Below are 55,957 nucleotides of genomic sequence, written 5' to 3'. Positions count from 1 at the left end.
CCAGTAAGTCAAGTAACCAATTATTTCAATTTTCAACCCAATCTCAGTAACTAACTCTCTGTTTTTGATTAAATAGTCTTAAATCTTACTCTTGGAGAGTTGGAGTCTTGGGGAGAGCGGAGGCCAGAACTCAGGAAGACGAGCAGTCGGAGTAGACAGGAGGAAGGAGGTGAGAAACTGAGAACGTGCGGACTGTGAATCTGTGAGTCTTCATTTGAAAATTGAAACTGCTTTGTGGGTTGTGGCTTCTTTGGTTAATTGATTATATATTTATATGCAGCTAAGCAGCTTGATCAGTTTTTTTTTTAAATTATAATTTATATGCTTGATTGCTTGGCTGCTTCGTTGAAAGACAGAGAGGGATGGAAATTGCTTTGTGGCCTTGTGGCTTGTTTGATTAATGAATAATGATTATATATTTATATGAGTCTGTGTCTCTGTGTATCAGTGTATGAAAGACACAAATTGTCAAATGGAATTGGTCAATTGGATTGGATAATTATGTTTGGTCATGGAAATGTTTGGTTAATTGGATTGGATAAATATATATATATATATATATATATATATATATTTCTGTTTGTAGTGCAATGCCATCAGGTTTTTCATTCCTTTTTCTGTAAATATTGTCTCCTAGAGTTCTCACACATATGATTTGTCAACAGAGGGAAACAACAAGATATTGTTAACCTTCTGGGAGCAACCTATTCTGCTGTTCTTTTCCTTGGAGCAGGAAATGCTTCTGCTGTGCAATCTGTGGTTGCGATTGAGAGAACAGTTTTCTACCGAGAAAGAGCAGCAGGAATGTATTCAGAGTTGCCTTATGCATTTGCTCAGGTAATCTATTCGAACATAGACTCACTTTTGTATTTGTTTTTGCCAAACACCAAATTATACATTCTGCTTTGTTATTTATTTATTAACTTTTTATGAACATTTTGTGATGAAGGTGGCCATTGAGACGATTTATGTTGCTATACAAACCATCATTTATTCCCTTCTTTTATTTACCATGATCGGCTACGAATTTAAAGTTGAGAAATTTTTGTATTTCTACTACTTTATATTCATGTGTTTTACATACTTCTCAATGTATGGAATGATGGTGGTTGCCCCAACTCCTGGCCATCAAATCGCTGCAATTGTCATGGGCTTCTTCATGAGTTTCTTGAATTTGTTCTCCGGTTTCCTCGTCCCCAAACCGGTATGTTATAATTTTTCACTTTTTTTGTTTTTTTGTTTGTTTATTTGTTTTTTTTAACGAAAGAAAATAGTAACTATTTTCATTGTCCTTACTCATACTTAAAATTAGCCTAACCCATTTTGCCATCCTGGTTCCGCCACTGTCTGTATACCGTATTTGATCAGCGAAAAAAAAAAATCAAATGCTCATGTTCTGTGGTTTATGCTCCATACCTTATTACGATTTTGTAAAACTGTATACTTGAGTCACTTGCTTATAGACTTACTCCACTGGTTTAGAGGGAGAGAAAAGAGTTTGTTTATTGGGATTCTTTTTGCGCAGAAATAGAGGACATTGTAATAAAACAAGAAGAGGATAAGGGCCTCTGAAGAGTTATTATTGTCTGTGGACATGGCAGCTCGGAGAGTCTCCTCCTTACTCTCTTGCTCTCTCTGCTAGGTCTGCTTCTAAGCTTCTCTCTCAAGGTGACACCACCTTTACCTTTGTATTCTTTACTTTTTGCAGTCTTTTGTTTAGCTCTCGTGGGTTTTTTCTCTTTCCTCTGTTTACCCTTCACAAATTTATGTAATGAAATTGTTTCTGATGTGATCTTCAGGGAGAAGTGTTAGTAGATTTAGCAATGCTGCAGTAAGTGAAGAGTTGATCACCCCCCACCTGTTCATATGAATTGGTTAGTTTGTTTCACTATACTTTTTATAGAGTGCTAGTTATCTTGGCTCCCTGTCTCACTTCTAAGGTTTTGGTTCAGCTTGGGAACAGAACAGATTGGCATCTAGCTGAATTAGGCTGAGATACATAATCGTTGCAAGGCTCTTTGGGCTGCTGGTAATGGATTTGCAGAAGAGATTAGGTTGGTGAGGATTTGGTCTTAACACTACATGTATTTTAACTTCGTGAATTTCATGTATTTGAATATTGGTGAATATGTATTAAATTGATATTGTTTTGTTTCCTTTTTCCTATAACTGAGTTGGCCTTTTTTGTTATATATTTCCTAAAAGTCATTCGTTGTTTCTTTCCATTTTGTGAATGTACAGATGGTTTCAACAATGAAGAAGTCGATCTTTGATGAACAAACTAACCAGGCCTTAAGGAAATTGCAAAAGAATGCTCAAAAGAAGAGAAGGCATCATGATGTGGTTCGAGCTGAATGGGCAAATCATGTTATACAGTTCTAACTTTGGTTCTGTTTAAGGTAGATGAGTAGCACTTGGAACTGCTTTTGTGCATTTATATACAACTGATGGAAAGTGTTGATGAACTTAAATTATGCATGCAGTTGCTCTGTCTAGCTACTCTTTCTTTACCTTATAGGTTTTTGACTTGGTGCACTAGGTAAATGATCGAGATAAGATGGTTTTTTGGTTCTCTCGATCATAATGTCACTGTTGGCTAGGTTTAGAGTTGGAACTATGGATTGTATTTTGGATAATGTTGATGCAATTAATGAAACCTAGCCATCATTTTCAATGCTGGTTTTAGTCCAATTTTATGGTTTTGATGATTGTAAATGACTGATGTTGAAATGGTTGAAAGGCAATAGATATATGAAGGTTTATGTTATATCAAGAAAATACAGCACAATTTATGTTGTATCAAGAAAATAGAAACAACATAAACAAATGATCATCTGTTGTTTCTACCAAGTTCAAACAACAGAAAAGTAGAGTTCAAAGAGCTCTCAGACAACAGAAATAGGCGGTTGATATGTTGTTTCTACCAAGTTCAAACAACAGAAAAGTAGAGTTCAAAAAGCTCTCAGACAACAGAAGAAGGTGATTGATATATATGTTGTTTCTACCACGTTCAAACAACAGAAAAGTAGAGTTCAAATAGCTCTCAGGCAACATAAGTAGGTGTTGATATGTTGTTTCTACCACGTTCAAACAACAGAAAAGTAGAGTTCAAAGAGCTCTCAGACAACAGAAGTAGGTGGTCGATATGTTGTTTCTACCAACTTTAAACAACAGAATTATGTTGTTGCATACAAAATCAGTCAACATATAACTGTCGTTGTTTTTCAAATCAGACGACAGAAGCATCAACTAAGCTTAATAGTAGTTCAATCAAACGACAGAAACAACAAAAACTCCGTCATCTTACATTAACTACATCGACAGATATTTTTTGAATCCGTTGATGAAGTGAATTTCCAACAACATTAATATGTAGTTGTATGGTGTTTCAGACGACAGATAGACTCCGATTCTTCAATATTAGGTACTTCAGACGACAGATTACTGTCGTCTGAGTGCATTATCAACGATGGAGAATATCTGTCGTCTGAATGGCTTAGAGACGGTAGCCACCTAGACAACAGATTTTTACTTCATCAGACGACAGATATAATCTGTCGTCTGAAGGCATTTTTGGCATAGTGCAGACTTTAAGGAAGGTGACCTTGTCTGGGAAACAACCAAATGGGAACACTACAACTTAATCACACAACAAGAAACCCTCCATAAAATCCAACACGCTGACGTTCCTCTTTCCTAGTATACCGGTATACTTGGTAAGTCATTTGCTCACAAACTCACAAACTCATATAAGCTTGTATCAATCTTGGTTTACTGAACTCATCTGTTTGTCTCATTAACTGATGGCAACTGTGGCCATTTCAATGTGTGTCCCAAACAAGAATACTCATTAGGACATTTTAGGGGAAATTTAATTCTTAGGTGGGAGCTGGGAGCTGGGAGCTCATTGGTGACTGTAGAAAGTATGTGTTAGCAATATTTTGTATTACCACTTTATTCCTATAAGTTTCAGGGTAAAACTTGAACTTTTGCAAACTATTGTAAAATATCTGAAGTGCATTGTTATATTTATAGTGGTTTGAGAACAGCTTGGGTTGAGTGTCTTGAATTACTTAACTTGATCTGGGACTAATGAGTTATAACTTATAAGCAAGGTCTTGTCTTCATCTTTATAGTGGTTTGAGAACAGCCAATTCTACTGGTATTAAAAGCCAAATTAATTGGTGTATGTTTCTGTAGTAAAGAGTCATAAATCTGTTGGTATGTATTCGTCATGCATCTTTTACTTTTACCCTCAGTTCTCCCTGTAAACTTGTGTACATTTATGCATTGTCCTTTTATAGGTATGCTGGGATGACCGCCTATGCAGGCTTCAATGAAGTTTGTTCTCCTAAGAAAGGAGAATATGTCTTCATTTCAGCAGCATCAGGTGCTGCTGGTCAGCTAGTTGGACAATTAGCAAAATTGTTGGGTTATTATGTTGTTGGAAGTGCTGGAAGTAAAGAAAAGGTGTAAAGTTAGCATCGATTTGCCAATTTACATGCCTGTCATCTGCTGTTTACAGTGTAATATATTGGTTACAAGACTATGATATTCTTGTTCTTCTGAACTACTTTCATACTAGCTAGGTTGACCTTTTGAAGAGTAAGTTAAATTTTGATGAAGCTTTCAACTATAAGGAAGAGCATGACTTAACCGCAGTTCCGAAAAGGTCAATCCATAATTTACCAAGGAACCTTAATATTGCTCTGGAACTCAAATTGTAGCATGAATCATAGCTTAACATTAGGAATAGAATATATTGTAGTTAGTACTCACCTTTTCTATGTGTGGTAGAGAATAGAGACGTAAGTCAATTGTATTCCTGTAATCCTCTTTATATACATCCACTGTGAGATGAATCAAATATCAGAAAATTCATTCTCTCAATCTCGTTATATTTGATTTGGTATCAGAGCAAAGATCCGAAAGGACTTTGTCCCTTTGTTTTATTTTCAGTTTTTCCAAATTTGAGGGGTTAGAACCCCGTTGTTAGGGTTTTTTCACCTCTTAACGACGTTACTGTGATCGTCGTTTGTCTGCTAGGCATCAGTCAAAGAACGACCAGTGTCTTCTTCTTTGACTTCGGCGGCGACATCATCTCCAGATTGGGTACACATCAGATCCGTCATCAGACCCAATCTTGCAGACCAGATCGCCTTCGTGTCTTGCTCTGCTCAGACCCAACAATTTACTTTGGGCGCCCAAAGATCAACTTTGATCTCCAGATCGTGTTCCTCTGTTCCTCCGCCGCGTTGCACTTGATCGTTTCCGTCCAACGTCCGTCCAAGACCTGATCTTTCTGCATCAAACCCGATCATCTTCTGCATCAAATTGTCGCGCGCCCAGACCTGCCGGTTTCCAGATCACTGTCGGTCTTCCCATTGCCCAGAACGATCGCGTGCTCAGACCTGCCAGTTTCCAGACCTGTTGACCTTTTGCTCGAACCGTCAGACCCGTTGGTCTTCACTTGTCTCAGTCCCTTCGTTGCCCAGAATTTCCGCTCTGTTGCCCAAAATTTCCGTTCGGTCTCTCTCTCTAGTTCAGGCCATCCTCTGGTCTTCACTTTGTTCTCAGGTCACTGTTTCAACCAGTGCAAGTTAAAAATAAAAAATAAAATTTATTCATTAATTATTGCACGGTTATTGCACAATCTGTTATTGTTACTTTAGGAATCTCCTATTCTTGTTATTCCGCTGCATACTCTGTGATTGTGTGATTTTACTATTATATTATTGCAATGGGTGGTGATGAAAGTGAAGGTCAGAGTTCCAAGATCCATGAGGTCTAGAAGGTTGAGGTTTCTATCCCACAAGGCTTCACCAACCGCCCTCGTCCTCAATGCTCTTATTGCAATGATCTTGGACATGTTCGAGAGACTTGTTGGAAACTAAACGGGTACACTAAAACGAAGGGTTATCGTCCTAAAGCGAAGGCAGCTGCAGTTCAGCTAGTCCACGAACCAGACTTGTATGGTATGGCCGGACAGGATCATCATACGATAGGTGGGGCTACCCCTACAACCTCTCTAGCTGGTCGTGGTAAGATTGGTTATAGGAGCATTTCAATGCGACGTTTTAACTGCATTTCCCTACATTTCTTGCGTCATTTCCTTGAAAAATCCCTGTTTGGGAAAGTTTCCATTCTTTGATTGGGAAAGTTCCTTATTGTAGAAAGTTTCCATTTTTGTAGTTTCCATTTCTCAATTCTGGCAAGTTTCCATTCTTAGTTTAGGAAAGTTTCTATTTTCAGTAATAGTTTCTATTTTCAGGACCTCCGAGCTAAAAAGTGGAAATGAATCCACGAATGGAAAGAGGAGCTTGCGAACATCAAGACGAGCGAATATGAGAAGAAAAGGGTCACACAATTGAGCAGAAATGAAGAAATAAGCTTTCCTGTTCTAACCAGGAAACCCTGCGAAATGGAGGAAGGCTTCCCAAGCAAGTTTCCAACGCAACCATGAAAAAGAAATGGAAAAATGAAATGTTTTGACGTTGGAGGAAGAGAAGGCTTGAAGTTGAAGCAACAAGGCCCAAGAACCCTACGAATTGAGTTGGATTTTCGGCAAAATGGATCAAGGCCCATGAAAGCCCATGGAATTAGGGTTTGTGACGCAAAGATGTAACCCTAGGGATGCTTTGCCGTGAAAACCAAAGGGAGAAGAGAAAGATGGCGTGAAAATCAAGAGGAAAATAAAAGATTACGCCAAGAGATTTTCTAGGGTGAAGTTTAAGGAAAAAAAATCAAGAAAAGGACCAAATGGCGTCTAGATTCATTCCTAGAAACCCTAATGGTATTTTGGCCGAATTACAAGAAGAAAATCATAAATATATTCAAGGAATTTCGGCAAGAATATATTAGGGAATCATCTAGGAGTTTTGTGATTGGTTGGATGACACACTAGAGCTTAGTTGGCAATTTCTCATTGGTGGAGGCTATGTGGAATTATTAATTTAATTCCTTGGAAAATAAACAGAAAATCACGGCTTGGAGGCCAAGCTTTGCCGTCCCCTATATATATCCTACACCCTAGACTTCTCAAATCCAACCCTTTAATTCAGAAATTACTTCATACGCGAAAGCTCTCTCCATTCTCTAGTTCATCTTCTGCGTTTTCAAGCAAGGAAGGAAGAAGCAAGACCAAGCCGTGCTCATCTCCATCATTCCACCTTGAAGCCGTGCTCCTTTGAAGCTTGCTTTCGAGTTTCATTAGTTCACAATTCGAGTTCTTCATCACCATCTCCATTCACGGTGTAATTCAACCTTCTTTCTTGTAATCACTTTTGATTCTCCTTGTTTGATTTCGTTAGAGATTGTTCTAGTTAACATTGATGTTTGACAAGGTTTATATTCTGAAATTTTATGATTGAATAAAGAATTTCGATTCCTATGTTGTGATTCCAAAGTTGCTTATGTGTGATTGTTCGATTGAATTTGCTTAATTGATATCTCTTGTATGTTAATCTTAATTGGTTCGAAACTTTTAGGGTTTATGTATGAGTGGTGCTAGATTTAAGAACATGATTCAACTTTTTGTGTTATGAACTTAAATCGAAAGTAGTAAAGGTTTTGGACAAAAATCGAATTCAATTGAAAATGATTGCAATTAGATGAACTTATTCATACTAAGTTGTGCACTTGAGTTGATAGTCTTTCTATGTGTTTTGTGAGCCCCGGAAAAATATATCGAGCCTAGCGGAGATCGTACGAGAAATTATTTAACGATCTCGATGAGTGTTAAGATGCTCGAGGGACTTTTCAGAAATTTTCATAAAGTTAAATCCTCAATCTAGGAGTTGGATAATAAAGTCCACGACTCGATGAGTTCGTGGAAATTTTTGGGGAATTTTCTGAGTAATCGAGCTATTTATAACGATTTTTTGAAGTTATGGGATTTTAGAAAAATAAAAGAAAAACCAACTGTGTGATCGTGGCCATCCATCCAGCCACCGCTTCATCCCAGCCATCCATAATTCCACCGCTTGATCACAGCCATCCAAAATGCACTTGAAGGAGCCTATAAATAGGCATAGGATTGGATGAACGATCCAGAAAGCTCGAGAGAGAGAGAGAGAGAGCTTGGAGTCTCTGACCTGTGACGCACCCGCGACCCGACCCGACCGGCACTCCACTGTCCGGCTACCTCAGGCCACCGCGAGGGCACCTTCTTCTTCGCCTCTTCGTCGCCGTGACGCAGGTGACCTTAGATCGTCCACGCACCCGACGAGAAAGAAGAATCGACGGTGGGAAGGTCCGACTGCTCCGGTGAGTTTCTACAAATTCCGGCGACCAATTTGGCTGTATGTGGTATGAAAATCGATCCTCTCGTCATACTCTACACTCTAGTGTAATTATATTTTCGATTAGATCAAGTTTTGACAAACGGGTTTCTGGGTTTGTTTTGGGTTCGACGTTGTGGGTGCCGCCGATGACTTCTCCGGCGCTTTTGGGCTTGGTTTTAGTTGTGACTACACTTGTAGAGAAGATATTGTGAAGGTTTCTGGGTTGTGGCACGAGAAATCATCAATTCATCACCAACCCAGTTTCGGCAGCAAGCTTTGGGAAACAAAGTTTCTGCTACAACACCAGAAACTAACAAAGGTAAACTAGAGAAGCAAACCTGGAATTGTGCGGTTTGATTTCGTGTGCAGAATGGGTTGTGTGTGTCTTGGTATGAATTGATTGAATTGTGAGTTGAAATTGAAATGGACCGGTTATGAGTTTGACATTGTTAAAGTTGTTTTATTCTGGGTGTTTGGATTTTATGCTTGAATTGAGAACTCAGTTTGGATGATCAATGTATGTTTTGGTATTGCAATTGTGGACTTGTTTACCGGTTAGAAAAGAAGTGAAGAACTTGCACGAAAAGTAAAGAATTGATAATAGGTGTGAATGAGGGAAGAGATGTCAAGTTATGGCTCTGGGTGTCCTAGTAGTTTGGACACACCGTGTGAGGGTAATAAGTAAAGAAGTGAAAATAGTATATTGGGTGGCCTTAGTAAATTTCTGGGTACGCCTAATATATTTGAAATTAAGTCGTTGCTTGATTTACTTCGACATAGTCGTAATTGGTCGATATTGTAATTTCAAGTAAATGTTCGGTAATTTGGGGTTTAATTATCGAACTTGTCGCAATTCGTCAAACAATGGTCAAAGTTGGTCAATCCTGGTCAAACCAGGAAAAGTTGGTTTGGACAATATATTAATCGTCGAGATTTCGTATAATTGTTCAAAAGATATTGACTATCGAAATGTCGGAATTTAGGATTCCAGTTACCCGAGGAACGGAAGGTTCGTGACTCTCAGAGTACGTGAGAGAAAGCATCGGAATCCAGGTAGGGATTCAGGACTCTCCTCGGTTAGTGATTTTCATATATTGTTATTAAATGATGCATGTTAGTTGGTATGGTTTGGTTATGTTCAAATGCAATGCATACTAACCAAACCATGTGAGAAATGTGATGGCTTGAGAGCGAAGGGTGGCTCTGACTTCCTTGGGTTCGATCCCCAAAACCTCCGGAGGGTTAGTTACGTCGGTCGTCCGGGTATTCTGATCGTAATAACGGACCTGGTACGTGTGTGTAGCTAGGTAGTGGACGCTCTCGCTACGCTTACCTGGTGATAAATTAATTTGAGGTAAGGCCGTGTAGTGGGTCTATGGGACCGGCCATCAGGTAATACTTGGTTTTGGCGCCGTATTTATTTAAGCATCATGCATCGGTTTTCAAGTTGAAAAACATTAAAGTTTGTCGTTCTTTTAAATATTTGGTTTAAATATGTTTTCATACTGAGGTCTCAATAATTTATTTATCGATTTTCAAATCTAGTCGAGACAGAGTTCCTGTTGAGCAGCGAGGATGAAAGCTCACCCCTACAACAGTGTGGATGCAAGTACTGTGCACTGGTGACGGGACAATAGCGGAAGGAGCTGGGTGTGCGGAAACAAGTTCGGTAAATCGTCGTTTGAACCTTATTCTAAATTCTATTTCTCGAACTTCGTATTCCGAGACTTGTTAATAGTTAGCCGTGTGTTAATGTTGGTTGAGTTCTTATTTCCTTGGAGTTCGTACCTATTGTGTGAGAACTCATTTCAAGTTCTAGACGAATGAAATAAATTTTAGCAACTCAATTATTTTCACCTCAAAAATATTTGTAGCTTCCGCTGTGTTTTCTACGAAAAGTTTTCTAACAAAATGCCTAGCGGTTCTCAAGAATATAAATCGAGCGTTCGGTTTATGTTTTAGAGGCTCGCGGCACTGTGACGTGCTTAAGCTGGTGAGGTGCAGCTTGGGGCGTTACATGTTTATTGCGTTGAATATGTATGATTGTCTAGCTTTCTAGAGCTTGAATGCATGTTTGATAGGATTAGTCTTTGTGCTTTTACTTAGATTAATTAGCGTTGAAAGTAAAATATGGGAAATCGTTTGCTTTCTAATGTTTCACATGATCAACTCTTTTCACATGACTTGGAAGAACAATGTAGGGTTCATTCGAATTCAATTATAATCTTGGTTTTAATCTTTGTTTCTTACATTTCATTCTTGTATTTGTGTTTTTGTTTATACCTAGTTTTTATTCTTTCTTTTAATTTTCGAAAAAACCAAAAACCTAAAATCCCCCCTAAAGTCGTAAATGATGTTTATATGTGTAAATGTTATACTTTGTTTTATTTTAATTGTTTAATTGTCTTACATTGACAGGTGTACCCTCAATCCCCGGAATAGAACGATCCCTATTTGCTTATACTACTAATGATATTTCTCGGGTTAAATTATATGCTTGCTTTGAGCGTATCAATTGGTATGGCTTTAAGGTTTCTAACTTTGTTGGTTCTGATACATGGATTATTGATTCTGGTGACTCCGATCATATGACTTATGATAAATCATATTTTACTGAATTGTCTTCCCCACCAGTGTCCTGTGTAACCAATGCCAATGGTGAGGCTTTCCCTGTGTTAGGGTCAGGGTCAGTTAGTATTACTCCTGCTTTAGAACTTCATAATGTGTTATATGTGTCTGACTTATCTCATCATCTGATATCAGTTCCCCAGTTGAATACTGAGTCTAAATGCTCCGTAACCTTTTATCCTATGTATGTGATTTTTCAAGATCTTCTCACCAGGGAGGTAATTGGTCGGGGTATCTGAGGGGCAGGTTGTTCCATCTGGATCAGACATACGCAGGGGAGAAACTAGGAGCACAGTCTCTCACCACTTTGACTTCGAGTTCTGATAAGCTAAGTGAAATTTGGTTGTAGCATCGTCGTTTAGGGCATCCCTCTTTTAGTCTCATGAGAAAAACCATGTCTACTTTGTTTATTGGTGTGGATGAGTCTGTCTTACATTGTGAAACATGTGTTTTGGCTAAGAGTCATCATGCTACTTATTCTCCTAGTATTTCTAATAAGAGTGTTATTCCTTTTGAGTTGATTCATTCTTATGTTTGGGGACCTTCTAGAGAGCCTACTGTATCGAGTATGAGATACTTTGTGTTGTTTATTGATGATTGTACGAGATTGTCATGGGTTGCTCTTCTTAAAACCAAAGATGAAGTATTTCCAGCTTTTCAAACCTTTCGCACTCTTGTTCAAACACAATACCATAGCACCATTAAAGTTCTTTGTTCAAACAATGGGGGAGAGTATGTTAATCATGTTTTGCAAGAGTTCTTTACAACCCATGGGATTGTTCACCAAACTACATGTCCACAAACACCAGAACAAAATGGAGTGTCCGAAAGGAAAAACCGTCATTTACTTGACATGGCTCGTGCCCTTCTTTTTAGTGCTCATATGCCTAAGTATCTTTGGGGTGATATTGTATATGCTTCCTCTCATCTTATCAATCATCTTCCATCTAGTGTCCTTCAGGGAAAAATTTCCTTTGAGGTTCTTGCATCTCATGTCTCTTTACCTTCATTTCATAATCTTCCAGCTCATGTCTTTGGTTGTGTTGTTTTTGTCCATGTTCCTAAAAACCAGAGATCTAAGTTGGATGCCCGGGCACTTAAGTGTGTGTTTGTTGGCTACGAAGGTTATCAGAAAGGATACAAGTGCTATCATCCACCTATCAGAAAGTACTATGTCACTATGGATGTTACTTTCTTTGAAGACATGAGTTATTTTTCCTCTTCAGATACAACTCTTCAGGGGGAGAATTCATTTTTTGAAGAGCTATATCATGGAGAGGGGGAGGAATCAAAAGAAGGAGAAGAAGTCACACAGGCATTAGGTATTTTGACGGATCCAATTGAGACCATCAGCTCGTCACCTCCAGAAGGAGCTTCTGAACCTACTGAAAATGAAGTTGAAGACGCAACTGCCCCTCCTGCCATCACTTCTACCCCTGACCCATAACTTCCTGGTACTGAAGATCACCCATTTGAGGTATGTCCACCCACTGGTACTAGCAGTAGTGAGTCTAATGTTGAGCAATATGTGTTACCAAATAGGACCACTCGAGGTCAATCAGCCAAAAGATATGAACCTACTCTTACTGCCAAATCAAAATACCCAGTAGCTAATTATATGTCCACTAGGAGGTTGTCTAAGTCATATGAATCATTTGTGAATCAAATATCTGCTGTATCAGTACCTAACAGAGTGCAGGATGCATTGGGGGATCCAAAGTGGAGGAAGGCAATGGAGGAAGAGATGAAGGCGTTGCAGAAGAACAATACTTGGCAACTTGTGCCTCCACCACAAGGTAAGAAGGCTGTAGGTTGTCGTTGGGTATTTACCGTGAAACATAATGTAGATGGATCAGTGAATCAGTACAAAGCACGCCTTATAGCAAAGGGGTTTACTTAGACGTATGGTATAGACTACGATGAAACGTTTGCTCCTGTTGCCAAGATGAACACTATTCGGGCTCTGCTCTCGTTTGCTGCTAGTTTAAACTGGCCACTCCGACAGTTTGATGTCAAGAATGCATTTCTTCATGGAGAGTTAGCCGAGGAAGTTTACATGAGCTTTCCACCTGGATATGTAGTTGCTTCTTCTGGTGATTTTGTATGCAAATTGAGAAAGTCTCTGTATGGTCTCAAACAGTCGCCTCGTGCTTGGTTTGGGAGATTTTCACAATTCATGTGGAAGGTTGGTTACAAACAGAGCAACTCAAATCATACCTTGTTCCTCAAGCATCAACAAGGGAAGGTAACAGCTCTAATTATTTATGTGGATGATATGGTAATCACCGGCAATGATACTATTGAGATGGATAGACTACAGAGACAGCTAGCATCTGAATTTGAGATGAAGGACTTGGGTGAACTTAAGTACTTCTTAGGAATTGAGGTCGCCAGGGGGAGAGAAGGGATCTACTTGTGCTAGAGGAAGTACGTTCTTGACTTGCTAACAGAGACAGGTTTGTTGGATTGCAGACCTATTGATACTCCTATTGAGCAGAATCATTGTTTAGCTGAGTATCCAGATCATGTACCTACTGATCGAGCTCGCTATCAGAGGTTAGTTGGGCGCTTAATTTATTTGGCTCATACTAGACCAGATGTTGCATATGCAGTGAGTGTGGTGAGTCAGTTCATGCATAACCCGAGTGACAGTCACATGGATGCTGTTATGAGAATTTTAAAGTATCTGAAGTCAGCTCCAGGAAGGGGAGTATTGTTTTCTAAACACAACAACATCCTTGAGGTTTGTGGCTTTACAAATACAGATTGGGCTGGAAATATTACATATAGGAGGTCGACATCAGGTTATTTTACCTTTGTGGGAGGTAATTTGGTTACATGGAAGAGTAAGAAACAGAAAGTTGTGGCACGATCTAGTGCTAAGGCTGAGTATAGAGGTATGGCTCACCGAGTGTGTGAATTGTTGTGGCTGAGGAATCTGTTACGTGATCTGGGTTTCAAACTTAAAAGTACTATGTAGTTGTATTGTGACAACAAGGCAGCCATTGACATATCACAGAATCCAGTACAACATGATCGTACTAAGCATGTGGAGGTTGATCATCACTTTATAAAGGAGAAGCTAGATGCCAAAATTATTAGTTTTCCTTTTGTTCCAACTGAAGAGCAACTTGCAGATATACTTACCAAAGGAGTTTCCAGGAAGGTGTTTTATGACTCACTAAGCAAGTTGGGCATGGTTGATGTGTATGAGCCAACTTGAGGGGGAGTGTTAGCATGAGTCATAGCTTAACATTAGGAATAGAATATATTGTAGTTAGTACTTACCTTTTCTATGTGTGGTAGAGAATAGAGACATAAGTCAATTGTATTCCTGTAATCCTCTTTATATACCTCCATTTCATCTATATATCTTCACAAATTACTACAAAAGTAAGTCACATACAGATATCAGAGCTTTAGTTTAAGTGATTCAAATCAGTGAACCGTACTTGTCCAAGCCAGCAGGTAAGATGAACCAGACCGGGCAGGTGAACAAGAAGGAAAGTAGAGGATTCGGATAGTCGAGTCAAGGCGTTTGTGTAAAAATTCTCTGTCTCAAAAGTTGCATATGAAACAGGCCATGCAGTGAGTTAGCATTGTGTTTAGCTATGTTTTCATCAGATTAGAAAAGAAAAATATTGAGAACTCTGATAAGAAAAAGGAAATCACGATCTAAGAATCTGTTTGAATACTTCCTTCAATCACAAAGATTTTGGGAGTTTCATTAGTCTTGTAGGCAATGAGTCTTCCAAGCAATGCAGTTAATGTGGATTTATGACTTCTTGTTGGACATTTGGTATATGAAAAACTTTCCATCTGAAAAGATACCTCGTTTTTGTTGACCAGTCCTGTAAATTATAGAGAGTTGCAAGGGTTGACCCTTTATCAATGGTTTTGTTGAAGTGGTTTGAGCAGTCAAAGTCTCAATGAAACTAGCACTTAATTAGCAGAAGGCATTGACATATACTTTGAGAATGTTGGTTGGAAATTTCTGGATGCAGTCCTGCTCAACATGAGAGACCATGGCCGGATTGAAGTGTGTGGAATGATATCACAATACAATCTTGAAAAGCCTGAAGGTTTGCCATATGACATTTCTTCGTGGGCTGACATATGACCGGGGATAACCCACTAATGGGCTTGAGGGGCTACGTTTGACTCTTGCTGGGCTAAAAGTGGGTTTGGGCTTGCCATATGGCACCGCTGCAAATGCTCCACCAGGCTGGAAGCGTTACTTGAGAATTTGTTAGAAAGTTTCCCATTTTTAATCCAGCTTTCTTTGGGATGTTAATATTTTTGATTGGCCGGTTTGGTTTTATGTGATGGATTAGAAAAAATAAAGGTTAGATGTACGTGCTGTCTGTATATATGCGGAGGACACTAAGTTAATACATATATTAATCAGTATTTAATTTTAAACGCCATTGTAAACTTGGATTATAATATGAATGAATGATTCCGACTGGTTCACAGGATAGAATCAGTCTCGATTAACAAGTCAGCTTAGCCGTACCTTTTTGTTGTAATTGGTAAGACACTTGCTTATTAGCATATAGAACAGTGCAGGATAAACAATTGTATACTGGAAAAGTACGGTACTAATTAATTGAGTGCTCAACATTGAATGAAATTTGGGATTCCGTACGTTAAAGTTGACTGGATGGGGATTGGGATCGGGATGGGAGGGCTGACTTTTGAACTTAATTAGTTAGTTGCAGGTTTTGATTTCCAAGCAATGACTTATGTGGGCGATGCCTGGCGTAAACAAATTGAGATTAAAGGGAGGACATGGTGCTGAAGCAAGGAAGAAGGGAGGGCTCAGGGCTCCGGGATGGGATATTTTGACAACGTCGGCGTCAGATTAGTTCCCTATATGCTCAAGATTTCACGAGTATATCAAGATAGTACTATATGTTTGTACCTTTTTTGATCAAGTCGACTTTGTTAATTAACTATATATTAATGTATATTTTCTTCTTTTTTATACGTACCGTACTTGGACATACTTCCATCTTGACTGAGTTCTTTTACTTCTTTTCTCAGGAAATTAAGATAAAAGATCCCGATGCACGATTCCCGAATATATATATTTATATATTTTATTCAGAGTAGAGCGGAAGTCCGCTTTAAAATTAAAATCTGAACTTTGAGTTTTTGGTCGCTTTTCAGTCTCATATCCACATCTTGACCGTTCAATTTTTAGGTACTGGTGTATAGATCATCTCTGCAAATTTTCAGCCAAATTGATGATCGTTAAGGCATTAATTACTGTCTTAAAGCTAGGAATTGAAATCTTCTTGTAAAGACATGCATATCTAGCTAGGAATTGAAATCTTCTGCAAAGACATGCATCCGAATGCATGATATATAGACTTTCAGTTAACTCCAGAAAAACTGAACGAGACTTTTGAACAAAAAGAACTAGTATATATTGATCGGATATGCTCAACTTTGAATAAAAATATTTAAATTGGGTTTCCGTACGTTGAATTTGATTGAGATCACGGGATTAGGATCGATCGGGATAGTGGGGCTGACTTTTGAACTTAATTAGTTACTTGCAACTTGCATGCTAATTCGTAAGTTTGTATATTTCTAATTAACCAACGACTAATTAGGAGGACGGTGACTTGCGTAAACAAATTAACATTAAGGGGATGGTTGGTTAGTTCATATATAACTGGAACTGAAGCAAGGAATAACACCAAATCGATCGATCAAGGGCTAGCTGGGATTGACATTCTGACAAGGCCGGCCGCCCAAGATAACATGAGTACGTATCTGTATATCTTTGTACCTTTCTGGTCAAGTCAATTTTCTTTCTTTCTTGTTTTAATACGGACCTATGCATACATCAATCTAATTGATTGGGTTGCAAGTAAGGAACGTACAGATCGGGATTTATAATTGCAACAACATAGTTGCGTGTATATTTGATCGATTCCGTACACCTCGCAACTGCGGGGGCTGCTGTATGTCTAGCAAGGAATTGAACTCTTGTGTACACATTACATGCAAGCATGCGATCAAGTGCCAAAAAAAGTTGAAGCAGAGTTTTGAACCAAAACCTCGTATGTATTGATTGGACTTTGAAGCCAAAAAGAGCATGACAACGTAATTAGATGAAATGAAAGAGACCGGGCAATAATGTATAATTGTATATATATGACGACACAGAAGTTGGTAAATTAATAGGAAACCAGGTAGTGGATGCATAAAAAATAAATGATTCATTTTGATAATTGAAATAAAGTAAACGGTAGGTAGGAGTCGAAAGTTTGGTATATATGGCAATTTAGTCCTGTGTTTTGTTTTTAAATATGCATCTAACAAAGTCCGCTTGTATGGTTTTAAGAGTAGTTTAGTACTATATTAACTACTACGTACTAACTATATTAGATATGATTAAGGTGAGGTTCATTACGGTGTGGACGAGAAATCTTGCATGTATAATCATATATATTAGGGATCATTATTAGCCAGCATCCTCACCATTTTGGTTTTCAACTAGCAATATAAGACGCAATTGGGTTTGAATTATATATATGATGGTCCAGATGGAAATTTATGCATTCCGTTGAACAATGAATATGGGGAGCTACCATCTGATTGAATTTCCACGCATGTATCTTTGAAATCCAAATTCGTTGACTCCCATGCCAGCTCTGGCTCTGTATATCTTGATCTGCCGGGCTGTCCAGGTCAACTATCCTTGTCCCTCACGTAATTAATTGTAAAGTTATTTTCATCGTTTTTTTTTTCTCCTTACTCACTTCAATTATATACACCAAAAGTCATGCAATATTAGATGTGAAGTCAATGAATGGATCCAAGTTATGCCAAATGCTCATGATGGCAAAACCAAGAAAACTTTGGTGGGTCATATATGTAGCGTAGCTACTTAGGACATCCAACTTGGTCTTATCATTAATTACTTGGTATCTGTAAACGTAAAAGTATTCTTGTATTTTGCTACTTGCATTCATGCACATAGATCTCTAAATAAGATCCTTTTTTTTTTTTTAATGTAAACATATGAAAACTGTTTATTCTCTAGTTTATTACGTATTGATGAATATTGCAAAAAAGAAATCACCAAAGTTAAAGATGTATATGATGACATTTCAGTCTATTCTCATATTTCTATATATGAAAAGAATAAAGTAGCAGATGCTTTAGCAAATTATGATTCATCTTTTTCAGAAATGGTGCGCTAGGATTCGATCACCTCCTTCATTTATGTTTTCACACTATAAGAATGATCGGTTGGGTTTTCTTCAATTTTGTTTTCGTTAACGAGCTAGAATATCATTATGCTTATTTTTTGCATTGAGATGTTTTGATTTTTGATCCCCTCTTTTGTATTTTTTTTTTTTCTTTAATCTCATGGAGTGCTAGAGATGACCCTCCTCTTCTATCTTTCTCAATAAGTATGCATGCCTCTGGCTTTTTTTTTATTTTTAGATGAGGATAATAAAGAGGCGTGGAATGGTGCAGTACTATATCTATATACATGCCTTGATCAACAATTAAGTAGTTGTTTAGCTGGCAGCAGCTTGATAGAGTAATTTTCTCACTTTATCTGGCCCATGTGAGATTGGGACTGGCCGGTTGATATGAAAACTAATCAATTACACCAACTGCCCAACTTGTGTAAGTGTTCTAACTTGACCGACGTGTAGCTAAACTATAGCTGACTGTATCCGCTATGGCGCTATCCTTCTATAAATAGCATGCACGACTCAGACTACCACCATCCCAAACTCACAGATCATAATGAAAATGGAAACAAGCAGCAGCAGCAGCTCATTTCCCATTACTAGCAAAGATCTTCCTTGCGATATCATAGAGGAAATTCTGCTGCAGCTGCCGGTCAAGTCGCTGCTCCGTTTCAAATGCGTGAGCAAATCATGGCTTAATCTCATCTCCGACCACAAATTCATCAAGTCACACCTTCACCACTCCACCAAACAACACCCTCACCACGATGATGATGACGGTGATCGAATATCAAACGCACATCTCATGCTCTCCTCAACAACCCTCATTCACTCCCTCCATCTACAGCTACCCAATACTCGTACCAAACAAGAAGAAGAAGCGCCAGCTGCTGCTGCTGCAACTGATGCAGTAGTACTCGAGTCCATGGTGGAGTACCCGGTGGCGTCGACGGTGAGGCGGCCAGCTGTCAAAGACATCAAGATCGTCGGTTCCTGCAACGGCTTGCTATGCTTGGTGCTCGACTCCCAACACATGATCATATACAACCCCTCCACCAGGCACGTTCAAGAAGTCCCCAGCCCGGAGGAAACTGTAGTTGGTAGAGACTACTTTTACGGTTTCGGTTATGATTGTCACAACGACGACTGTAAAATAGTGAGGGCCACTTCTTCAAGTAGGGATGGAAATTTCGTCACCCAACTTGACATCTTTACTTTGAAGACCAACTCTTGGCGAACAAAAACCAAAACCCTACCCTTTTATTTCATGTCCAGCGTGGTGGGTACCCTTCTTAATGGGGCTCTCCACTGGGCAGTCCGTCGAGGAATCAACATCAGTCCTTCTGACGGCGATGACCATGACCCGAGGCCTTTCGGGATAGTCTCCTTTGATCTGACGGAGGAGACTTACAAAGAAGTACCCCTGCCGTGTGACGGTGACAAGCATTTCTCTTTCTATGGATTGGGGGTTTTAGGAGGGTGTCTGAGTATGCTCCACAGCCCCCACGGTTCTGATTATCAAGTGTGGGTTATGAAGGAATATGGAGTCAAGGCGTCTTGGAGCGTATTCACAACCATCCCACAGAAGATGGAGGATTCTAAGGAGTACATGGGACTGATGTCGCTTTTGTGCGTTTTGAAGAACGGCGAAATTCTAATGATGTTGCACAACCACAAAAAGGTTGTGATATACAATCCCGGACAAAGGAAATTTCGAACCATATTCAATGGGGAAATACGCTCTTCCCAAGTGGCCTTATACCTCGAGACTCTAGTTTCAACAAAAATATATGCACCATCCTCATCACCATGCATCCTAGCTACCTAGAGGTGAAGCCCCAGAATTAGTATGATCCAGGAAGAAGCTATCCTTTTGTTTGGTCATGTAAACTTATTAGTAATCTTTTATATATATCATATGCGAGCTGTGTGATATATATCTACTTCTGAAGTTCATAAATTTCATTCTGAAGGGCTTTTCCAGTTTGCACTTGGATAGTACTGTACATTTTGAATAATATATAATCGGTACCAGAAACTAATTATCCAAATATAGGAGTAGTAGTTACTAATGATTACGCCATGCATTGGCCTTGGCCAATCAAACATGCATGTGACAGATCAAGTAAGATGACACTGTAATTAGCTTGCTAGGGGCCAAATAGTTAAGGCTTAATCAATCGATTAATTAAGAAAGAGATGGTAGTCCATAAATTTGGACTTCGACTTTGGGGGGATATTATTGTCTCCTAGCTCCTCTCAACTTCGATCACTCAGTCATGATCGATCGAGTCAACGTCGCTTGTAATTTTATTCATCTAATTTTGTCGGTGCTTCCTTGTAATTTTATCCTAGCTAGCTAGTCCGATGGCTTAAATATTTGTAATCTATTTGAAGATTATCTGTTTGGGGTCAAGCAATATACATGTGAACATCGAGATATTTAATGTGGAATTAGTAGTTTATGCAAACATATGTATAGACTATAGACAGACCGATAGCATCTTAAGGTACCCATCTTGCCAATAGCATCTTTTATTATTGTTTTAGATGGTAATGTAGATTAGTTCTTTAGAAGGTCCAAAACTATAAGACGAATTTGTAGTCTTTTTCAAGTATTATTTTGAGTTATCACCAAGCGAAGATCGACATTAAACTATGGCTTTTATTTGTAAATTACCATAAAATGATATTTAATTTCTGCATAAAAATTCATCACCGTTATTAAAGATAACTACAACTAGAACCACTAAGTTTGACTAATGAGTTTATACGAATTCTAGCTAACAATGAGACGAAGTGATAAACGTGAGAAGAGAGTAAACACAAAGGTATGAAATGCAATTAGAATAGCTACGAAACATTATGAACTGTAACAAATTGCAATCAAACGATACAAAATATCAGCTCAGAGGCAACTCACAGGGTAAGGTGGGGCTTACCGAAGTCCCTATTCACTTTTATGGCGCATCTAGACCGCCATACTGTGGACCGTAAGCGCATGGGCTAGCAAATATTAGAGAAATGATTGACAGATCCACGTGTGAGAATTATGGGCTGCCTCATATACATATATGAGTTGCAAAATTTCGGATGGGCTTAAAAGATAAGTGGGCCAACACCCAGTAAAAATGTGAAAGAAAAGAGTTGGATCCCGACTTGATTTCTTGCTTGGTGTTTCCTTGTAGGTTCATCTTCTGATCTTCATTAAGAATCCAGAAACTTAAATGAATATTGAATAATAGCATTAATCATTGGAGCTGCTAGCTAGGAATAAAGGGCCCTCTCATCTCTTTGATGCATCTGCTCAAAATGCCTTATTAATATTAATTTGTTGTCCTGGTGCTGATTAATTGCTGACAGCATCGCTTATCTCGCTTCGCATTTGATCGAGTCCCGCCCCTTACTACTTTTGTACCTGTGAATAATCTTATCTGCTCACTCATTCTTCTCAGCCGAGATCAAAATATATACCTGATCGAGCAGAGAGATCGAGCTAGCTAGATCATCAACTACATAAGCATATCAAGGTTAAGAAAGCCTAGACTCGATTATGGCAGCTGCTGCTAATAGGAGTACTAATTACAAGGCAGGCGGTAATGATCGATGATGATCATGTTCAGCAAGTGAGGAACCAGCAAGTGCTAGCTAGAGACTACACAAGCGCCATTCTGGAGGAGACGGACATGTTGTAGGGACAAGAACTATTTATGGTGTGTTGGCATTCCCATACAAGACCTTGAAGTATCCTACACGCTCATCTCAGAGAATCTCAGGTAAATGCATTCATGCATACATAGTCAGTCCCGTGTGTTAATTAGTGGTTGGTCTGGGAAAGTATCTTTGGGAGCCGACAAGCCAAGCCAAAACCGAGCCGTAGCCATACTAGCCGCATCCTTTTTTGACTTTGATTAATTGCGGCATTCTTTTTGCTGCACATGTCCTTCTGGTCCCGTACACGTCTTCTACTTTTGCTTAATGGAATACGACCCCACCACAACTGCACTCCACAACATGGCTCCAATCATCAACCGTTATCATACCTCAACTCCTCCACCACGCCGTCATCCGGGTAAAACAAATCCATATGCAAATACAAAGTGTCCTCTTTGTGGAAATTTGGGTCATAGCAAGCAATATTTTTTATTTAAAGATATTTTTTTGTTTGCCAAATTGTGTTATTGATTTCCTAAATATTTTAGGATTTGGCGTCTTTATTTGATTATCTTTATCACAAAAGATTATTTCCTTATAATTTTTTTAATTACTTCATCTGTCAAAGCTTGATAACAAGGAAGCAATTGTTCTCGTCCGGCGACGCCCGGACATCGGGGCAGGCTTTTGCCGCACTGCCGTCATGAGTTTGTTGCGGGACGAGAGATCTACTGCCTTTGGGATTATCGGCGGGATTGTGCTCGGGTTTCGTCAGAAAGTTCGGCTGGGATGGTGTGAAGGGCAATCGTGCTTCACCGGTCCGGTCGTCAACTCATGCTGCTGGGTTCTTAGATCGTTGGTGGCCATGGATCTCGATCGATGGCGTGGGCTCTGATCATTGACTCCTGCTGCTGGGTTCTTGGATCGTTGGCATCCATGGATCTTGTTCAATGGCGTGGGTGGTTGCAGGGCCTGGACAGAGTTGGGTATTCTGTGCTGATGCAAGTTGCGAAGGGGTTGGCAAGCACGTTTGTGGATCGCCTGTGAGAGGGCGTGGCAAGGGGTGCTTGGCGACGCAAGTCATGCGACGTGGATCGGGTGGAACTCGGCTAGACCGGTGTGGTATGACGGCATGGTGGAAGGGACAAGGTGGACTGGCCCGAACCAATGATGGGTCTGGTGCAATCCTTGGTGGACTCCCCTATTGGGCCGACATTGTTTTGGGCTAGGGTTCTGCCCTAGTCCAGTGCTATTTTGGGCTAGGGTTTAGGCTCTTGGCCCAAACCTATGTTTTTAGCTTTTTGTCTAACTACAATAAGTTCCCTTGTTTTAGGAACCAAACAAGTGTTTTGTTTAGGCTTGTCTATTTGCTATGTTTTTTCATAGCTTATAGGCTCGCTGTTATGTGAGCGATAAGTTCAAATATAATTGGTCTATTCTATGTACCATTGTGGCCCCTCCACAAATCCTTCTTCTGACTATTGTTATGTGTCAGCGGGTGGGTATGTAATGGCCTTCTTGGCATGCGACATTATTATCAGTGGAATTCCATTATTTCAAAAAAAGATTATTTCCTTATAGAAGTTGAATTAGGGTTGTATTCTGTTTGATTGAGTATAGCACGACCCCTTCATATACATATGTGTGTGTGTGTGTGTGTGTGTGAAAAAACGGTCTAGTAGAGAAAGAGATAGGCAAGAATAGTTGTGAGTCTTTCTTGGTTAATATTAGTTTTGGTCATAAGAATCAAAAACACTTGGTCCATGTATAAGTGTTTTTCATCATCTTTCATATGCATATATTCTCTTGAGATCAGTAGAGAGGCTGTGAAGAAAGAAGAGGGTTGTTTGGTTATCGTTCAAGTGAAGAAGGAGTTTAAGACAGAAGACAAACTTCGTATTAGTTTTTGTCTAATCATTGTAGCCGAGCTAGTGCTATTTGAGTTTGTAAAGAATATATCCTTCATCACAAGTTAATTCTTATTTTGGGTTCTCAAGAGTAAGAGCCGCAATATTTTTAATCTCATATTTGAGGTTTTCACTGCGTAAACAAAAATCTGGAGTTCTGTTTGTTATTTTTGGTTTCTGTCCAGTAAGGATTGATACGTGCATTGCAATCCCCATTTTCTAGAAAACACATTATGTCCTTGTATTTTCACATGTACTTGAACACGTCTATCATTAAGCTCAAAGTGCCTGCAGGAGAAGACTTCAAAGGATCGGTGCTGTTGAAGAACCTCTACCTCTCCTGCGATCTCTACATGCAAGACGTTAAGCATAGTGATTCCTCCACTACCAAACAAGACCGCATTGTCTTCTTCTCCCCTGACTCTGTAAGCTAGCTACCTCATCCATCATTTCACTACTCAATTTATCTTTTTTCTTGGTTCAGAACTAGTACTAGTTAATTAATTTGGATACTAGTTAAAGTACTATGAATGAAATTGTGAGCAGCCAATAGTGGGCTATGGAGTATCAAAAGCTGTGGATTCTCATCAACCAGAGTTCAAGGCAGGGGACTTGGTTTGTGATGAGAATATATACATCCCACATGGGAAAAATGAGACCTTGCCTATGAGTTTATAAGGGTTTGGGCCACTCCATCCATTGCCAATTGGTTTTGGATGTAAACCTCAGATTACTTTATCATGATCAGAGTAGGTTTCCCACGTGTACATGCTTCACGATCACACAGGCTCCACGTCACCTAAAGTTGTTCACGTATATGGCTTGAAAATTCGTCATACGTATGGAGGCGTGTTGAGAATATATACATCCCACATGGGAAAAATGGGACCTTGCCTATGGGTCTCATCCCACATGAGAAAAATGGGACTTTGCCTATGGGTTTATAAGGGTCTGGACCACTCCATCCATTGCCAATTTGTTTTAGATGTAAACCCCAGATTACTTTATCAGTTTAGGGTATAAATGGGACATTGCCTATGAATTTATAAGGGTTTGGGCCACTTCATCCATTGCCAATTGGTTTTAGATGTAAACCTCAGATTACTTTATCAGTTTGGGGTATAACAAAGTGGGAGGAGTATACTCTCATCACTAAGACGAAAAGGTTGTTCAAAATCAACCACACTGATGTACCCCTTTCCTACTACACTGGACTTCTCATTAAGTAATTAATCAATTAGTTTTATGAAAATACTTGGTAGTTGATATTATGTATGCATTTAACTAAATAATTATGTAAATTATATAGGACTGCCTAGTATGACTGCTTATGCTAATTTCTATGAAGTCTGCAATCCAAAGAAAGGAGAGTATGTGTACATTTCCTCAGCATTCGGGGGTGTTGGTCAGATTGTTGGCCAATTTGCCAAACTTATGGGTTGTTATGTTGTTGGAAGTGCTGGCAGTCAGGAAAAGGTGACTACCATTACCTAGCGAGTTCGATCTTGATTATTAATAGTTATGAAATGTCCTAATTAATTGCATTCCATCTGTTCCCTACTTACAATTAACTAGGTTGACATACTGAAGAACAAGTTTGGATTTGATGAGGCATTCAATTACAAGGAAGAGCCCGACTTGGATGCTGCTTTGAAGAGGTACTTCCCAAAGGGCATAGATATTTACTTCGAGAATGCTGGAGGCAAAATGCTGGATGCAGTGCTGCTCAACATGAGACTTCACAGCCGATTGCCGTGTGTGGCATGATTCCGCAATACAATTACGAGCAACACGAAGGGGTCACCAACGTGATGCATCTGATTTAAAAGCTCATTCACATGGAAGGCTTCTTCATGTTTGATTTCTACCACCTCTATCCTAAGATCCTGGACCTGGTGGTGCCTTACATCAAGGAAGGGAAGATCGCCTATGTGGAGGACATATAAATACACCAGCAGGAGAGGTAACTTCAGCATAAGTTTTGCAAGATTTGCTAAAAGTTTTACAGTGTCTATGAAATTATCATCACTTGATAAATTAATAACCTCCAGAGACATTTCTCTAACAACCTAAACACAGTTAGCACACATTGAGTTAGATCTAAAACCTCTCCTTCAAATTCTACACCAAGAACATGAACATAAAGCCAAAAATTAAAAGGCAACTCAGATTGTATTCTCATACGCATCTCAGAATCGAAGCAAGGCATAGCCCTAAACTCAGCTAACACAAACCACAAAATTCAACAAACAACAACAGATCACCACAAAGCCAGTGTATTCAAAATTAAACCTCGCATGCTTACATTCGACAAACCTAGTAGCCATGAAAACTCAAAATATCCAAAGCAGACAAACCATGGGAAAATTAAAGATTGAAGCAAAGGAAGAGAAAATTTACAAAATGATTGATTACTTGTTTTAATTATGTGATATGAAGCTTTTGTAAGGTTGGCGAAATCTATAATTACATTGAGACAAGCTTAAGATTTGAAGATGGAGTTTTCTGGTTTGAGAAGTCAAAAAATGAGACTTGATGACCCAAAACCCTTTTATATATGCACTTTGCAGGTATATCTAAACCGTTCAAAATAGGAAGTGTCTAAGATCAAGCCATGTGTCCCACTATTGCAGTTATTGCTGCAGTTTTCAAGATAAAGTTTTTTCACTTCAGCTCCACTCTCTGAGCATTAGACATATTTTCAATTTCTGGAACTGTATAGCCTTCATCCACATAACTCCATAGTTCATGTAAGATGAACATGGTTCTCATCTTGATCATCCAGATGTCGAAGTTCTCTCCACTGAAGATTGGAACTCTGATTTCTGATAAGTTGCTTGAACTAGCCATATTAGATCAGTACCTTGTGTTTGATTTTTTTCCTCTTTTTTTTTATCCAACAGTTGATACGACCCAGTTGGTATTGATCAACAGAGCTCTGATACCATGTTGCATATATTTGTAAAATTTTGATTTGCTTCTACTTTGTATTTGAACAAAATATAATCGAAACCACAACTTGTTGATTTGATTAATTTGCAGTAGTAAATGAAGCATGAACAGATCAACTTAACCCAACAAACTTGTGTACTTGAGTTTCTGAACTTGTTCACACTTTTAGATCAACCAACACTCCTCTTATATAGGATACAAGATTAACCTACAAAATATCTAAGATGAAAGCATATTAAACTAGATTAAAAGTACTTTAGATACAAAATATCTAACTTAATTTGAGTGGAGGAAACAGTAATACAAGTTGCTGTAAAATATCTTCCAATGCAGCTAAGACTTTCACCACAACATATTTCGAGACAATGAACAGACTCATCCTTCGCGAACGACATACTTAGTTATTCCGTGAACTGTTATTCGCGAACACTACTTCTCAACGAACTCGCAACTTACTTTTCCCCATAGTAATGTCATCCTCACGAACGCACTTTTAGCGAACATTTGCGACGAACTTACTTCGCAAACTTTTTTCCGCAGTGACCTCATCTCGCGAACACACTTTAGCGAACATTTGCGGATGGAGCAGGAAAGCATCAATTCTATCAAGTTGCAACGATCAGATGGTGGCTATTGCCATTTGTAATGAATTCATTTTGTTTAACATAGATGCTCGTATCATAGATCGTCAAATGTGGGCGTATGATGTAAGTAGAAACAAATGGTATTTAGTCATAGTTGAGAACTATGACTGCTATGGTATACGAGGAGTGGCTGTGGTTCTTGAAAAGACTATCTATGCCTTAACACACGTGTTGTTTGACACAGTTTTGGCATTATCTATTACAAGGGAACAAGTTGATGGAGATCTTGTATTTACATGTTCTCTATACTCGGTGATTGAGTTGCCGTACATGGAACTATTTCCATTGGGTGATGCAGGCCCGAGAAGCAGGCATTTGGGTCATTTGGGTAACCAGGAGTTTTGTCTTATCCAGAGTGGTCTCCTCTTTGATTATAATGATCGTCAACCTATAAAACTCAGCATTATAAAGCTTGTGGGAAAAAATTCAATGAATATAACAGATGAAATAGTCTATGAGGTGCATCTTCTGGATTTTCAGCAATTTAGAGTTAGACTCTACTTCTCCCCACCGTAAACTCCTTCACTTTTTATTTGAACTAATTTGGGATTTCTGTTTATTTTGAATGTCATCTTTATGCGTTTCTGATTGTTCTATGACTCAGTGAGTACGAGGATATTGTGTTAAAAGAAGACAAAAGTGATATTTTCTGATAGAATTAATGTTTTCCTACTCCATCCGTGAATATTCACTAAAGTGCGTTCACGAGATGAGGTTACCGCGGAGAAAAAAGTTCGCGAAGTAAGTTCATCGCTAATGTTCGCTAAAAGTGCGTTCGTGAGGATGACGTCACTGCAGGGAAAAGTAAGTTGCGAGTTGGCTGAGAAGTAGCGTTCGCGAATAACAGTTCATGGAATAACTAAGTCTGTAGTTCGCAAAGGTTGAGTCTGTTTGTTGTCGCGAAACATGCTGCGGTGAAAGATATTTAACAGCAACTTGTATTAATATTTGCTCCACTCAAATTAAGCTAGATATTTTGTATCTAAAGTACTTTTAATCTAGTTTAATATGTTTTCATCTTGGATATTTTGTAGGTTAATATTGTACCCTATATATGGGAAGTGTTGGTTGATGTAAAAGTGTGAACAAGTTCAGAAACTCAAGTACACAAGTTTGCTGGGTTAAGTTGATCTGTTCATGCTTCATTTGCTACTGCAAATTAATCAAATCAACAAGTTGTGGTTTCGATTATATTTTGTTCAAATACAAAGTAGAAGCAAATCAAAATTTTACAAATATATTCAACATTTTCTTCACAGTCGACCCGTAAGTTCCTTCATGGCCGTTTCTGATGTTTTCTCTTTAATTAATTCTCATAAATTTCGAAAGTCTATTTCATCAATCACATTTTTCTGTTGGTTTCGCTTTCAATTCTTAAGCCCCTTCTCTCTTGTGATCTCACTAGTTATATAGAAAACTCCACTGTTTTTACTTTTTCCTTCCTACATGTCTTCTTTATATATACTGAAGTAGTACTGCTCTTTTCCTTTGATCACATTTGGTTTTTTCCTCTTCAATTTGAATGTCATATATATATGTTTCTGATTGTTCTATGACACAGTGTTTATGAGGATATAGTGTCAAAACAAAAAGACAAAAGTGATACTGACTTCACCTTCAACCCGTAAGTTCCATCATTACCTTTTGCTTTCTCTCTACTTCCCATAAATTCCATGTCTATTTCATTGTGCATGTCATCTTCGTATGATTGTGATTATACTTCATGACTCAGAGAATCTGAAGTTGTCAAACCAGTCCAAGAAGAAAAGATTGCAACCCTGCCAAAACGAGAAGAAACAATAGTCGATACCAGCTCCCTCGAGTGGTAAGTTTCATCAATTACATTTTCCTGTTTGTTGTGTTTTAAATGATTACTCGCAAGCGCACGAATCAATTGTAGAATAGTTAGTGCAAGCACGAGGTCGTTCCAACAAGGATTGAAACTTGAATTGATTCTAACTCAAATAACCAATTGAACACAAAAATAAACAAACATTTGGGAAGATTGTGATGATTGAAATTATATCTAAACAACTAAGAATAGAAACAAAAGAATTGAGAAAGGGTTTTTTAGAAGGTTGAAAAATATGAGAGCTGAACGCTAAGACTTTGAATCCACCACCTAGTACTTCTACTCTATTGCTAGCTGACAACCATTGAATTCCCTAGATTTCATACTAATGATTCCCGTACATAAGCCTTATTAATCCCGGACATATGCCAAAGTTCTTCTAACTTATGAATTCTAACTTATTGATCCCATATAGAACTCAAGTAGCCAAACTATAATTTACTTCACTTAATGATCAGGTTCAAGCAAACATGTTCAACTCCATTAAGCACAAAAGAACTAAGAAATCATGCAAACAAGAATATCGACTATGATCAAGCACTTGTATTCTCAATTCACAACTCTTTGATCACAAGACAAGATTGAATTATCTTTTGGCACCCTAGAAAACATTTTCTCATTGATCAAGCATCATGTTCTCCAACCAAATAACTCATAAACAAAACCTAGGTCTTATTGATCCAGAGAAAAGATTTTGAATAAAAGTTCTATTGAAAAGGTGATTAAGAGTTTAACATAGAAATCCAGAAATTCAATAGCAACCAACTAAACAAGTAGAATAGTCATACTAGGGGTTTCATCTCAGCCCTAGCCTAGGAATTTAGCAAAAAGAAACGATAAAAATAACTAAGAAAAACATAGTGAAGGAGGAATAAAGATGGAGGTGACTCCTCTTGCTCTTGTTGCATCCCAATCTGCTCTCCAGGCCGCCTCTTGTCTCTAGACGTCCTCTCTTTCTGCCTTGTATGTCTCTTTTTAATTCCTACTTGACTTGGCGGGCTTCCCAACTTGGAATAGATTTCTTCTCTCCAAAGAAACACAAGGTTATTATAGTCAACGCAAGAAATTACTCCAAATATGTCAGATACATTCAGTCTTGTTCCATTTGAGTGCTAAGAACAAAGGACTTGGTCCTCACAAGTCTGATTCCAAAAAGATATGCAAGATCTGTCAGAATTTGCTTTCCTGAACTAGGTTCACTTAAATCATCATAACTTCCTCTAGAAGAATGCGAATCTACTTCCGTAAAATTCCTCAGAAAGCTGACATCCGTATCTTTTCAATGGTATATGGCTTGCCTGCTAATTCCTTGTGAGAAGGTACAGTTTAATCTTCAAAGTTGACTCACAGCAGAGACAATTTTGGACGCTCAGGATAGCAAGCACCCTTTCAATCCTGCGTTTGACTTTAAGCTCCAAATCATTCTTTTCTCCAATTTAACCTACAAAACACAAAGACAAAGTAAATGACTCAAAGATGACAAGTTCTAAGTCTAGAATCCTACATTTAAGGGTATGAAAATGTATGAAATTATGAAGTTGGTTCCGCTTTCAATTCTTGAGCCCCTTTTCTCTTGTGATATCATCAATTATAAAAAAAAGCTCCAGCATCTTTGATCTTACCTTCCCATCTTCTTTATATCTACTCAAGTACTACTGTTTTCTCTCTTCAGCTCGGCTTTGCTTAATATCAAGCCCAAAGATCCCCCTCCCTTCAACACTGAGGTCACTTCCAAGCGGGTAATGCAGATTCTTGTCTTGAATCCTCTCTTTACTGGTTAACTAATCATTAATTTTACTTGTCAACATTGTATTTAAATGATCTGGAAATATCACTAGTCAATTCCTTTACTTTTATTGGATTCTAGTGTTGATATGTTCCAGCCCTTTTGGGTTTTTTGTGGAGTAGAGTCTTAATCCATTCACAATCTGCAATCAGATACTAATTTCCTTACCATTATCATGGTAACTCAGCTGCAGTTCCAACTAATTCTTCTTGTCTTTAGTTTGTATATATTGTGTCTGCTCAATTAGAATTCTTAGGTTTGGGTATGCTAAATGCTTGTAATTGTTTGCATAATAGCGTGATTTGACATCAAATTGTTTTCAGTAATGTGTTCCTCTGCTAATGCATACAGTTTGAACGTTCTGTAGATGGTCTTGCAAGAGTTAGATAGTTCTAGCCGTGCCCAACTTGTTGGCACCGCCTTTGTGGAGTCTTATTACCATTTTCTTCGCCATGCCCCAGAAGATATGTACAAGTTTTATCAAAGATTCTAGTGCTTCATATAATGGCAATATGATTACACTGGATGTAAGTGTACTTTGACATGTAGTTATGATCCTGACTTAATTTCACTTTAATTATGTGGCCGGCAACCTATTATATTTCTGTGTTTTTCCTTATTCAGTTTCGACTTGAAGGCCTTACTACTTTTGTCATATATTTGAAGTCATTGTTATTTTCTAATGGTTAAAAATGGATTATTACTCTTCATCCTATAATATTGGGCTTAGCCTTTCAAGGAACGAAGCCAATTAATAGACAAAACGTTTATTTGATATTGTGCAGGCTGCAATGTTAGACCTATTATACTCGGTGTAATGGTGCGTGTGTGTGTGTGTATAATCTTGTTGTTAGATTGTATTGTGAAGCCGCCTCTTGGAATCAATTGGAAGAAGGATGATCTACTGTTGTGAGTACCTAGTGTTGATGATAAGTGTTGTACTAAACGTAGAATCTCTTTTGGAACAGGTAATTAAATCCATAAATGATGAATGTCGTACATGTGAAATAGAGAGTGTAGATGCTCAAGAATCTCCTCAGCAAGGGGTGACTGTATTAGTAACCGGATACTTGGTTGGAAAAGACAACGTGGGAAGGAAATTTGCCCAAACATTCATCCTAGCTCCACTGGAAAAGGGGTACTTCATCTTCAAGGATATGTTTAGGTATATTAAGGACAATGAATCATCACAAACAAACATCATTGATGAACAAGGCAGGCATAATTTGTCTTTATTGGTGTATTTTTTTATCTTTAGCATATATTTTACAATTGCTTCAATGTTTGTCTCCTGAACCTACTGATCATCTTTTATGATCCTTCAGATTTTGAACAAGGATCAGTTATTCAATCAAGTCAGAGTAAAGATCTTGCAGATACAACCCCGGAAGTCCAGGAGGATGCTTTAAAGAAATCTTATGCATCAGTGGTGTGTTTAGGCTTCTTGATCTTCTTTTTCTTGGGAGCAAGATTAATTCATTTTTGATGTCAAGTCTAGTTTTGCGTTTATTTGATACATGTTTTATTTTGGTACAGGTTGCAGAAAGTAGTGTCGCGTCTAGTCCTGTTCATGCTACCCAAGTGAGGAGGACAATATCTGCAATCACTGGCCACCCATCCCTTGGTTATGCAGATACTTCTCTTGTACCAGAGGCTTCAGCTCCTGGTGATGATGCCAGCTTGGGAAAGGAGCAATACTCATGGGATGGTATACTGCTATGTCAACTTTTAGGGTTTCAGGGTTTCCTGTTTAGTTCAAAAAGAAAAAATATTAGCCAGCTCCCGGTGATTCAATTGCTATGTCAACTTTGACTCATGTACTCCTTTATCAAAATACGTAATTTCTCCTTTACTGCTGAAGGTCACTCCATATTTGTAAGCAATTTGCCGTATGATGCCACTGTTGGACAACTTGGGAAGGAATTCAAGAAATTTGGGTCTATCACGTGGGACGGGATCCAAGTCAAAAAAAATGGATAAGGTGAGGTTTGTGTAACAGTGCACTTCATACTTCAAATGAGAGTTCTTTGATGTAGCCTTACAATACAGTTTTGGCTTTAAAAGTGTGACTTCCATGCAACAAGCAATTGAGGTATTGTTTTTAGTTGCAAGAAATTTTTTGAGGTCTTCCTTTTGCCCTATGATCCACTCCCCAAGAATAAAGAAAGAGCCAAATGACCATCCCAGCTAAAGGCCATGGTCCTGACCTGACTATTATTTGTTGAAATTCATGTCAGGCTTCAACTATCAGAATCGGGGATTTTCAAGCAGTGATTGAGGAAGAGAGAACCCCCCACCCGAGGTTCTGGTCTATAGAAGTAAAAAGGTTTCCGCAGTCTCTTATCAGTAAAGCTAACAAAGCTGATGGTTGTTTCAGTTGGCAATGGGAGAAGAGGGAGGTACCACCTGCTGTAGCTTTGGTAAGAATCAATTCAGGAAACATGGTGAGCTTTCTCGATCCAAGTCTTCCGGTGGACACAATGGAGAGGGTTATCATCGCCCAAGGGGCAGCAAATAAACCGCACTTTTGTTCCTGCTTAGAATATTTGTCAAGGAAATTGGCGGACACAACGGAGGGGGTTGCATTTTTCTTTCCTTATTAACCTTCACTTGCCTTTTGTTGTTGTATAAAAGCAGACAAGCCGTGGTATATATTGAGCTATTAAGAATTTTAGGTTTTTTGTTATAATAATTGAAGGAGCTTCTAAGATTAATTTGTTTTGTCTTGGTTTATTTTATAGAGCTAGGGGCATGAGATTTTAATAAATTCAAATCAGCCACAGCTTCAGAGCAACAACAGTTTTTTTGTTCAATGCGCACTCAATATACCTTCTACATTACACTGAAGAAATTCCAAGATTTGCGCTTCCGTTGCCAATTTACCAACCCTGCATTTCAACCAGTTATAAGATTAGGTCAACTCAGTGTACACTTGTACCTACAACCAAATAACCCATCGTTTTTAATGAATCATATTAAACTGATTTCTTTTTCCCCCTCAAGTAGGAACAGGCTTTTCCATTGCCAAGTGCAAGGATGTTATGTGAACTATTAAGAGAATAAAAGTTTTGGGGATACAAAATGGGGGAGGGAGGGTTTAAGCTACATGGGCAAAAAAAATGCAATATAGGCCTAACATGATCAAAAACTAGAACAGTCCCAATCTGTGACTCAGAAAAAATTGACTTCCTCGCAAACTGGAACCTTTGCTCCTCTCGACATATACTCTCATTTGAACTTTAATGCCTAAATGCAGTGATGCAGCTTTAAGGCTCGCAATTGTTCCACAAGGCAGCCTCTTGCCATTCTTTCTGATTCCCAGATGTCAGTGAAGCCCCCGGGTGTATAAAAACAAACTGCTCAAATGTGATTCTGCCTCTTTCATGGTATCTCAAAAAGTTTCTTCAATTTCACAACCAGCTTCCACTCGTCAATTGACAGTTCATCCTGAAATATAACATATCCCCTTAAACAAAGAGCAAACGCTATGGTTGACAATATCCAAAATGCAAAAAATTTGCTTACCCGGTAGCTTGTTTTAAGTACATCAATTGACCTCCTGGAGATATGGCTGACAAGCTCATCTTCAATTTCAAAATGCCTACCATACATCTTTTGCTGCTCATCAGAATTTGTGCCGACTATCTGCAATAACAGAACAAAACGGTGCCATCAGCATCAACCAGTTAAAGCATCATCGGTATGTAGCAATACTTTACCGCATACAAAAAAATATAGTTCTACTTCATAAAGAGTGAAAAAGGTTGTGAAGATGTGTGTGTATACATGTCATAATAAGCATACCTTGATAGCCACCTTCAGCCCCTTTTTCGCTATATCTACGGGTTTGTGGTTATTCTCAATGGATGCAATGCGTCCAATATCAATAAAATCTCTCTGAGGAATGCAAATTGGAGTCCCTACCTGTACAAAGAGCACATAAAACAAAGGTGGTTGGATATAAGCAGCACTTTCAATGCAACAACCAAGCATCATCTAGATCCAAAAACAAAGTGCACATGCTTCTTTGTCGAAGATAAAATCTAAGACATAACAAATCAAATCAAAAGAATGAGAACTCTGATTATACAAAATTCGTGAATTGAGAGATATTTGGTGTGTTTGGGCTTTGTTCACAACAAAATTGTACCACTGACTAACTGTCATTACGACCCAGTTAATAACAAAATTGTACTACTCACTACGGTAAACATTCAACACCTCTACTAACAAAATTTAACTACTAATCAAAGGTCTTTCTGAGACTTGAAGAAATCAATAACTGAAAGAAAATAAGGTGGGAAAAATTTAACTACCAATCAAGGATCTTTCTGAGACTTGGAGAAAGTGACTAGAGTCAAAGTAATTTGTTAGAAACTCCTGATAGAAACTATCCAGGAATTTGTTAAATTGGAATTTTTCAAACCTATATATGACATGTCATGATAATCCTGAAACCTCATCATCCCCCACTGAAGAGGACAAAGTAAAGCAACTGCAGTGCATACCTTTGCAATGCCTTCAAGAACATCAACACCCAACACAATTGGATCCTTCTTGTTGAAAACACAGTTGGGTAAAATCTTGAGCACACATGGAAAAACAGCTTCATCAGCGGCTTCCTTCTTCTTTTCCTCTTTGAGATTGTCGATATAGGCCTTAAATTGGTCAAATAAGTGATAGATTATATCAGCAATAAAAATCTTCACACCCAATTCATCTGCAAGGTCCCGGGACTCAGGTGTCACTTTAACATCAAATGCCAAGATAGTGGCATACTCTTTTTTCTTTTCAAGCATTACACTGGCCTTCATGACATCCTTCTTGTGTACAGGGCCGATGCTAATACCACTAACAGGAATATTAACTTCTGGCGTCTTCAAAAACTCTAGCAATGCTTCCAAGGATCCTAGAGTAGATGCTTGTACACAAACTCCCTCACCACTCTTGTCAATCCTATTCATGACTGATTTCATATCTTCCATAGCTGTTTCCTTGATATCATCCAAGTCATCGCTAGGCCCAACAACATATAGAGCAGTGCCAGCAATAGCATGTTCAAGTCCCTGCATATATTAAACACCGAAAATAAAGGAACTCTCCCAACAGAAATTCAATGGCTAAATATCTTATGATAGTTGCAAGTGGATTAGCCTCAACTTCAACCTAGAATTACCTGTGCTGTGATCTTGATACCTTGTGCAGCTTTGATTTGACTATGGTGCTGATAAGTTCCCTGAAACCAAGAAGACTACTGTCAACATCTGACATAATGGGGGAACTAGCATTGTCTCAAGACACTAAGGGTTCATAGCAGACATGAGGAAGCAAATAGAATTTTGTCTAAACCCAGACGAAGCAGTTCAATTTTTTGGGAGCAAATTAGATGATTTGAAAAGAATTTGCGAAAGATCTTCAGTCAATATCCATGTAAACTGGTCAACATCACAAAAAAGAAAACAAGATTGGAGTACTATAGAATTATTTGTAATCCTATTTTTACTTCTTGAGAAACAAGCAACATAGGAACAAATAAGTCCCAATCAGCACGTCTACAAGAATCTATCAAGGGTAATGCATGTTATATGCAAATTGAAGAATAATGAATGCTTGTAACCACAGAGTTGTAACCGGTAATGAAATGCTTGTAACCATGAAGACAGTCAATACAATTCAACGATGCCGTCACTAGACCAGAAACTTATCCTGAACCCAAAACTAAGCAATGGCACTGTCCTCTAGAGGGCAAAAGTCATCTGCTTTGATGGCATGGCTATTCTGTGGGTTGTTTGGTTGGAATGCAGTATAACCAATTAGCAAAGACGCACCGAGTTAGATTCATTTTTGGCTGGGATTCAACTTTGAGCTTTAGTTCCGATTCCGAACAAGTTTTCTCATCTTTTATGACTAAATAGAGCTGTTTCTTGAGATTTTTGTTCTCTTATATAGATTTAAACGTATTTGGTACTTTGCTTGTTCATCTGTGTTGTGTTTTAACCTCCTTATTTTATACAATTTCCGGATTATTCCCCAAATTTTGTGCCAAAAAAAAAATTATAATAATAATAACTTTCACCAGCATATAGCAAGGAGCAATATTTGATTCAATTCTGAACTAGCAATTTTTTAGAGAAATGCACTTGAGCTGTAGCAGAATTACAAACCAATACACAGCTCAAGACAAATTAAAACTGAAAATGAAAACCATACCTTGACACGAAGTTCTTTCATGGGATGTGGTGTCAACAAAGCTCGAATTGAAGTAACAATAGGTCCCTAAAAGAAATACGAAAGCAATATCAAGCATGATAATCATCTTGAAACTTCTGGCATACCGACAATTGTCATTGGTAAACAATTCTAAAAGAACTGATGCCAAAAGTTTGCAAGCACTGCAAAAGTAGCAGGTGATAAATTGTCTCAGTAAAAGGTTTTAGATGCTTGCCTGCATGCCACAAACGACTATTTGATCCCCTTCATGAAGCACACCATTAACCAACACAACATCGATTGTTGTCCCAAGACCTTCAATAACCTTGACCTCCAATACCGTACACTGATGCACAGTATCAACCCTCCCATCAGATTAGTCACATTTCAAGGGTTAATAACATCACTGAAAACAAAGTGAAGAGAAATCCAACCTGAATTTCATTGCTGTAAGTAAGTTTCTCAACCATAGTTTTCTGGGCCCACTGAATCAATAGTAATAACAAATCTGGAATCCCTTCACCACTGCAATATTCAAAAGACAAACTATCAGGACGTGCCATTTACACCAGACACAAAAATCAAGATACGGCCAAGAGTTCACAGGCCAACCTAATGGCACTTGTAGGTACAATACTGTATGTTTCTCCCATTTCTTTATTCTTATAATACAATTCAGTATTTAAGCCCTGCTCCATGAATTGGGTGATAATCTGGCAGGAGACAAAAAAAGGAAATTTAATAACCTAAGTCAACTTTAAACAAAAAACAAAACAAAAAATAAAGGTTAAAGAAAAGCAAGAGATTGGAATGCACAAGACCTGAGAAACCCTCATATTGAACTCATTTACTACATCCTTGGATTGTTGCTTCATTGCCTTCCCTATTGGCTGGTTGCGGCAGGTTTTCCACCCATAGAGCCTGTCCACCTAAAAATGGATATCCAGAAATTAAATGCTGATGAGAAGGCACTAGTAGGGAAGGTTCATTTGCACATAAGCCTTACCTTATTCAATGCAACAATGAATTCGGTATTCCTCATTTTCAAGAGATTGAGTGACTCTATTGTTTGAGGCTCTAAGCCATGCATAATGTCAACAACCAAAATTGCAATATCACATAAACCTGAACCCCGTGACCTTAAATTAGTAAATGACTCGTGGCCAGGGGTATCAATGACCAATAGACCTGGAACCTTCAGCTTTGCATCAGCTTTCAGTTCTTTAGTCCTCTCACGGATATTATCCGCAGGAAAATACGTAGCACCAATCTGTTGAGTAATACCTCCAGCCTCACCCTCCTGAACATTTGTGCCTCGGATACAATCCAGAAGCTTAGTTTTACCAGTATCAACATGGCCCATAATGCAGCAAATGGGAGAGCGAAGATTATCTTCACTCTGTTTAGAGGCAGAATCTGAATTTGGTGCTTCTTTCTTTGCAGTAGCATCTTTCTTCCTACCTTTGTCAACTTCCACCTCAGCTTGTTTTTTCTGATTCTCAACATCATGAGGTTTTATTGGTTGAGAAGGAACGGTTTTCTGCACTGCAGGCTTCATCCCTTTATTCACAACAGGTTCAACCTCTTCATCAGAAAACCCACGTTTAAATGAAAGATTAACAACAGCATCATCATCCCAGCTCTTTGCATCCCATTCATCATCATCACCATCATCCTCTTCTTGTTCCAATCCATTCTCTTTAACAGATTCAGAAACTTCAGATAGCTTTTCTGCTACTTCAACTGATTCCTGCTCATCATCCTTCTCAAGTCCCACAGAATCCAGCTCAGGAACAGTAACCTGCTGGTTTTCTTCTTTTATTCCTTCTGTGCTTTCCACAGGCTTCGTAGTAGCTGCACCATTTGCCTGATTGGGTGCTGGTTTTGACTTCTTTTTCTGATACAAGGGTCTTTTAGCCGGTTTTTCATTGTCTGTGGTAGGAGGCACACCCTCCACTGCATTAGGTAAATCCCTAAGTAATTGGAGTCTCTTTTGCTCCCGCCGCTTCTCCTCTTCTTTTTGCTTGGGAGTTTTATATAAACCTGCCTTCTTCAACTCTTGGATCTTCTCCTTTTCCCTCTCCTTTTTCTTCCGCTTTGCCTCCTCCTTTTGCTTCTCAAGTTCTTCCTGCTTATGCCTCTCCTCTTCTTCTTTCTTCAGTTTCTCCTCTTCTTCCCTTTTCTTCTTCTCTTCTTCTTCCTGTCGCCTAGCAAGGGCCTCTTGCATCTCCCTAACATGTTTAGGCACCTTCTTTTCAGCTGCTTTGCCTTTCACTTCCTTCTTCTTTGGTTCAATTGCTGGCTCAATTTTTGCTTGTTCTTGTTTTTCCTCCTTGACACCTACAGATGCTGCTGCTGCCGCCGCCTTTTTCTCCTTTTCCTTTTCCTTCTTCTTTTTCTTCTTCTTTGCTGCAGCAGATTCCACAGTCTCTTCTTCAGCTTCCTTTGCAGCAGAACCATCAACTGGGGCAACCGCATCAGGTTGAACCTCAACTTTCTCCTCTTTCTGAGAATCAGCAGGCTGAACCTCCACCGTCTCCTCTTTCTGAGGAGCAGCAGGTTTCGATGAAAGCTCACCTAGCTCTGCAAGAATCTTATCCAAATCATCCTCTTCTTGAGCAGTCCTTCCACTCTTCTTCTTCTTTTTCTTACTTTTTGAAGGTTCTGGATCTTTATTCTTACTAACGTTAGAATTATCAGCTTCAATTTTACTAGTTCCCGTAGTTGGTTGTTTGGGCTCAACTACATCTGTAATTTCACTCCCAACCCCAGCATCTTCACCCACTGCAGTAAACACACTATTACCTTTCTTCTTTGAAGACTTCTTCTTACCTGTGAATGTTATCATAGATGCATCTTCATCCTCAACTGTATCATCACCGGCACTAGTTGGTTTGGAAACGGAAGTATCTTCATCATCTTCCTCATCAAGCAATGCTTCGCTAAAAGAATTACCACCACTCTTCTTTGAAGCCTTTGATGACTTCTTTTTCTTACCAGAGAAAGTAATCTGAGGAATATCGTCATCCTCATCATTTTTTTCATCCTTATCCTCCTCCGCATCATCAAGGGCACCAAAGCTGGCTGCTGCAAACACACTCCCACCCTTCTTTCCACCCTTGGAAGCCTTCTTTTTCCCTGTAAAAGCAATTGCAGGCTCATCGTCATTCTCATCAGCTGCATTACTCTCATCATCAACCGCGCCATCACTATCCCCTTCGTCACCAATGGCATCAAAAGCCGACCCTGTAAACGAACTAGCCCCGGTTTTCTTGGTCGACTTTGAAGGCTTCTTCTTCCCTGAAAATTTCAACACCGGAGCATCCTCCTCCTCATCATCGCCTGTTAAACCAGATTGCTCATCATCCTCAGCATCCTTATCATCCTCATCCTCAAGCAACCCGAAACTGGACGAGCTGAACGCGCTACTCCCGCCACTCTTCTTCTTGCCCTTCTTCTTCCCAGTGAAAACAACTTGGGGAACCTCATCTGCATCCTCATCGGCATCGTCCAAGTCCTCATCCACTCCCTTAGAAGCTTTAGAACTCCCCTTCTTGCCCCTCTTCCCTTTACTAGGCGGAGGAACCTTCTCTTCCTTGACTTGACTCTCCTCGGATAGCTCAGTTCCGACGGAATACTCGTCGTCTTCGATCACCAGGTTCTTCTTCTTCGATTTTCCTCCACCACCACCCGCTGGCGGTGGATTCTCTTCGTCACGAGCAGTCGGCTTCTTCCGACCCATCGAGGTTTCGACAGATTAAAATCTCTTGCAGCCCCTTCGAAAATCCTAATCGCAAATTCAATCACAACAATCAAACAGAGATACGGAAAACCTAATCAAGAATTGTATATCTCCGAAGCGAAAGAATTAGATCTAAATTCATGGATAGAATCATTGCAGGAATGGGGAAAAGAATCTGATCCTATAAGAACCACACATATTACATAGAGAGAAAGAGAGAGAGAGAGCTTACGTGGGGCGGTGAGGAGACAGCAGAAGAAATAGAATCGACGCGATGTTGAAGAAAACGATCGAAGGAACGAAGGAACGAACAGAGCTGTGATTAGAGGGAGACTGATAGAGAGAAAGAGAGAGAAGGACGTAAAGTGTTTTGAGCTATTAGGGTTGCCAGGGCTGGATTTCGAAGAAAGCCCACAACCGCCTTTTATATAATTTTTTTCCAAGCTTCCTCAGTTCCTTTGCCTTTATTTTATGTAAATGCCACGTATTTTCTTTCCTTTCTTTAATCCAATTCAGGTAAGCTGCTCTACAAAACTCAAAAGCTGTGAGTCAGAATCGAGATGATTTTTTTTTGTTTTTAATAAAAATCATCTCCATTCACTTTCATTCATCTCAAATCAGAATGAGACATTATCTATTTTTTTACTGCTATTTATAGTCATATAAGAAAATATGGTACATAGAATAACGTCACTCATTTGCCAATCAACGCACATTTACGCTCACCCAACAAGTAAGCTGGCCTAGAACTAATAGACTCATAGGATACATAAAAGTGCACAGCTCCATAAAAAGTCAGGGAATTATTGAATAAAACTAAGCTAATAAAAATACTCTTGTTTGTACCTGATTTTGGTAAATCGGCCCTTAAATCTTTGGCTGATAGATGAGGAAAATATGTTGGTTTTATTGTTTAAATTTCATATTTATGAGTTTTTATTAGATATTAACTTTTAGAGAAGAAATTAGAAGGGCAGGAAATAACGACGATAATTATTTTTTGGAATAATGAATGCCAAAATTTAATTAAATTTGAAGGCATTAGAGAGAATATTGTATATTTAAGAGCGAATCAATTATAAGAAGAATGCAATTATGGTGTGATTAAGGAATTTATTATGTCTAATTTCAATTGTATTTTCTTTTCTAAATGTCATGTGAGGCATCTAGCTCATTGTAAAACGTCCCCGACCAACACAACTCAAAATCAATACATCAAGTTCTCTACAATATCAATCTTTTCATTCTTTCTCTGGCCTACTTTAATTTTTATCGTTTTCTTTACCTTCCGCACTTTATCTTTCCTGCAACTTACTTTTCAGTCTCTTTAAATTTCAAACAATTTAATTAATTAGCATTTAGATTCTTGCTCTTTCACTTTTCGCACTTTACTTTCTGCAACCTATATCAAAAATTCAAAAAGAGAAGCAACATCGGTGAAGACGCCGAAAGTCCTTGCAACAAAGGTAAGAGAACCCAGCAGCCGAGACGGTTCCTTCCTCGGCCCACAATCACTTGAAAGAAGTCAGATCAAGCGCAAATCTTATCAAAACCTCGCTTGGCCAATTGGCCGCTAGTTGGCACGCCTACGTATCAAGATGGACAATTGGACTTCAAATCCCTTGGCTACTAATTTGGGCCGAGACGATTTTGAGGCAAACAACTCTAAAAATATTTTACATGTTCTCTAACACGACTAGTACGGAAAAAAATATATTAAGTTGCCCTGAAACCAATTATACTATAATATAAAACATTTAGTCGATTTCATTGTTCATTTCTATTGGCGTTTAGCGATGTGCGATTTGGGATTTTCCCCTGCTGCTGTGTCTGCCTCTTTTTTCTGTGCCCCTATGGACGGTTTTTTCCCTTATTGGAAATGAAATTTTCTGATAGGACTTTAACTCACCAATAGATACAGACTAGAGCGGGACCTGACCAAGAACAATCAAGTAGCTTTTTTTAATCGTTGACTTGGAAATTTGACTGTCGACTCGAAGAGAATGAGAGGTACTTGCGAAAAATCCTCCGGTGCCTAAGTCAGTATTTTCCTTAGTCGAGTGTAGTAAACTAGTTAGAGATGAGATGTATAACACGATTGTCAAGTCCTCTATTTATAGGTGAACACTTGCTTAGGCGGCAAGTTGTAATCATTACCACACTTATGGCTGTCATCATTACCACACTTGTGGCTGTTATCATTATCGCGTAACCGTTGCACACTTATTGCTGTAACCGTTTTCGCATTTATAACTACAATGATTGTCGTACTTATAGCCACAATCATTACTGCATTTATATTTGTCATAATTGTACGCCTAAACTATTTTACCACTCCCACAATGTCCCACATTTTCTCTTTGGACACTCGTCCTAAGAGGAAATTTCCAAAACCCAACTCGGAGGTTCCCTCTCTTCTAATGTTGTACGGTCTCTTTCTCTCTCTAGCCTCGATTTGGTAGTCACCTTGAGCCTCGACATGGTCATCACCTTGAATCTTTCCTCTAGCCCTAGCCTTCTTGATTCTTTCCTCTAGCCCCGAATCTTGCCTCGAGCCCTGGCCTTCCTGAATCTTTCCTCGAGTCTTGACCGCCCTTTTAAGACTCAAGGTGAAGGGTCACTTTCTGCATGAGACGTAGAGTTGCCCCCATTTCCCTTTTAGTCTAATAGACAAAGTTCTATTCCTTTGGCCACCGGCCTTGGGTATCTACTTTGGCCATCAGCCTCACACATACGTTTCGGTGACACCAGCCACAGATACATTTTGAATACAAAAGGAAGTAAAAATCAGAAAAATTAAATGAAAGAACGATTGTCTTAGATTACCTGGGTTTTAACCCCTCGATCCATATATCACCCTCAAACTTTGTAACAATTCATATCTCCTGGTGGATCGCGTAATAGATTCTCGTATAAGGGTGTACTTGGGAGGAGTCCTTCTCAGAACGTGATTACTGCGAGCTGAGGTTCACAGTTGACATGTCTCATCTCTGCCTAACTCCGTTAGGAGTTTGTATTCCATCAGTCTCAATCCTTAGTGACAAAAATGTGACCTGTTTCACGACCGGAGGTGGCCGAAATCGGCGCCGACGAGGCTGGAAATTTTGATGGTCGATCTCTCTCTCTCTCTCTCTCTAACTTCCCAAAAAAGAAATCCCCCCAAAATAGCAAGTTTCCTCCTCAGGAAACACCCAAATAACCTAAAATGATTTTCCAAATTTACAAAATTGCCACTACATTTATACCCTTATAACTTCTTCGTTACAACTCCGATTTAAGCGTGTCACATATCTACGAACTCGGTTTGACATCCTCTACAATTTCTATGAAAAAAGTTTTCTCAAATGACCCAACGAAATAAAAAGTCAACTTTTTGGTCCACTAAAAGTACCGAAACAAAGTAAAAAGTGAAAGAAATTGTCGTTTATCGTCTAAATGACTAGTAAACCGGTAAATTGAGATACAAGATGTAACAAAAATCGCCTTTGCCTTGGCTTTTAGTTGGAGATTTCAATGAAATTGCTGTCAATTCTGAGAAGACGGGAGGAACGGTGAGGCGGTTGGCGCGAATGCAAGCTTTCAGGCAGGCAATCCTTACTTGATATGGGGTACTATGGTAGTCCGTATAAATAGTCTGACCATCAGACTAAGGAGAGATTAGATCGTAGTTTATAGATGGTGGAGCTGCGCAACCTGTTTCCATGCTCACGCACCACTCATCTACACCCAAGTTCTTCATATCATTGTCCTCTATTAGTAGAGGTTTGTGATACTCCGACTCGATAGATGAGGTGGAGGAAAACAAGGTTTCGGTTTGAGCAGTTTTGGGCTACTCACCAAGAGTGTGACGAGGTAATAAAGAGAGGATGCCTGACTATAACTAATGAAGACTGTTAGCCAAATAGCCACCCTCAAGTATAAAGGGTACTTGTAATAATATAGGTAACGGCGCCAAAAACTTGTTAGCCAAATGGCCACCCTCAAGTATAAGGGGTACAAGTAATAGTATAGGAATTTAAGAATAGTTGTCGAAGCCACGATGATTGGATTCCTTTCACTAGCTAGGGTGTTAACCTAAGGAGAGCTAGAATATGCAAATGTACAATCACAAACCTAAATTCACAAGGAAATCTAGGCTCATAGTGACTATGTGCATTGTGGTGGTAGTGAAATTGTTTGTTGGATAGAGTGGTGAACCAAATTAAAATAAATGCTCAAATGTAAACCAAACTACTCTAAACTAAACTAGTAATGTAATGGATGAAGTTAGGGTGGATTGTCTACCTCCCTTGCAAGTATTGAAGTTCAAATACAAGTGATACTATTCTAATTTCCCAATTACCCTCTTTGCAACCTGATAAGACTACAAAGGCTTAAGCTCCTTTAATGTTATCAATTCCAACTGGATAAGTCTAGAATTAAATACCTAAGAAAAAATCCTATTACCGGCCGGTTAAGTCTCAATTCATTGTTCCTAGATGCATAAAGCTTTGAGTTTAGATAAACATGCAAGCAAACCAATCCTAGATCTAGGTGATTTTAACTCACAATCTTCACTTGCACATAGAAGTTATCATGCTATTAATGTTCAAGGTTAACTACGCCCTAAACATTTTTTCATGAGATGACAAACACAACACATTCAAAGTAGTTAAGTTTGAATAAATGCATTCACTTCTTGAATTAGCATATGAAGATGAAAATCACAAATAACATCAAATATAAATTAAAACATCAATTCATATAATTTTGGCTAGGGCATTCAACCCTAGCCCCAACAAAGTAACTACTCACTCATTATGATAAAGTTAGGATTAAATTCAGTTTACCCCTCTGAACTTTGGGCCTAAAATCAGACTGGTCCTTAAACTTTTTTTTTTAATCAGACTGGTCCTTGTACTCTCAAACAACATCATCTGAGTCTAAATTTTGAATTTGCCTCCAAAAATGTCGTCACTATAGCCGTTGGAGCCGACAAGAGGGCCCACACTTCAGATTTTTAAACCCTTAATTAATGAGGGCAGAATGGACATTTCCAATTTAATACAATTTCTAATTTTTATGTTTATCTCTCTCTCTCTCTCTCTCTCTCTCTCTCTCTCTCTCTCTCTCTCTCTCTCTCTCTCTCTCTCTCCCCCCCTCCCCCATCTCTTGTTTCCCAACTCTCAAACTCCAGCCTCCCTTCAAATTGGCCGTCAAACCCTACCCAGCCCCTTCGGCCCTATCGGAGCCCAAGCATCAAGAAAATCGTTTCCCAACTCTCAAACTTTGGCCTCCCCTTCAAATTGGCCGTCAAAACCTTCCGGCCTCCTCTCTTATCAGCTCCTTCAGACCCATCGGAGCCCAAGCATCAAGCAAATCCAAAGACCACTGGCAATTCCTAAACAAAAAACTCCTAGTGTTCAAAGCAATCCAAGACTTCTGATCAAGCAGCAAATCTGGGTAGCCATGAATAACAAGATTATGCTTGTCATACTTCCCCAATGGGATCTCAAACACCATATCAGTAAACATTGCATCACTATCCATCCACCAAATCCACTCCACCTCAGGATGCGAAAACATCAGCTTCCTAATCAAAGGCAACTTGACCCAATACCCAGCAAGCTCCATACCCAAAGTTCCCAATTCAACTGAAGCCACTGCCTTCTCTCCGTGTCCCAGTTCCCGATCTTGGGTCTGAGCGTGTACGTCACGTTCGGGTACTGATCTGGGTGCCATTGATGAACTCATCCGAGTCATTGGGGTTGAGGATGGTGACGAAGCCGTAGAGGATGGTGATTTTGATGTTGTTGAACGTCTTCTGGATCTGGCGGCCACGTGGCAGGATGACGCCAGTAGAGGCTACTGGGGCTGAGGTGCCGGTGCTGGTGGGTAGCCCACTTGAGATCCTCTTCTGGGGGTGAAATTATCCTGACCCATTTCTTGGAATCGCCCAAAGGTGAAGTCTTTAGCTGAGGAGTGTCAAGAAAAGCCCTAGAGAGTGAAGGCGAAAGAGGCGGTGGTCATGTTGGAGGTGGGTGGTGGCTTTGGTGAAGGTCTGCAGATTTTATGTAGAAGAGAAGAGAGTGCTCTGGTGAAGGATATAGGGCCAGAGGCGGCGGTGGTCATGGAGGAGGTGGGTGGTGGGTTTGGTGAAGGATTTAGGGCCAGAGAGTTGGGAAACAAGAGATGTAGAGAGAGAGAGAGAGAGAGAGAGAGAGAGAATAAAAAATAAAAAATAGAAATTGTTTTAAATTAGAAATGTATATTTTGCCTTCGTTAAGGGATTAAAAATATGAAGTGTGGGCCCCCTTGTCGGCTCCAACGGCTATAGTGACGTCACATTTGGAGGCAAATTCAAAATTTGGACTTAGGTTATGTTGTTTGAGAGTACAAGGACCAGTCTGATTAAAAAAAAAGGTTTAAGGACCAGTCTGATTTTAGGCCCAAAGTTCAGGGGGGTAAACTAAATTTTTTCCATAAAGTTAGCATCAAATTTATAAAATACATCTAGGTAAATTTAAAGAGTTACGGAAATAATGAACTAGTTGAAACTTGACAAATTAATGGGTAACTTCTCCTTCGTTTTCCTCCATCAAGGCCTTCAATGCTCCTTGAATCCTCCTTGATGGTGGAATGGATGAATGATCAACTTCTTGATGGTGGTGGATGAATGGAATGGTGATAAAGATATGATGCTTCTTTGGCTAACTTTGAGTGGTAGTGATGGAGTAGTAGTGGTGGTGATGGAGTTTATGGTGGTGGAAGATGGTAATTATGGTGGTGATGATAGAGGAGATGGAGTAGTCAAGGGAGTATGGTTTTAGGGTTTTGAGAGATGGAGATGGAGGATTTGTGGTGGAGATCGAGAAAGAAAAGAGATGTAATGGATGGTATGGATGATGCTTCTCTTCCTTGTGAGAAGAGGTGCTTAAATAGATGGAGAGAGAGGTGTGAAATGGTGATTAGAAGGCAAAGAAAACAGTCGTAGCCTTGTTAGAAGCATGGAGGTAGAGCATGAGAGTGGTAATAGATTCCAAAATCAAGGGAAAAGAGTATGAGAGTGATGGTGTAGGTTAGGGTATGTAATGATGGAGAAAAAATGGTGATTACACCCAAAAACATGGAAGATTTTTGGGTGATGATGATGGTGGACTTTTAGATAATATGGAGAGTTGAGATGGTGTGGAAAAAAGGGAAAATGGATGGAGTTGATTTTGAACTAAAAGGTTTGAGATTTGATTGTGATAGAAGATGATGAATGAATGTAATGAAATATGTACAATGTTACTCCTCCTCCTTGCTCCTTTATGAATATAGCCGGAAAATACATGGCACCACCATGAGTGGTGGTGGGCCGACATTTGTGGTAGTTTGCCGGAATTTAGAATTTAACATTTTGCTCCACATTTGACCGTCATTCTTCCTCACTCCAATTCTCAATTCTCAACTTCAAAGCCCAAAATTGATGTTTCCTTCACTCTTGCAATATTCTTAGATAAATAAGAAAATGATTTAGTGAAAGCTACATAGACTCAAAAACAAGTTAAATTCAATATTTAGGGGAATGCATATCCATGTAAATTATGGTCTAACAGAGACCCAATTAGCAGTGTTTAATGAGCACTGTTTGCTAGAGAATTAAGAAAACTGGAAGAGAACTGTTTAGCTGGCAGCTAAATACTTTTAGGTTTCGGCAGGTTGAGATGAGACATGTGAGATCTCATCTAGATGAATTGTTGAAAGCCCCTTTTAGTGCCAACGATCTTGCAGAGAACCAGACTCTCCAGGCCAAGTTCCAGAAATTTCTTACGCAAGAAAAAACTATGGTTGAAGGCAGGAGACCAAAAGATGGCTTATTTCCACCGACATGCTTCAAATAGGAGGCAGAGAAATATGATTGTGGGCTTGTTTGATGAGTCAGGTAAATGGGTGAACAAGGCTCAAGAAATTGAGGGGGTAGTTAATTCTTAAGGCTAAATACTGGTTACTACCCTGTAGTTTATGTCTGAAATCAATTTAGTCCTTAAACTTTCAATTTCATCAAAAACACCCCTACGTTATCAAATCTCGTCTAATAGGTCATTTCATTAATCATCCGACAATTGGAGCCGTTAACTCGCTGACGTGGCATGCCATGTCAGATTATGTGGGACCCACCCATCAGCAAAATTCCAAAATTGCCCTGCTTATATTCTAACCCAGAAACCCAATTACACCTCTCATTATCATGAAGTCATCCGCATTGCTATTGAAGACTATACGTGAAGTCATCCCAATTACACCTCCCATTACACGAAGTCATCCGCACTATAATCCAAAATTGCTGTTGAAGACTACCTAAAGTCGTCTGCATGTTATATGTCCATCATGATTCATGGTGGCTGTCAGTTTCTATTTTATTAGCTTTTGTTCTATCATGGACATATGCGAGTACAATCACCCTCACAGCCAGCATTTTGTTTCATTTAGTCTACAATTTGCAAGTAATCCACTTCGACGATTATGGGAGGCTCTTGAAAAGGGAATCTGATGTTTTGGTATTTGTGGAGGAGTACATTTGGCTACGGTATCACCCCTCTAAAATAAGCCATAGTTCCAGATTTTCCTACTTCTGCAGTTCTTGGTTGTCACAGTAAGTCAGTTTGTGACTCTATTTGAGGTCACTGGATACAGTGGAAAAATCATGGTCATTAATGGGCGGCGATTTTGTAGTAAGTTCAGATATTTTGTTACTTCACATGCTTGTTGTGTATCTCTTTGCAGTAGATTCAAAACTATTATGGCTTCCAGACAACAGACTCTTAAAACTCTTCAGTTATCATTGCTCATTTGTTAAACTTTTAGGCATTAATTTCCTTGCTTTTGTTTGCCCCAAATTTCCAGGTCTCCACAATTGTTCAAGTAGTTGGGATTATTATTTCCTTGCATGCAGCGACCAAAATTCCTCATAGAGCCCAAACCTTAGCATCACTTACCAATAGATGGCATGCATTAGGGCAACTCCAACTGTGGGGTGCCAAACCAAAATTTTGTCAATTATAAGACTTTGCTTCTCCAACCATGTGTTTTTGGTAGATCTGGTCCTATAAATATGAGACTTGGGCTCATTTGTAGTCTCATATTTGAGACAATTCCAAGACCAAGACTCAGCATAGTGGCCCGGGACCACACTTTCTGATTACCCAGCCCAATAATTGCAATGACGCGCTGGATGACTTGGTTGGGCAGCACGCGCAGAAGGGAGAACAGGGGAGGAGGAAGACGCGCCTACTTGCGCTGGAGAGAGAAAAGCAGCTACAGGTGGTCTGCTCCAGTGGGCCCTGCAAGGCTCAGTTTGTCTACTACCGATCGTTGGGACACGCAACGGTCACTAAATGCACGGCTGAGATCGCTCCATTTTGAATATGGACGGTCTGATGTTGCCTTTTTTTTGTTATTTTTTTTTTACTGAACGGATCTATTTTCGATCTGATGGCTCAGATTTGAGGGAAAAAAACTTATCAACGGCTCTTATTAAATGAAGAGTTATTATTTCATTTTTGTTCCAAATTTTTTTTTTAAAATACCAAAACATTGAGGGAAAAAAATATACCCGTTGGAACAGTAAAATGTAGGAAATTCTATAAATAGCAACCCATTCTTTTCTATTTTCTCACACCAAATATCCTCCATCTCTTTCACAATTTTGCATTCATTAACCCATCTTCTTGTTCTTAAATATATCTTCTTCTTCTTTTTTGTCTTGGAAAAAATTGCTCCAAGAGGGGATTCTTGGAGGCACAATGAAGAAGTTATTCTTTGCCAAGCTTGGATCACCGTTGGGGGTGATGGTTGCGTCGGAAAAGATCAAAAGTCGGAGTTATAGTGGAGTCGTGTGGCAGAGGAGTACAATGCTCACAAACCGGCTGGTTGCATGGATGGTACCCATTCTAGTTGCCACGCTTGTTGGAAGAAAATAAGTCCAGCATGTATGAAGTGGCGCCAAGCTCTTAACAAGGTCGAACACTTTCAACGAAGAAGCGGCGAAAATATGGAGGACGAGGTAATTATATTGAAATATGTTCAATAATGATTATTTTTTTATTTCTCATGTAGTTGTTAAAAGTAAAATGTTGTTATATAGTTTATTGATCGATTTATACTAAGCCAATTTTTTTTTAATATTTTATTTACTTAATATTATATATAGCTCATGAATGTTAAATTAACGTACTATGACTCAGAAGGTCAAGAGTTTGTGTTTGAGCATTGTTGGCCATACTTGAAAAGTACGGAAAAGTTTGGGAAAACGCCATCAATGGAAAACACCCACTTTAGTGTTCCTAATCATGTCAACTTGGATGACGATGGAACACCCACTATTGAAGATGAGTTTCCCTCATCAAGAAAGGCACGTCCTCAAGGACAGAAAGCTCAGAAGCTAGCTAAGAAAAAAAGCAATAAGCAGGATGCGGATGACCTACGAGTTCAAATATAGAAATGTTATGAACAAACAGAACACGAGTACCAAAAAAAGGCAAAAACAGTTTGAGGAAGGTCAACTAATTGAGCAACTTGTTGAGGATGCTCACATGATGCAGGTAGATCCATCAATTTTCACCCCAAGAAAGAGGAGTTATTATGAGAGGAAGCAACAACAAATAATTGATAAGGAGGCAGAAACTTCAAGCATCCCAAAACAATCTCAAGATCCTACACGTCATCATGATGTATTGAAGGTTCTCCTTACTCCACCCACGAGCTGATCCTCTTATGATTACCCAAAGAGCTTGGAGAATACCAAATGCTCTCTCCACGTCTTTTCTGTATGCTTCCTGCATCCTTGTGAAATGTTGTGTCTACGGCGACCTCGGGTTACAGATTGCTTGTACAAATGACCCCTACTTAGAGTATATGCCATCAACTAGGTAATAACATTGATGATAATGCCTATTATGTACCTAGTAGCTCACTTCAGGGGTTTCACCAACGCATACGTCATTGAACAGCGGTGAACATCCAAAGACTTTAATATCATTCAGGGAACCTGGAAGTCCGAAGAAGGCATGCTAAATCCAAGTATCGTAGGAGGCCATCGCCTCTAAGATGATTGTCGGTTTCCCCTTGTAGCCAGTATACTGCCCTACCCATCCGGTGGGACAATTTTTTCATTGCCAGTGCATACAATCAAGGCTACCGACCATCCCCGGGAATCCCTGTTCTGTAGCTTTGTCAAGCAGCCATCACAAATCTGTTTGTGTTGGTCGGCGGAGGTAAGTCTCATGGCACACATTCCAAATTGCTTTTGTGAAGTGCTCAAAAATCTCAATGGCAGTGGTCTTCGCAATATCTAGGTAATCATCGCAGAAATCAGCTGTGATGCCATACGCGAGCATTCTCATGGTGCATGTCAGCTTTTGTTTATTGGATAAGCTGAGTCTCCCACAAGCATCTCTTGTTTGAACAAAATATGGGTCGTAGTCGGCCACGTCACGCATCATCCTGTCAAAGACCCAAGGTTACATTCTATATCGCCTACGAAATATGTTTGGTTCATATCTGCACGGATCCGTGAAGTATTGAGCTTTGAGTCGAATATCCATCAGCTCTCAATCCCTGGCCTTATAGGTACGACCTTCTGAAGAACCACCCCATTGTGAATCCTCATCTTCCAGAGTTTGGATTTACAAGGCTGCGGCAGACATTATCAAGGCTCGTCGATGGCTTCTCGTGACTGTCTCTTCTTGATCTTTCTGCAACCATTTCGTCAAACGATTCATTGCAGAAATGGTTTGACAAAATCAAAATGGAAAAGAATGAAAGATTTGTGTGATTTGGATATGAGAAGTGTTTGTGAATTTGTGAGAGATGAGGATGACAATGACCCCATATTTATGGACGGTTTGAGTTCATCTCATTAGATAAGATATGACACGTGGCGGACAAAGACTCAACCGTAATTTGGACAGCTAATTAGAGATTGACACATGGTGTTGAAATCACATCGAAATTCGGCTGTTTGACATATATGCCGACACAAAACATCAAAATATCTTCTAAATAGTTAGATTCTTTGTCGTATGCCGACACGTTTGTCGTATATGTCGACACAAAAAAAAAATTTAAAACTTTTTTTAAATTCATTAAATAATAAGAATACTTTTTAAATATTATGATAAAATGTTAAATTATTTTTTTACATTATTTAATTAAATTAACATATTTTAAATATAATATTCATCAAAATTATACTCATATTATATTTTAGTCAAGAATAGTGAAAATAGCACTCCCATATAGCACCTCATGGTTAGAGAAGAGAATTGAGTCTTATATGAATAGTGTAACAAGGTGGTGCTAAAATGAGAATAGCACCCCCAAATGGTGCCAATGGTTGGAGTTGCCCTTAGCAACATGTAGTTCTAATAATTCATCTCAGCAAAGAAATTCAAATGGTATGGGGAACTCTGAGGCTGCAAACATAATTAACTCATTGCATCTCTCTTACTCTGAGAGTGATTTGGAGTCATGCAATTATCATGTTTCAAATATGGAGTATGATTTTTTTTCAAGTGTGCAAGTTTTTGGCGGGAAAATTTTAAAAAATTGAAATAGGGATGTAATAGGTTTTTGGGTTAAAATAGAGGCAGGGCCAATTTTGAAATTTTGCTTGATAGGTGGGGCCCACATGATCTAATGTGGCATGCCACATCGGCGAGTTAACTGCTGTAATTGACGAAATGACCTATTAGACGAGATTTGATACCGCATGGGTGTTTTTAATGAAATTGAAAGTTTAGGGACTAAATTGATTTTAGAGGTAACTACAGGATAGTAACCAGTATTTAGTCCTAATTATTATTATCAAAAGCTTTTTCTCACAGAGGGGTCTAATAATATTGCTAGGGACATGATTCTTAATACCGCGCAACCTAAAGTATCTGAAGCCATGAACCAAGAATTGTTAGCTCCCTATTCCAATGACGAAGTGAAGACTATGATTTTCCAGATGCATCTAACAAAGTCTCCAGGCCCAGATGGTCTGTCCCCATTCTTTTTCCAAAAATACTATAGCACAGTTGCCCCTGATGTGTGTACGGCAGTAAGACATTTCTTATCATCGGGATCTCTGATTAAAGAAGTTAACTGTAGTTACTAATTTGATTCCCAAAGTAAAAGACCCTAAGCATATGACTGATCTGTGTCCAATTGCTTTATGTAATGTGTTATATAGAATTTGTTCAAAAGTGCTTGCTAACAGATTGAAGAAAATTTTGGGAGATGTTATTTCACCATTGTAAAATGCCTTTGTGCCTGGAAGGTTAATATCCAACAACACTCTTGTAGCAATTGAAATAACTTGCTTCTTACACAATAATCGAGGAGGAGGAGATGGCCAATTTTCTTTGAAGCTTGACATTAGCAAAGCATACAACATATTGGAATGAGAATTTTTACATGCTATGCTTTTAAAGTTGGGTTTTGCTAATGAGTGGGTGGAGCTGATTATGGCTAGCATCAGTACAGTCAGTTATTCTTTTCTGATAAATGGGGAAGTACGTGGTTATGTTAGACCTTCCAGAGGGATAAGACAAAGAGATCTTTTATCCCCCTATTTGTTTATTCCATGTGCGGAGGATGTTCTCACTAATTGAGCATTTTGTTCAGCAGCAGTGGATTCAGGGGGTTGTGAGTGTACCATAGGGTTATTTACTTCAACAATGTCTGAACTCTTCTAGGACTTTTGAAATGATACCTGAACTTTCAAAGTTAACAATGTGATACCTGAACTCATTTTTTCGTATCAACGTCGTACCTACGGTCGATTTCCGTCACAGAACAGTTAACTATAACCACATGCCCAGCACGTGAGGCACAAAATAAGGGTAAAAATGACCTTTCCCACTTCCTTTAGTTCTTCATGGGGTTTTTTATTTCAACAGTGTCTGAACTCTTCGAGGACTTTTGAAATGATACCTGAACTTTCAAAGTTATCAATGTGATACCTGGACTAATTTTTTCCTATCAACGTCGTACCTACGGTTGATTTTCGTTACAGAACCATTAACTAAGACCACGTGCCCAACACGTGAGGCACTTAATGAGGTTAAAAGACTAATTTACCCTAAAAAGTATTGTTTTTTATTTTTTGCATTCTTTCTTTCTTTTTTTCTTTCTTGTTTTCTTTTTCGATGTCTTCTTCCCTCTGATTTGTCCCCTCCGATTGGAAGCCATGGCCGCAAATCAGATCTCACCTTCTCTCTCAACCACCCAACCTTTTCCAAGCACTACCTGAGTACAACCACATTGAACTCAGCTAGATCGATATGGCTACCTTGCAAAAATTCAAGCTCCTCGCTACTCAATGCCCAGTTGTCGCCTGAAGCCCCACGCGCAGCCCATCCGCTAGCCCCATCATCAACCTCCGCTGCAGTAAACCTCCGCCGCAGTAAAACCCTCAAATTGTTCCTCACCAGCCCCGACTGCCCCGACCGCCGCCGATTGCCTCGCTGGAGTACCTCGTTCGATACACCCACTAAGTACTGATATTACAGTCGCGAATAACCAATGGCCTGTTCTTTTTTGGACAAATTGATTAGAAGCTGGAATCAGTGAAATGATCATTGCCCTATTGTTCGATAAATCATATACAAATAGATATAGTTATACACAGACACGCAGTCGCGGAAAAATCAGTTTGGGTTTTCTCCCATCATCACCATCCTTCTCCTTTTCACCGCTGTTGAGATAGAGAAAGAGAGTTGCAGAGAGAGAAAGAGAGAGACTCTTAGTCTCCTTCACTCTTGCAGATTTTGATTCAATTACAAAGACACGGACTATTTTTGAAATTCATGAACTTATGATGTGATGTTAGTTGCGGTGAGGAAGCCGAGTGCCACGACGGCGTGGCCCGCCTCCGTCATATCTCCGGCAAGCTGCACAAGAAGGTCTGGATTGCTGCCGACCATATTCTCTCTCTCTCTCTCTCTCTGATCCCTCTGTCTGAAATCTCAAGTAAATTCCAAGTCTCAAATCTGGAGGCCAAGAGTTGTGAAACCGTCTACACCGCTCCGGCCTGCAATAAATTCAGAGAAGCAAAGCCGTCGAGCAAG

At 39.1% G+C, this 55,957-nt stretch overlaps 3 protein-coding genes and 3 pseudogenes across 11 annotated transcripts; 5 read left to right on the top strand and 1 right to left on the bottom strand.

Annotated features, from left to right (window-relative positions):
- LOC112171276 overlaps nucleotides 1-15,097 on the top strand; it is a 16,211-nt pseudogene extending 1,114 nt beyond the window's left edge.
- Nucleotides 15,098-18,651: 3,554 nt separating this feature from the next.
- LOC112173251 (F-box/kelch-repeat protein At3g23880) lies at nucleotides 18,652-20,123 on the top strand. Its single transcript, XM_024310843.2, has one exon. The coding sequence runs from the start codon at nucleotides 18,690-18,692 to the stop codon at nucleotides 19,959-19,961; it is 1,272 nt and encodes a 423-aa protein (XP_024166611.1). The 5' UTR covers nucleotides 18,652-18,689; the 3' UTR covers nucleotides 19,962-20,123.
- A 3,822-nt stretch (nucleotides 20,124-23,945) lies between these two features.
- Nucleotides 23,946-25,640, top strand: LOC112173469 (annotated as a pseudogene).
- Nucleotides 25,641-30,485: 4,845 nt separating this feature from the next.
- On the top strand, nucleotides 30,486-33,813 carry LOC112172917 (nuclear transport factor 2). 9 transcript variants are annotated; one of them, XR_002925403.2, is made up of 8 exons: nucleotides 30,489-30,881; nucleotides 31,296-31,455; nucleotides 31,897-32,143; nucleotides 32,254-32,357; nucleotides 32,465-32,636; nucleotides 32,790-32,909; nucleotides 33,166-33,230; nucleotides 33,306-33,813. XR_002925403.2 is itself a non-coding variant. In XM_040508986.1 (8 exons), the coding sequence occupies exons 3-7, from the start codon at nucleotides 31,381-31,383 to the stop codon at nucleotides 32,906-32,908; spliced, it is 717 nt and encodes a 238-aa protein (XP_040364920.1). In that variant the 5' UTR covers nucleotides 30,490-30,654; nucleotides 30,815-30,881; nucleotides 31,296-31,380; the 3' UTR covers nucleotide 32,909; nucleotides 33,166-33,813. The 9 variants fall into 9 exon arrangements, 6 of the variants coding, with proteins under 6 accessions (XP_040364922.1, XP_040364921.1, XP_040364919.1 ...); XM_040508986.1 differs by having other exon boundaries at nucleotides 30,490-30,654; nucleotides 30,815-30,881; nucleotides 33,166-33,813; XM_040508988.1 differs by lacking the exon at nucleotides 31,296-31,455 and having other exon boundaries at nucleotides 30,486-30,664; nucleotides 30,815-30,881; nucleotides 33,166-33,813.
- Nucleotides 33,814-33,867: 54 nt separating this feature from the next.
- Nucleotides 33,868-41,283, bottom strand: LOC112172916 (eukaryotic translation initiation factor 5B). The gene is made up of 12 exons (XM_024310418.2): nucleotides 41,113-41,283; nucleotides 38,145-40,925; nucleotides 37,960-38,067; nucleotides 37,751-37,851; nucleotides 37,573-37,663; nucleotides 37,374-37,484; nucleotides 37,139-37,204; nucleotides 36,105-36,164; nucleotides 35,437-35,994; nucleotides 34,733-34,852; nucleotides 34,454-34,573; nucleotides 33,868-34,375 (listed from the first exon to the last, which is right to left on the bottom strand). Exons 2-12 carry the CDS (start codon nucleotides 40,878-40,880, stop codon nucleotides 34,310-34,312), a joined length of 4,137 nt encoding a protein of 1,378 aa, XP_024166186.1. The 5' UTR covers nucleotides 40,881-40,925; nucleotides 41,113-41,283; the 3' UTR covers nucleotides 33,868-34,309.
- Nucleotides 41,284-47,700: 6,417 nt separating this feature from the next.
- LOC112171275 lies at nucleotides 47,701-49,907 on the top strand (annotated as a pseudogene).
- Nucleotides 49,908-55,957: the final 6,050 nt, after the last annotated feature.

The sequence above is a fragment of the Rosa chinensis genome, chromosome 6 (assembly GCF_002994745.2).
Source record: "Rosa chinensis cultivar Old Blush chromosome 6, RchiOBHm-V2, whole genome shotgun sequence".
Lineage (NCBI taxonomy): Eukaryota > Viridiplantae > Streptophyta > Magnoliopsida > Rosales > Rosaceae > Rosa > Rosa chinensis.
This window is presented reverse-complemented; position numbering and strand designations above follow the sequence as displayed.

What these genes read in the sequence shown, in the direction of transcription:
- LOC112173251 (XM_024310843.2), top strand. Translation starts at nt 18,690, where the DNA reads ATGAAAATGGAAACAAGCAGCAGCAGCAGCTCATTTCCCATTACTAGC.
- LOC112172917 (XM_040508988.1), top strand. An exon ending in CTGAGGTCACTTCCAAGCGG is followed by an intron (nt 30,882 to 31,896) that starts GTAATGCAGATT and finishes CTTTTGGAACAG; the next exon opens with GTAATTAAATCCATAAATGA. An exon ending in AGAAATCTTATGCATCAGTG is followed by an intron (nt 32,358 to 32,464) that starts GTGTGTTTAGGC and finishes ATTTTGGTACAG; the next exon opens with GTTGCAGAAAGTAGTGTCGC.
- LOC112172916 (XM_024310418.2), bottom strand. Translation starts at nt 40,880, where the DNA reads ATGGGTCGGAAGAAGCCGACTGCTCGTGACGAAGAGAATCCACCGCCA. An exon ending in TCATTGTTGCATTGAATAAG is followed by an intron (nt 38,068 to 38,144) that starts GTAAGGCTTATG and finishes ATCCATTTTTAG; the next exon opens with GTGGACAGGCTCTATGGGTG. An exon ending in GTACCTACAAGTGCCATTAG is followed by an intron (nt 37,664 to 37,750) that starts GTTGGCCTGTGA and finishes TGAATATTGCAG; the next exon opens with TGGTGAAGGGATTCCAGATT.